Genomic DNA, 65,795 nt, shown 5'->3' on the forward strand with positions numbered 1-65,795 from the left:
TTTACCCTGAGATGTCTGACAAGAGCTTCACCGCTGCGCTTCATCGCCAAGGCTGAAATCACATTAAGCTGTCTGGCTTGTTCTGGATGTATTGTTACGACGGGGCAGGTTGGGGTTTTACTGTATCCTCTAAAGTATTATTGCCTTTTGTTTAAATTTCCTATCGCCTTGTTACATCTAGGCTCTTTTCTTAGCAATTTTAGAGAATGATACACATTTCACCAGGGGGGTTTGGAGCACGAGGGCAGCCAGAGGTGCTGCGCTGTGTTCGGCGTTTGGCTCAAAGACACTTCAACAGGGACGCTGGCTTTCTGTGGGGATCGAACCTGCGACCTGCCAGTTCCAGGACAGGTTGTTAAAGCACCAGGCCGTCCTGCCACCCTGTTACCTCACCTCATGATTTCATCTGGCAGGCGCTGAAGCTCCAGACTCCATAGTCACTGTTTCTGTTTCAATAAAACTCTTTACAGATACCAGAGTATCTGCCAGTGCTGACAGCTGTGACAGCCGTGATAATAACCCACATCGTTTCTACACTGCGAAAACTCCATCTTAACAAGTCATTTCATCTCATATTCAGTCTTACAATCTTATTTTTCTTAAAACAATTGAACATTTCTACCCGCGGGGTGAGACAACCCCAATTGTTTCCAATGCAGTTTCATTTGTTTCGACGTTTCAAGGCAGAAAGAGGCAAATCACGCCACTAGCATCAAGAAAATGATTCAAGAAAATTCTTTAAACAAGTTAATTTGCATTGGAAACAAGTAAAATGATCTCATCCTGTTGGCAGACTTTTTCAGGTTTTTTTTTTAAAGATTTTTAGACTCAACACTCGATTAAATTGTTAGGATGGATATTTTTTCGCGGTGTAGGAATTACCGAAGCTGTTATCAAGGCTGTCAGAACTGTCAGCGCTAGCAGATGCTCCGGTATCTGCAAAGTAACAGAACCACAGAGGGACTGGACGTTTCGGTTCCCCTTGGCCCTTTTGGTTGATTGACAAATTATTTTCTAACCTGCATCCCATTTTCCTCACCGCAGTTTAGTTTATAATTTGTCCCGTAACAAGTTTGAACTCTGCTGTCGTTTCCAGGTTTTCACAGTGAGAGACATTAGCCAGAACTTGAAAAAGAACATACTGTAAATGTCTTTTTCAGGATTTTCAATATGTACCTCTTCCTTTAATCTAAACTTAATGACCTTAATTTATAGTGTACAACATTCCTACCACATTTTAATTCTTATATCTAGAGTATATATACAGTATACCAATATACAGCCACTCTACAGGTACAGTAGTATTTTCAGATAGTGTTCACATTTAGTTGAACTGTTTCAGTGAAGAGCAGAAGAATAGGCGAGTGTCGGAAATCTCAGCGATTAGTGTAAGTGTCCACTGATCTGTAAAAGTAAACTGTTCCAGGAAAATAGTGTCATCGGTAGATATTTAAAGTATGATTTTTATTGGCAGTTGTAACAGTAACAGAGCGGGTGGAAAGCATGTAATTCAGACAGGATAATATGAGGGTTGCTAGAGCAGTCTAGCACATGGTTTCTAATTCATAATAATAATAATAATAATGATGATACAAATGCATGGATGGACAAGCTGACAGACAGAAAAATAAATTGGCTGGCAGTTAATGTGTTTAGGGGGAGTGAGACGAAAACCCCTGGTGATTCATTTGTATATGAGATCCAGTTGTACACCAGCTCATTCGTGACATCAGTGGTTTGGCTTTGTTACCATCTACATTTTGTTCAGGTCTGTCTGATTGCTCTTTATATGCTTTGAGAAAATCTGTCTCCAAGCAACATTTTTGATGTTGTTCAAAATACTGCATTTTTTTCAAGTAGGGCATTCGGGACAAGGAGGGAGAGAGGGAGAAATTGTGTGTGTGTATATGTGTGTGTGTGTATACAGTACGTGTGTGCATGTGCACGTGTGCATGCGAGCTCCACACACGCATTTCTACAGTATCCCTGCGGATCATTTTGAAAATGGCCTCAGATCCTCTGATAGGAGTTGGCTAGCGAGGGATGGAAACTGTGCCCTTTGTTTCTGGCTGCGTCTTATTTTCCACCACCTTCTTCCCTCCATACCTGCCCTTAATGAGATCTCCTGTGTCAGATTCAGAGCTGCAGCCCAGCAACCCGCGCTCTGGTAATTGCTTGAGAGACCTTGGGTGAAAAATGCCTTTGACACGTTTTTTTTTAAGTCGTTACCTACTTGAGGAGCACTTGTTTTTTTTTTATATCTTTTATGAAACAGGCGTTTGAGCAGCCACAAAAGTCGAATCATCACATGCAAGATAAGATAAATCAAACGCTCCTTGTGTGTTTTTTCAAATAGTTGAAACCTATTCAACAACAGTTGGCTCAGGTACGCCGCTGGGCCGCTACGCACAGCGGATTCTGGTGCTGCTCAGTGCACACCTACTCTCTTCCTTCACGAAACCGCGACTTCATCCTTTTGGCAAACTTTCTGCTCCACTGAAATCCTTTAGACTTTAAATATATTTGAGGCGGCCGGGAAGCCAAGAGCCATTACGGCTGTCAGGAAGAGGGCCGACGTCCAACAGTAGAGTAGAATAGACTCACTAATAGATCATGAGTGAAGATTTGGGTAGAGGGGGAGGATGGATTCCCATTGCTCTCAGTGTGGTTTGGCTCCTTTGAAACTTAATGAAGGTTCAACCTGTCTTCAGCCAAAGATCAGTGAGATAAATTAGCTTACATGTAGAGAGTTTCTCACACCCATGTTACTGTAAACAAAGACGGCGGCACGCTGAGAGAGTTTTCAGAACACAGAAAGGTTTGGAACAAAATGGGCAAATGAGCCACAAGTTAATCTATGAGATTCAGTTGAATACAGTTCAGTATAGCCTTTGTTTAAACAGAGGAAAAGAAGAAAGGAAGGACAGACAGACAGGAAGAAAGAAATAAAGAAAGAAAGAATGAGGGAAAGAAAGAAAGAAGTAAGTAAAGAAGGAAAGAAAGAAGAAGAAAGAAAGAATCAATGAAGGAAAAGAAAGAAAGAGGGAAGGAAGGAAAGAAAGAATGATGGAAAGAAGGAAAGAAATAAGGAAAGAATGAACCAAAGAAAAAAAATAGAAAGTTAGAAGGAAAGAAAAGGCGACAGAAAGAGGGAAAGACATGAAAAAGAAAGAAAGAAAGAGGAATAGAAGGAAAGAAAGAAGAAAAAGGAAAGTTATAAGGAAAGAAAAAGAGAGTCAGAAAGAGGCAAAGACATAAAAGTGCAACAATCTAAAGATGTATCAGTTAATCAAACTTGTAGTGGACTGAACTGGTTCCGGTCTGTCCTGTGTGTCCCCTGTCTCCCTGCAGTGGCTGATCGGGGACAGGGACAGCCACTGTGGGATCATCTGCTCGCGGACGCAGGGGAAGCCGGTGTGCGGCTCGGACGGGCGGAGCTATGACACCGGCTGTGAGCTGCAGAGGGCGCGCTGCAAAGACCGCACTCTGTCGCTGGCCCACCGCGGGCGCTGCCGAGGTGAGGCCCCAGACTGAGAAACACACACACTGGTGTATATGTCGTATATTGTTCTTTCAAACGTGACACAATTTTTCCAGATCCCATCCCCTTTCAGTCTAATGTGAAAATGAATAGGAGTGTAAAATTACTGTCTTTAACTACGTCCAATGCTAATATTTACTATTTTTGCTTTGCTCTATTATGCATTTCTTTACTTGCTGAGGTAGATTCTGATAGGTTTCGAAGCTGCAGTGAAAAAAATTTAAAATCACCAGCCATAGCATTTCATAGTTTTGTGATAACACAACATCCGCACCATGTTTACTTGCATAATATTCGTCAAACATTCAGTAATACAACTACGAATACAGATACGAATACCAAACTTTATTGTCCACAATGTGGAAATTTGCCTTTTAATGTGTTAAAATATGTAATAACTTCATCATTATTTTATTTCTACTTATATTATTTCATCCATTCTAAGAACAGAACAATTGGCAAACAGAATCCAAAAATTCCCATTCAGTTTCGACACAGGAGAGAAAGAAATGGATCCGGATAGCACTACAGACTTGAGACACACTTGAGAGGACACACATTTTTCACTCACAGACTTCTATTCAGGCACACACACACACACACACACACACACACACACACACACACACACACACACACAAACAGATATATACTGTATAGAAATGTATACATGCAAAGTTCCAAACAAACAAGCTATACAGACACATACACACAGACACAGACATTTACTCACATTAATATGTACACACAAGCTATACACACACTCACAGGCACATAAATACATACACACATGGATACATACACTCACACACTCATACTGTTCCTATCTGCCTGTATCACATAACTCATGACTCAAATCTTTGAGACTATACAGGGATAAATGTGACCTCTTTGTCTCTCAGGTAAAAATTGGGTGAGGATCGATCAGCCGCCGGTGGCTCCGGCGCCAACCGCCACCTCAGAGGGGCGGGACCTGGAGCTGAAAGGTAAGGACCTGGCAACCTGCAGCACCCAACACCAAGAGACTTGCCCTGGAAACAGGTGGCGATCACAAGAAGTGGTTTTAGTGGATGCTGGTTTGAGCCAGAGTGATTATGTGGTTCTCTCTGGCCAAGCTGCCAAACCACAACTTGCCATCATTTTCACCTAAAATGCTGAATTATCTGCCAAATCCAAACCTTAACTTCACTGGAGACATACTGGAGCAACCTGTACACTTTAAACAGTGAGAAAATACATTGAGTTCTCTGAGTTTCAAAGACATAGCAAGTTTCTGACTGTGCAGCTCGGTCCCAAAGTGAACAGCTGAGAGACTGGGAGCAGTGGAACTGAATGAGAAGATGTCTTTCATTTTCCGCCCCTCGGTAGGCGTGTAAGTTTTTACAGACCAGGATCACACACTTCCTCAGTCTCTGGATGCCAGCCACTCAACAACAGCAGAGATTGATAGGTCTAGAGTCAAGGTTGGAACTTGGCATTTCCCCCCCCCTTTTTTCAGCCCCTTGCCCATTAGAAAAACAACAAACTCAACCAAATCCATTTTTGGAGTGATTTTTGTTCCCTCTGTATGGTAATGCGTGGTTTTGTTTCGTAATATCATCGATGTGCCAAGGGAAGGAAAGCCGGGCAAAGCTCATTCAACCTTTGTAGATGCAGCAGGCCTGGTTTGTTGTATTGTAACTGCTGCTTTATTTAACTAGGCAGTTCAAGAACTGATCCTTATTTACAATGGCAAAGCCTGGCAATGGCTAATTGAGGGGTGCGTGAGTTTCACATTAAACAGATAAACTTGACAACAACACACAGAAATTGCTAACAGGTAAGGCAAACAAATGCAACAACAGATGCAAAACTATGGAGATTACAACAGGCAGATCCATTATTAGTTCATGTCATTGTCTTGTGCTTTGTAATGAAGCGCCTGGTCAGGATTTTGGATGGGCACACATTACTGCCTTGCCAGAAACTAACATACAAGCACAGATGTGCACAAGCCAAGGCTTAACGAAGAAAGTTCAAACTGCTAAAAGCTGCTGGTCATGAAGTTATTGTTTTTACAGCATTTCCATAAATCAGGGTTTTGTAAACTAGGCCCATGTCCTCGATGTGTCTGCTTGGTCCCTATATGACACTACAATTTTTAAATGAGCCTCTGTCCCAAGTTAAGACTAAACTTACTCAGTCCAGGTCCTGTACTTAAAAGGTTTAAGAATTCACGTTTTACATAACCTCTGCCTGTCCTCCTCGGTGACATCATCGTCCAGTTGCGACACTGTCAGTCTTCCAGTCCGGAGGAGACAACATGTCTGCCTCCTCCCAGGTTCACAGCCTGTTTATTTACCTTTATTTATCCAGGGAAGGGGTTTGCCAACAGTGGAGGACTGCGGTCGTACTGGGCAGTTCCCCGGTGTGAATGTGTATACAGTAACTATGAGCATGAAGCTCAGCCGCTGAGCAACTCCACAGGGGCAACTGGGGCTTGAGTGCAACAAAAATAGTAGTTGCTGATGGGATTTTGAGCCAGTGACCTGCTGGTCTCAAGTCCACTCCATTGTCTAACTTTTCGGCTACTTCCATCTCCGTCCCATTAGACCGGTTTCCACTGACGTTTCAAAATATCAAAGGCACATAACGCTTTCTTCAGAGCTTTGGCCTCACAGTGTGCTGCTCACACCTCACCTCAGTCTACCTACACTGGATCCTGTCCTACATATGGCATCCCATCTATCAGCAGGCGAGCCAGAGGGAGGCAGGTCAGCAGGTGGTTTATGTTTTCCCTTGTACAGATGGTATTGAAGCATTTGGTCAGTAGTGTGACACGCTTTCACTGAGATGGAGTCAGACACTGCTACAGCTGCAGAGAGATGGGATGTTGTATGTGTGATGAATGGAAATTAGTCAGTGTTTCTGAACACAGGAGGTATAATTTGTAGGGGAAATTGTTGTTTTATTTATTCAAAATCATGTAATAAACTCAGTAAGGATGGGGAAATTTGTTTGACTTTTCCCAGTTTTTGTTGAAGAGCTATACAGTGGGCAGGTTACTTGTTGGTTTCCCTCTTTCCTCTTAAATGTATTGTTTCAACAAAGGGCGCGGCCATTGTAATATGTGTTAACAATGGGAGGGGAGGGGGGTCATTTCCCTCCATTACCCCAATTTGCCTTAAGGATAAAGACTTGTAAAGGGTCACTGGCTCAAATCCCTAGGAACTCAAAACTTGTTGAAAAAGGGCAAGCATTCTCCGCAATGAAGGTACAAAAAAGTAGAGTGTGAAGGTTTGTGTTGACTGTCCTGTCCCTGCGTCACAGATGCAGGTCAGTCGAAGTGTCGTGTCGAGAGGAGCCAGGCCCTGGAACAAGCCAAGAGGCCCCAGGAGTCCATGTTTATCCCAGAATGCAATGAGGATGGAACGTTTGCCCAGGTATGTCTCAGAGCCTTCATCGCTTTTCCTTCGGTGTCTACAACTCTTCATCATTCTTCGTCTTCTTTCTCTTGCGCACTCTGTCACTCTCCCTCACTCTCTCTTGAACCATCCCATTCATGACCTCCAACAGTTCAGTTTCAGTTCATTGAGTATAAGAAACAAATCTTTGAATAGAAAACTAATTTGGCATTCGAATGTTGTGTTTTTACATTTGTTTTGACATTATTTTTATCTGACATTCTGATCAAATATTGTATCAATCCTATGACTTATCCTTCTTGCCTCTGCAGGTCCAGTGCCACACTCTGACAGGTTACTGCTGGTGTGTCACCAGCGATGGGAAGCCAGTGAGTGGCTCCTCTGTGCACAACAGGACCCCAGTGTGTTCAGGTACTGGGCCAAAGGGTTTGGCAGCCTGAGGATGATATGTTCAGGGTTTCTCAACAGTATCTTAAAGCTGTAGTCTTTTTTGTTCGATACAAGGTTTCCACTGTCAAAGTGTCCGCTCCCACCCCAGCTGCACTACACCCTACATCTGTCCTGCCTTGGAGTTTTATTTATGCAAATGTTCTTGCAGGCCGAAATAATGTCATTGGTTGACTTAAATCTCAGTGGCCGGAGCAAAGAACCACCGTTTTTCTGGCTAAGTAACGTTAGACTGAAGCCCAGTGAAAAAGGGAAGAGGTAAGAGAGGAGCTAGTTAATTTTATGAAGCCTAGTGCTGTTGATACAAGCTGAAAAGTTATCTAAACTCAAACTAGCCATACTAGCCTATAGCTATCTAGGTAAGCTAGTTAGCTAGCTGCTGACCTTCCAACATCATGAATAACATGGTCATGAATGAATGAAAAATAATATGTTGACCATTGAAGTTTGCCAGCCAGCTAACTTCCGCACCTCCCACTAAGGTTCAACTCAGCCACTAAGATTATTTCTACCTCAGAGAAATGTTTGTGTAAGTAAAACTCCAGTCTGCTAGTATGGCAGGATATTTCTAGGTAATTCCTCTTTGGGGTGGAGAAGCTGTGTAGCAAACATGTAAAAAGTCAGATAGCCATGGTGGCTACATCTGTAGGATCTTAGTGCCAAGATCGAGTGCTTGCAAGATAAGGTGTTGGGGTTGAGGCCAATTCACTTTCAATCACTTCAGGAAGTTGATGCTTTTCATAATTAAAAGAAAACAACTGGAAATCTTTAAATCTTTTGGTATTGAAATAGCTTCTTATCTCCAATCTAAAACGAAACGGCTGAGAATGAAGGCTTTATCGTTATTATGTGAATCACTGATTCAATATAGATTTTGAACCTTGACTGCTGAGGAAGCATAAAGGGCGACTGTGGCCTTTGGATCACAGCTGAAGAGGGTTTGTTTGTGAAGAGGGTATGCCATGTTATAGGCACATGTGTATTGTATGTCATGTGGCTTGGCAGGTGCAAGGTCAAGCGAGAGGGCTAATACCCATACATCCAGGGGCCTCTCAACCCCACACCCACCCCCCGCAACCCCCACCCCCCCCAACTCATCTAACTGCTCTCAGCAGGCCGGAGGAGAGAGCCGAGCTCCGCACACTCAACCTGGATGGGAACACTTTATGATAATCACCATCATTTTCCCTCAGAAGATAATACACAGGGGCCTTTGCCAGACTTGGATTGCACAGCCACTAGAGCATATGGTGCAAATTTTGTGTGGAGAGAGTGGTGAGAGTGGTCGCATGCCCCTCTGTAGCTGCTGCACAGACTGCCAAAGGCATCCCGCTCTCTCTCTCTCTCTCTCTCTCTCTATCTCTCTTTCTCTCTCTCACTCTCTCTCTCTCTCTCTTTCTCTCACTCTCGCTCTCTCACTTTCTCTGTCTTTGTCTCTCCTCATTTGTACCACTAATCACCTGTAAGGCTTTCTTCAGCTCCTGCCGCACTTCATTTCTTCAACCAGAATCACCAAAGCTCACAAATTGAGTGTGGTTTTATGTCCATTCATTCCTGAGAACAACTACTTTTGGGAAAACATGAGATGTAGATTATGACACAACCATACAACCTGTCTCCCTTCTGTCCTGCATAAGATCCGATATCTTCATTGTTTCTTGCAAAGGTATGTAAACCCCTGACAGCCTCGGACAGATACGGGTACCAGAGGCTGGCCCGCTGTCTATTTTTAACAATGGACGCAATAGAAAATAAGAGAACGACATACCCAATAACTCTCCTTCCCTTACGTTCCCTTCCCTCTCAGCTGGCAGCAAATAACCTTTCCTCACATGCTCAGATGCCCCCTGTACACTATGACCCAAATCAATCATCTCGCATACATTTGCAGGAAACTTCCGTGAATTTATGGGAACTCATGCTGGGACAAGTGGATTGTCAGGTAGTAAATTTCATTCCAATTGCCTTCACTCAAATTTCTCCCTTTGCCCTCCTATTCTAATTGGTTGTACTGTCTAATTTTGCTCATTCCCTCAGAATCCATGCATGCTTGACTGGACTACTTTGCATGCACAAAATCAAGAATAATACTCGTGTTACACAACTTGATTTCGCTAATAATGGGTTTTGTGAAGAGATAATAATGCTAATAATGGGTTTTTCACTGTATCAATAATAATAATACATGGCTCAGATTTCTCAGGATTGCCATATTCAATGCTAAGATAATGCAACAAACCTAATGTTTCAATGTGTGCCGACTATCAAATACTAATACAATGTACTCATTATTCTGTGATAAACTTGTATCTAACTCTAGGGTAAGAAGTGGGTGGAATGGTTAATCTATGGGAGTGTTGTTGTTTTGTGTCCTCTTTTAAGTTGAAATAAGTTAAGTTTCATTCCAATGAGATAGCCAACAATTAAAAAAACGATCACCAAAATGATTTAGGTTATAGTTTTGCTTATTTTAGTCATTAGCTTTGTTATTGTCTCCATTTTGAGGATGGAATCAGCTCTTTTCAGGGTGATTAATTTGAAGTAACACGTTTTTCTTTCTTCTAAAATGGATGTACAGCATTTTGGAGTCAAATGTACAAGAGGGATTGTGGCTGCTGTCTAGTCCTTCCTGTGTACATGTTATGCTTTTTCTTCAAAGGGTCAGTAACCGATAAACCGCCTGGGCCTCCGAACTCTGGTAGAAAAGGTGAGTTGAGATCCGCTGTATGTTGTGTGTGCATGTGTCTGTGTGTGTGTGTCTGTGTGTGTGTGTTTCTGTGTGTGTGTGTTTCTATCTGTGTGAGAAACAGAGAGAGCACATGTGTGGCAAGTTCAAAATTTCTTTTGACCTGGTTTTGTTACATCGGATCTGTGCAAAGTCCATATTTGTGCAGAGTGGAAAGGTACACAAGTGACTTTTTTGCTTGATGTAATATGGTCAAAGAAATTTTGTAAAGAGAATTTGGCTGGAAACTGAGAGACTTTGACTGAAAACGGTTTGCTGCATTCATAGCTGTTGTTTTTAACATACTAGCGCACTGCTGAATTCTATAAATTAATGTATAAGAGTTCAGATTCAGGGCCTTTGACCAATCCACAGGTTATTTTGTAAAGAAAATAAATCTTGAAAATATTTCTGTATTGGTAGCTATTATTTTTTGGCACATTAGCATACTGCTGAGTTCTTCAAATGAATATGTAACACTTCAGATTCAGGGACTATGGCCAATCCTCTTGCAAACTATGCATATTATCAATGACCTTCGTTCTCTGCTTATTACACTACTGTATGCTTAAGGATGGACACACACTACATGAGTTTGACCAGATTTAGCTCCAATGAGGCCATTCTACACTGATTGGGAGGAATATCCTAGTGTACGTCAAAGTTTTTCTCCAGTTTCCTTTAGGTATTTCAATCCTAAACTATTAGTGGGGGAGTAAAATTGGTGCTGGGTTAGTTAAAAAAACTCTTGCAGTGTGCATCCTCCTCAAACTATTCCTCACCTGTGTCTGCTCGCATCATCAAACAGAGACAAACGGCTGGTCTGGTGGACTGGAGGACCACACTGCTGGGTCCTCCCCTGCCCCCGACCCTCACTGAAACCCCAGCCCAGAAATATATACTTTCTTTACACCGAGGGAAGACGGGGAGCCTCTCAGGGTTTAACTATTGTGAAGCACTTTTGTTGTTTCCTAGCCCCTAGGGTGGTGTATACTGGAGGAGAGTTACTGTTGTGGAGGACTGGGGGGAGGAGGGGAGGTGACAGTCGAGGGGAGGAGTGGGGGGGGGGTGTTGGTGCAGATGGCTGCACGGACTGGTTGTTCCTCACAGTTTGTTGATCATAGGCCAGACTTGGGTTAAATAGAATTTGGCAAATAATTCTCAGTGTTTGTTTTGACATGTTCGGGGCACAAGATGGGTGCAGTTTACATCGAGACAATTCAGATAGTGTAAAATAAGCTGTCAAACACAGAAATGTATGGCAAACTGACTTATAAATCTTCTAAACGTCCTGACACTTCACCCATCTGGTAGTCCAAGTAGGGATGGACAATTTTTTTGGAGTCGACTCCAACTCCGGCTCTGGCTCCTTGTAACGGAATTGATGGAACCGATTCCAAATGAAAATCAACACAAAAATCTAAGTTGTACAACAAAACTCATTTATTACATTACCACAAAATTGTACAAAACTTGGCACAAATGTTCTATGAAGTCTGGTTAGCTCAACGAGTTTTGTAGCAACTGTCCAATTGATGAATGAATGAATTACAAATTTGTTTAAATTAAACAGTTTTTTCAATTCCAGAGTTTGGAGTTGAGATTGTAGAATCGATTCTCAGAACCAATGTGATGGAATCAAGAATCTACTCTTTTGGAGTCTACTCTCCATCCCTAACTCCAAGCAGATTAAAAACAAATACTGATAATTCTTTCCAACTACAGTTTGACCCAGGTCTGCGCAGAGAACAGCATAGTAACCATTGTATTTGATTTACAGTTTGACCAAATGGGTCATTGTGACCTTAACCTTTCCAATTCACTGACATGCCATCTGATTTAAGGACTTGCTCTAGAGTAGTGTTAGTAAAACCACTCCAATCACCAACGTCCACGGTGGTTTGCATTTGGTTGAACGATTTCCAAAGGAATGTTCCAGAGGCTACAAGACTGCACATGGGTAAGTATTTTAGGGAGCTGAATTCACAGCACAGCGTACGACTGGGAGACAACTTGTCCATTACAACTTATCCATTACATACATTACAGTACATTGAGCTTCTCTCAGGATTTTCTTCAGCCTCTGTTAGAGTGTAAAATGGGCAGATTTTTTATTTTTGAGGGCAATCCAATTACTTCTACTGTGCCAGGCAGTATCTATCCATTCCAGGGAAGTAATTGAATCCATTTCAAATGCAAATTTTCCCCAGATCTGCACTCAAGTATTTTCAGTCCTAGGGTATTTCCACCTAAAAGCAAAAGTCCAATTTAATTCAGAATATGCATCTTATTACAGTCATTTTATCAGTCAATATATTTGTGAGCATGAACAATGCTTTCCCTATGCTAGAGATGTTATTTGTTTCTTGCATTGGAAGAAACACATTTATGGTCACAAATCTAAACTTAACTGTCCAAGATGATAAGGAAATCTATGTGAATTCTGTTTTTAGGTGGATTTCCCTTTTATCGCTCAGTATTATAGCTGTGGCAAGCCTTTAGGTTAGTGAGGATATAGGATATGAGATAGTTTGTGATCACATCATTATTTGAAGTTTTTTTTTCAAAATGAGATGAGTGACAACTACTCTTCCAAAACAATTGATAGCACAAAATTTGGTACTTCATAAAAGTCTTTGGTTGTAAAAATTACATTTTTACAGACTAGATCCACTATATTTTTGGAGATATTGTATGAAAATATTCAGATGTTTCTTTTCAAAATGGTTATATAGCATTCTGGAAATTTTTTGGGCGTCAGGATGGCTTACTGATTGAGTGAGGTCCCCCCAAAACCAGAGAGGCAGTGTTTGATTTCCTATGATGTTATTTAATAAAAGATAGTTAACCCCTAACCCCTACCTGCTTCACCCCAATCAGATGGCAAAAAGAGAATTTATCCTGTGGGGGATGAGTAAAGTATATAAAAAAACATTTTCACAGTCAAAAATGATGAAGTTCACATAGTCCCCCATATATTCAGAGGTCCATCCACCTCTGTGTTTTTATTCTAGTTGTGGGTGGGCCTTTGTTCCTGCTGCTTTTTATCCCTATCAGCTTTGTCCTCCATAGAAAACTATGAGAGAGCCGGTATTGTGGAGGGATCCTACACCTGCACTACACTCATGCGGGCAGGAGTAAAGGGATCCTTGATGTGTGTGTGTGTGTGTATGTGTGTGTGTGTGTGGTTGGGTGCTCTTTGGTTCTTACAGTATGTCTGAGAGAGAGTGGGATGAATGCGTAGTGTGATCATGTGGGTATGGGAATGCATGTCAGTGAGAGAAGTTGATTTACTGTTGTGTGCAAGAGAGACGCAGAGCCATATGTGGGTGGTCTTCCTCCATCATCCTATCTGTCTATCTATCTATCTATCTATCTATCTATCTATCTATCTGTCTGTCTATCTGTCTATCTGTCTATCTGTCTATCTATCTATCTATCTATCTTCTTGGCCGGGCCATGTGCAAATCCCAACCATTCAACAGTTCTGGAGAGTAGATTGTATTAACCTCAATAATGGTAGTCTCTTTCCGTTTCTTTCTCACTCTCAACCCAGACGATGGCTCCAAGCCCACGCCCACCATGGAGACCCACGTCCTGCCTGAGGGCGATGGTAAGTCTCTCCGACACATTTGTTGCATTTAGAAAAACATCTTGATTGTAGTAAAAATTGTCTTGGAAAGATGTGGGTCATCTGGAAGTTTGTTCTGCTGTCGTTGCAGAGATCACCGCTCCCACACTGTGGATCAAGCAGCTGGTTTACAAGGAGAATAAGCAGAATAGCTCGAATTCCAGGAGGCAAGGTGAGAGGAAACCCCCCCCCCCCATTATTTAGTAACAATTAAAACTTTTCGCTTACATCATTCTTGCGTGACATGCATCATAAATTAGCACCGTGTTACATTTTGAAAATGTCGGTGTGGCCAATAATATCCAAGAGGGCGTAATGTGATCATGTGAAAGATGAAGTCACCAGTGCGTGCGTACTGCCTGAAATATTTTCTTCAAAATGGTACACATGTATAAGATACATAAGAATAAAAAAACAAGAGGAAACAATAGAGCGCTTTCAGGTGACTTCACAGCTGATTGCGTTTGTAAGCTTACAACTTGGCCGCCTCATAAGAACTGAATAGACATGGTTGGTTCATTTCTGTGCTGCTTCTGACGGGGATCTGATCACTTCCCCACTGATAAATCTGATCGATTTTATGTTTAGATAATGTCAACTTTCTTAACTGTCTTGTTGTTAACACATCTGATTTGCACACTAGCTAACAAATCCAGTAGACGCAAACATTATAACGTTGGAAATGGCTAGTTGTCGGTTGTGTTGCTAACAAAGCCAAAACTAGCTGTTTGTTCAGGTTAAAAAAAAAACAATCTTTTGCAGATATCTCCCTTTTTCTAGCCTGATTGCTTTATATTTAGCTATTATTTGCGCATAGCCAATTCTCCACTGGACCTCCAAGATGGCACCAGCCGTGGTTTCTGGGAAATTTGTGACGCAGCTGCAAAGCCTCTATAAAGATTGCTCATTAGCTCTCTGGTGTCGGCATAACAAGTGATAAAGCAGGACGAGCTGTGCTTAATGGGAGTTATCAGCAGGGCTGGAACGGATATTTGACCAATCAGATTACTCGTCTGAAATTACCTGTGTTGTAATGCGTGATTACAGTACAAATGATTCAGTGGGCTGGATGGAGACAACCATGATTCAGAAAAAGCTTTAAGATAAGACAGACACACATGTCCACCGCTTAAGCTGCCATCTGGACCCATGTTGTATAGTTGAAGGCACACACAGGTATACAGGATATAAACACCTCTTTTATAGGCTACATATCACTACTCCACTGTTTTGGAAATACAATTATTGACCACAAGACTCTTAAGATAACTATTAGAATTGTACCACAGAAGTAGCTAGTACACTAAATAAAGAGTACACTTTGAGAGTATCAACTTGGCTCCAGTATAATTGGTTTCAAAGCCATTTTTGTTTCCAGCAGTTTAAGATGAAATGTAAAACATGTCCAGTTTGAGGACAGCCTGCACTGCTGGGATTAGGTTTCTCAGTTTCTTTCCTTTGGTGTAATTTGTTTAGCTTTCTCTGTCTCCTTTTCAATTACGCCTCGCCATGTTCACTACCCTCTAGGCAACTGGGCTGCTTTCACGCTTCTGCACCAAGTCAGGGAGTGAGACCGGTGGGAGTTGTGTATGTGTGTTTGGGTTGGACCGATATATCGGTTTGATGATATATGGGGCCGATATTGGCCCTTTATTAAATACCAGCCTGTCATGTCGTCTGCTGCCGATATGATGGAGGTTCCTCCCTGACCACTAAAAGCAGTGTGTAGAACCAATGAAAGCAATGAAATTGTATTTTCTTTGCACAATTTATTTATCCATTTAACTGTTCAGCTATGTATTTTTGTAAATTAATGTATCCACTACCAGTGAGTTTTAGTGTCCCATGATGGTTTAAATGCTGTTTCAGAGGCTTTTCCACCCTGACAAGAATAACATTCTCATGGAAACACTGAATCTCTGCAATTTTTGGCACAAAAATGATCAAATTTAAAGATATTGAAATTGCCACAGAATATCGGCTATTGGCGACTACAGTCTAAAAATATAGGTATCGGTATTAGCCTGCAAAAACCCATATCGGTCGAATCTTAGTGTGTATGTGTGTGTATATGAGCGTGTGCCTGTCCATTTCTGTATGTAAGAGTGTATGTTACTGTACGTGCATGTGTGCATGTTCGTGTGCTTGTGCATATGTGTGTGTATTTGTGGCTTCTAGATACGTTTTATATTCCTGGTACTGATTGTCATTCACCTAACACACTTACTGTACATGCTGTGTTCCCACGCAAAGCAGCGTAAAAACAGTTTGATTGTAGCATGAAGTTTTTCAGCGTTTTGAATGATGACGATCCGGGGGGGAAGCTGTGGTGAGGACATCGCTGAAGACTGTATTTTACCAGACAGATATTCAGTGTGACAGCTCTTTGAAACTTCTGTGGAAACACCAGCTTCCTGTTTCTAATTAGCATCTGATGTCCTCAAAGGACAAGCGACAAGGCTGACGGAGGGGGAGATGTCATCACTTAGGAGGCATGAGCGATGTTTGTGTGTGTGTGTGTGTGTGTGTGTGTGTGTGCATGTGTATGTGATTGTGCATGAAAGCGTTTGTGTGCGTTTGTGTGTATGTGTACATATGTCAGAAAGAAAGCGAGAGAGAGAGAGTTTGTCTGTGTATCTGTATGTTTGCCTGTGTGTATATGCATGCATCTCTGTGAGAGTGCGAGTGAGGGTGTGTGTGTGTGAATATGTATGTTTACATGAAAGCCTCTGCTTTTGTGTGTGTGTGTGTGTGTGTGTGTGTGTGTGTATAGTGAGTGTTGGGGTAGTGTAAGAAGTCTGGCAGTGAGCTTTGTCCTTGATAGCTGCCAGAATTTTAGGCCCAACAGCGAGGGCAGAGAGTCGCTGAAACTGGAACTGAAGGGAGTTGGTACAGCGTGAGCTCATTATACAGAGTCCAATAGATCACAATCTTTCTTTCTTTCTTTCTTTCTTTCTTTCTTTCTGTCTTTCTTTCTTTCTTTCTTTCTTTCTTTCTTTCTTTCTTTCTTTCTTTCTTTCTTTCGATAAACCTGGGTGCTCACAAAGCAGTGGAGAGTTGGTGCAGCAAGACATCATTTTTCAGAGGCTTCTTGATCCAAATCTTTCTTTCTTTCTTTCTTTCTTTCTTTCTTTCTTTCTTTCTTTCTTTCTTTCTTTCTTTCTTTCTTTCTTTCTTTCTTTCTGTCTTTCTGTCTTTCTTTCTTTCTTTCGATAAACCTGGGTGCTCACAAAGCAGTGGAGAGTTGGTGCAGCAAGACATCATTTTTCAGAGGCTTCTTGATCCAAATCTTTCTCTTTCTTTCTTTCTTTCTTTCTTTCTTTCTTTCTTTCTTTGTTAGTAAACCTTTCTTTGTTGGTGTCCACACGCCAAGCAGAGGAGATTTGGTGCAGCAAGACATTAATCAGTGTCTCTTTGTTTGTTTGTTTCTTTCCTTCCTTCCTTCCTCCTATCCGTCCTTCTTACTCGCTTGGAAAACCTGCTCCCAAAGCAGTGGTGAGTTGGTGCAGCAAGACATCATTATTCAGATTCTTCTTGATCAGAATCACTCTCTATATACATATATCTTTCTCTCTCTCTCGCTGTGTTTTTCTCTCTCTTAATCTCTGTCTTTTTCTTTCTGTCTTTCTCTTAATCTCTCTCTGTATTTCTCTCTCTTTCTGTCTTTCTCTCTCTCTCTCTGTGCATGCTGGAAAACCTGAGTGCTCACAAAGCAGCCCTCCTGTGTGCATATAAAGTGCGCTATTCATTTATTGGCTCTGTGTCTCTGGATATCCCATAATTATGATTTAGAGAGATGTGGAGATTGTGTTAGTGAAGCGTGTTTGCTTAGGCAAAGTATTGTAAAGTCCATTTTTCAAAGCGAGGCACCGATGCCAGACTTTGACATGCTGTTGTTCAAATGCTGCAGGGAGAAGAAAGCGCTCTGTCATGCAGTCCATTTATAAATGTGTGTGGAGAACCAGAAACTCGCAAACCGCTGCTTCTCCCTCGCGGCGCAGCAAACAAAAGAAAAACAAAGCATTGAGGGGATATAATGCGATCATGTCATCTAAGAACATGATGTTGTATAAAAATACAATCTTAAAAGGGATTTTTTTCATTTAATCCCATTTGTGTGTCTAGTTTGGGACAGCGTATATTTGTGTTTTACTTTTAAACACAGCAAATGACGCCAGTAAAGTACACATTAACATGTGTTGTGTTGAAAAGTAACACAATCGAAAAGTAACACAATTGTGCCGATGGATGAGTTAAAAATGACTTTTGTAAGAGTGAACTCGCTATCATCTTACTCTCTCTTTCGCTCTCTCTCGCTCACACACACACACATACACATACACACACCTACTCGCAGAGTTACTCGCATTTCCGCTACTTTAACTGCACAGAATGCATGCTACAGACAATATTGCAGTGATTACCCAACAGCTGAAAGCCATTGGAGTGAAGCGAAGAGGAGAAAGAGTGGGGTGTGTGTGTGTGTGTGTGTGTGTGTGTGTGTTTGTGTGTGTGTGTGTGTGGTGGGGGGGTGGAGAGAGAGAAGGATAGAGAGAGCGAGTTATCGAGATATAGAGGGAGGCAGAGAGAAATAAAGGGTAAGGAAAGGACTGAGAAAGAGGGAGAGAGAGAGGGAGGAAGTGTGATAAAGAGAGAGAGAAAGAGAGATAAACTGAGAGAAAGAGAGAGAGAAAAGTGTCTGGACTTGGCTTGGACCGTGGAAGATGAGAGCCAAAGGAGCGGTGAAAGGAATGACAGGGGCGAAGCCTGTTCTCATCAAAGAGCGACGGTCACCTTTTGTCCGTTATCTGTCTGTCCTGCAGAAAATAACCACAGCAAACTGCTCCTCCTGTCCCGTCCACTTGTGTGGGTCTTTTCAGGACAATATTTGTTTTCTGAGGTTTTGAATTTCTCATCATTCATTGGCAGCATCCTGTCATGGAGCAAGAGAAACAAAAAAAAACAAAAAACAAAAAACAAAAAATAAATAGAGCAGAAATGAAGATATCCAAGGCAGGCAGAGAAGAAGTTGTAGATTGAATTTCACGTACACACAAAAACTGAGAGGATTACATAGCCAGCGTCCAGCCTTTTTCCATTTATATGTATAAAAACAATTTTCTTTTGGGAATCCCAGCGCCTGGCGCCAGCATAACCTCTGTATAATAAACAGTGCTAAATAATTTAGATGTGAAGGAACCTTGGCGAGGGCCAGAGCCGCGCTAAGAACACTTGAGCATGAGCCTTCGCAGGGAAAAAGGTCTTCGGTGCGTGGACACGTTCAGCCCTGCGATGGCAACCACGCTCAGGAAACACACACACACACACACACACACACACACACACACACACACACACACACACAGACACACGCACACACGCACACACACGCCAGGTCCTACTTACAAAGCCCCAGGCCTGCTGCTGAACCTGTCAGCTCCATCATTATTAACATGAGGAGGGTGGAGGAAGAGAAAGAAAACTGTTGTATTTTGTTTCACGACTGTAGATCATGTTTTGTTAAGTGAATTCAGTCAATCACTCCCTGTTTTTCTGGGCCTTTACCCTGAATTGATAATGCCCCACGCTCCTAGAAACACACACACACACACACACACACACACACACACACACACACACACACACACACAACCTTTCTACAGACATTAAATCCTACAAGCTGTAGCAGAAGCCCAGTCAGCAACATCAGAGTTTTGCTGACAAAGCAGATTAGAGAGGGATGGAGTTTGTGTGTTTATCATTAAAATCAGGTAAGCACTCAGATATTATAGCATTGGCTTCAGTATGTGAACCAGTATTGGTTACCCGTCTGTGTGAGCCATGGATTGAAAATGTATATAGTTTTTGGCAAATGTGCTCTTTAATCAATGTAGCATTGCATAGTAGAATGCAGTCTCACCTCTTTTGGTCCAGTAGTTTGCTATTGTGGATGCTAATGCTTTAGCACACTGTGTTTGTTTAGTTAACGGAACAAGCTAACACACCATCATCTCAAAAGGGTTAGAATAAGTTGGCAAAAAGTCTGTGTAGTAATTCAGTATGCTAGCTGCTCTCATATCCCATTTGAACTAACCTGAAGACATGGTGCTCCAAACTCAGCTAACCAAACCAAAACCAAGGAACCTATAAAGAAGGAAAAGTCAGATTTGTCATGTGTGTGAGTGTTAACTGGAGACAAGCTGTAAACCCTGCAGAACAATTTGTGTTGTAGCTGATGGGAAGTCCATAATTTAGTTATTGAAGCCTGAGTTTAAAACGTGTCATACCTTCTCCATGACACCGACACCGTAATTTGTTATTTTTGGGATGCGACCAGAATGTACCAGACTCTGTCTTTGACCACTGCTGTGAAGGTGAGCACTAAAGCCCCAAACTAAATAGATAAACTCTGCTAAACGGCAACTGCCTTGCACATTCACTTCAGTCAGCAATCCTCAGTTAACTTTAGCTCTGTTGCCACTGTGGCATGCCCAGTCACTATGCTCTCAACAGCTCTAACTAATTAATTAATGAATTAGCAAACAGTAGGCTAACTGTGTGATTAACAAAAACAACCTTCTTTCTCTTTATTTATTTAACGGTACCCTACATAATAAACTGAAGTTAACATTATTTGGTCATCTTCACACAGCAGTGGGAGTTTACACATTTATCTAAATCATTCATCTAAATTGATTTCCTTTTGAGAGGAAAAATTGAGGGAGTCACTCTTAGAGAAGTTATACTGGCTGAGGTGTCACCAGTGTTAGAGTGACTGCTCAATATCTTTCTTTCTTTCATTTTTAATGTCATTTTATGTATTTTTTCTGTTTTATGTGAAGCACATTGTATTTGCCTTGCGTATGAAATGTGCTATATAAATAAGAAATATGAATATGAAATGTGCTATATAAATTTGTCTTGCCTTTTTGCCTTATCAATCAGAAGTCACTATGAAAACACCCTAAACATTAGCTAGTAAACCAAATAACAAATTACCATCAGTGTCATTGCCAAGGTAGAACACGTTTGAAACTGCTACAATGCAAATTGTGCTTCAGGCTTCAGAGTTTGTCTCCACTTAACACTCATGCACATGGCTCTAACATATCTGACTTTACTTTCTTTATTAAATCCTCTGCCAAAACCATACTGGGCTGATTCAATAGGTGGATCGGGGGCGGTTGGTGGTGAGGAAAAGAGAATATGCTCAAACATGGTAGAAGAGGAGTCGCATATCTAATTTCAGAAGCCCCCATTCCTGATTTCTGTCCTGCAGCTGGCAGTGGCTGCACCATATTGGCCTGATTGTCCATTCACTACGGTTACTGGAGCTGTGTGAGCTGGAGCTGCCCGGACCAGTGTGGCGCAGATCAGGCCCGCTGTGTGAGGACGCCCCATGTCATCACCTTGTGAGGCCAGAGGGAGAGGAAGGGCCTGAACCGTTAGTATAGGACTGTTGTCGTAGCTTAATGCTTCATAAGCACACTTGATTGTAAAATGAAGAATGGATCAGCGGTGGTAAAAAAGCACACTTCATCGCCACGGTAACAGGCTCGGCACACGGCTCTGTTGTACTTGGCTTAAGAGTGAGCGATGGACTAAATGGATGTGAATGTAAATACAGTGTGGTGGAACAAGGTGTTGCATGAGCATCTCTCAAGTGCAGAGCGCCTGTTGTTGAACAGATACATATGAGAGATTGTGGTGGATAAAGACCTGGCATCTGCAAATACAACCTGAGGAAGGAATGGAAAAGGTCTTTAGGCAGCGGCGTGTCCACACTAAAGTCAAACGGCACAAAATAGAAACACAGTTGAACATACAAATTTGTTCATACCTGCTGTTGCTTGGTCTGGTTTGTTTGTTTACACTCCACATCAGCGGGGGAACATGAAGTTTAAAGAGGTAACTTGACCTTGGGAGGCTGGAAATAGCAACAAGAGCAACGGCCGCGGTGAAAGAGCGAAAATGGCGGCTGAGGAGATATGAGGATTTAGAAGCTGTTTGACCGGTCATAAAGGTGCAGATGTCCTCAAACAGCCTCAAAGTCATTCATTTTGAAAGTGTTGACCACGAGATGAGACATAAACAAAGGCAATGAACTGGAAAGGGAAATGGAGATGCTTTTTCACCAGGCAACACAACATATCTCATGATATATTCATAGTATTGCCATGATGTCATATGCATTTCCTACCAATATGGCGCTTTACCATAGCCACAGCTCATTGGCTGTGGCTGTCATTTGATTAGAATCACCTGTTAATTTATTACAGTCACCTCTTATTTTCTTACCAAGATGGTTGTGTGGTGATGTAACAGAATACTATTAATATATTAAGCCTAAATATCAGCTAAATGAAATTATCAACCCTCGTATCCATATTGCATGTAAACATCCTGAATTGGGTTTATATTAGTGACTATTCTGATGCTGCACAATTTACTGTTTGATGCATTCTCCCCTCTTCTACCTCATCCCACATCATCACCAAGTAGCCTTGTGTGTCTGTTTCCCAGTTGCGTGTCTCCGTATTGAGTGTGTTTCTCACGGTTTTAGAGAAGGTTCCCTCTTGTGACCAGGAGAGGCAGAGCGCTCTGGACGAGGCGCGGCAGAACCCTCGGGAGGCCATCTTCATCCCCGACTGCGGGCCGGGAGGCCTTTACAAGCCGGTCCAGTGCCACCAGTCCACAGGCTACTGCTGGTGTGTTCTGGTCGACACGGGACGGCCCATTCCTGGAACCTCCACCAGGTAATATAATACGCAAAATTAACACTAGCCACCAGTCAGATTTGTTATTTCTGTTGTCTGCGAACTGTGACTTTGACCTTTGCACTCCTATTTTTGCTGCTTTGGTTGCTTGTAATGTTGGTGATCTGGGAATTTGAGTTTATTCTATACATTCATCTGAAGTCCTCTGGAAAAGAGCATCAGCTGAATGCCAAAAAAATATAAATATTCATGAATTTCAGTGTAAATACATCCACACTTGTCAGAATTTAAGTTATGTGCATGTTATGCAAACATGCACATTAAGCACTTCAAATGCAATTTTTGTATCTATTATTCTTGGAAATATATATGTGGAATTGTTTGACGTTTATTCAGGTGATGGTTGGCATTACACAAGTCAGGTGGTATTTGTTTGTGTATCGGAAAATACATTTGTGTTTATTAACAAGTCATGATATATATGTGAATCTTGTTTTGAGGATTTATTCATAAATGAGACATCCTTGATCCCATAGACAACACACTACTTGGCAGTATAAGCCATATTGCTACGGCATGCTTTTCATGTTACTTTTAATAAATAGTAACATTGTCACGCAACTAGTTACTTTAAGGTTGTCATGTAACTAGTTACTTTGATGACAGTAATGAATTAAAGTAACTAATTACTTCTAAAAGTAAGTTTCCCCAACACTGGTACATTTTGTCTGCGGCATTTCAATCTGTCAATTATTTTTTTAAAAACTACTTCAGCTGCTAAGACCTTTAATTTGACTTGGCATAAAAATTAGTCTCAAGCCCTGATGGGAATATCGGCTAGCCGGCCATAAACACTCAGCTCTTGCTATGACGTTTCTTTTCAGTGCAGTTGCTACTGTTTATATTGCTTTCGGGGAAATGGCGGAGGCAGAATGAGTTTTTGCGGGAGCCGTATGTCAGAGGGATAGAAATGAGGCAACAGAGAAACGCTTGAACAAATGATGCCCATCATTCATGTTTTGATGTTGCCGTGGTTGTTTAAAGAAGTTTTCATGATTTGTTTTTAGAGCATGAATATTACAACTTGAAACACAACGCTAGACAAAGACAAAGAGATTGGATGTCTGAGGGATTGTAAACATGCATGGGTCAATAGATGAACTGTTTTTGTTCCCCATGAAGCGTCATCATTCTTACTCCAGGAGGATTTACAGGATGTGCTATAGGAGCTTTTCCCAGCAGAAAAAAAATGCTGTTCGGACATCCTGAAGATAGAACAGGATAACTAAGGTCCTGTGTTTTACATCAGTGGTTCTCAAACGGTAAATATCGGTAAAATCGATAAATCGTGACCCCTTAAAATAAAGCGATGCCCACCCACGACCCCCATCGCAGGCTGCATATGCAGAGTGGTGAACAGTTCAACCAAAAAATGATTTTCCCTTTTCAGGTCTTTTCATTTCATTATCAGAAGAGGCCTATAAAGGCTGAAAACTGTTCAGCATTTCACAAGAAAAAAGAGAAAAATCTGAAATTACACATGATAATAAATCTGTATAAATGATCAGTATTATCTGTACTCAGTATTATCTGTAACAAATATGTTTTTTCCTATCCCATAAATCATCTCGCGACCCCCCAAAATGATCTCGCAACCCCCTGGAGGGTCCCAACCCCCAGTTTGAGAACCACCCTCTCAGCTGAATAGTTTAAAGAGTTTAATTCTAAAGTGAGATACCAGCCTTTTTAAAGAAGTGACACCAATTCCAAGAAAATGATTGATAGCTGAACCCTAAAAGAAATCGCACTACTTTTTAAAGGATGGTAGGTAGCTTAAGTCCTTGGTTGACAAAATCCTAATACTTACACAGACCAGATCCTCCATATTTCAGAAATACTGAATGATGAACTTGAGGCAATTAGTTTTTCCAAAAGGGATATATTGCATTTTGGAATAGACCTCATGTCACTCATCCCCGTTGCTTTCCTCTGGACAGCGATGTGCAGAGTCATGCATCAGACATCCCAACTTGGAACAGTGGCACTGCAGACTGCGAAAAAAACCAAATGACAACTTTTACTTGTTTAAAAAAAAAAAAGAAAGGCAAATGGGACACACATGTTCCTTTTTCCATTCTATTCAAGAAGCACTGATACAATGGCCAGGAGAAAACTAGTCATGCCACGCATAATGCTGAACAGTTTTTTATGGATCTGAAACAAAGCTTTAGTCAAGTCAAGTCAAATTTATTTATTGAGCGCTTTAAAAAAAAAAAAAAAATGAAATCACAAAGTTTACAGAGCAACAAAAGACATACATTGCATAGAGATAAATGCCAGAAAACAATACATCACAGTTAAGAGACCAGAGTTTGCATGTGTGTATGTGTGTGCGTGTTATGAAGAGATTGGGTGTTTGAATGAATGCGATTAAGAAAAAGACTTTACCATAGTTTAGTATAGATACTGTGTGGATCATTACTTTTGTGCTCATGCACTAATAACTTCCCCTGGCATTAGTGAGCTGCATTCCTGGTGGGACGCTCCTGGCAGCACCTCAGATTGTTTTGAGGCCTGGAAGGACAACAGGAAAATCTTTTGTGGTGTTTCTGGTGCTTTTGAGTTTTCAGTCCCAGGCGATGTTTGATTTCTCTTTTCATTTTCTGCAGCTAATCAAATTTATCAACATGGACGAGCTGCTCCTTTGAAGTCTCAATTTTTCACACATTTCTATTCTTTTATTCTTTATTCTTTCCATCGCTGTCTTTAGCTTCCACTCCGTAGTTCTGCTTCTCTCTCATGCAGCGCCGTTCCTTCTGTCGTCTCCTCTCTGTGTAACAGGTACCAGACACCGGAGTGTGACGGTGCCGCGCGCTCTCGTGTTTCAGACACTGAGGATCCCTTCCAAGGCCGAGACCTGACAGGTTAGACACCAACGACTACTAACTTTTCACTTTGTTTCAATTCAACTTTATTGTTATGATACGAAAGCTTTTTCTTGGGGTCACAGTGCAGTCCAAACAAGAGTATAATAAAAAACAAAACAGTAGCAAACACAATACAAGACAGAACAGTGCAACAAAACAAAATAGCGCAATGCAATATGTAGTATAAAGTGACAGATGCATAAAATTCAAGTATTGTAGTATTACAGCTTATCAGAGGAGGATCACTACCCAGCCCAGATCATTAACATTGAGTTAGAGCTGTAAATTGTGAGCTGGAAAAATGTAGATTAGGTGTGTGTTAAGTGTTTTTTTTTTTTTTTTTAACACAGACAATGTCAGATTAATTGTCACTGACAGAAAAGTATGTTTCATTGACTTCCAAATATTTTCTTGATTGCTGTCTTTAATGTGGCACAATTTGGGGTTGATCATGAATTTTGCATTCCTCACGCCTCAGTTTACATGATTCTGCACATTACCAATACTTGGCCTTGTAATATAAAGCTGTAAAGACTTAAAATTCAATCATAAGCCTATCATTTTTAAGAAAGATATCAACACCATTGGTATTTTTAGGCCACTAAATATAAAGCTCAGCATTGCGACTCTCAAGCCAGCAATACTTTGGCATAACTATCAGGTAATGTTTGTACATTAATGTAAACCTGATGTAGAGCTATGACTGTTTCTATGTCATATTGAGGTTTTATAAATAACTACTTTGTCGTGATTTTCTGCGTACGCCAAGAGATAAGATCAAATATGACCGCATGACCTTTCCATAAATGAGGTCCCATCTTTTTGCCATCTGTAAAGACTTGGATGTTTATTTCCACTCCTTAAGTATAATCCTTTGCTACCGTCATGCCAGCTAACCTGGTGTATGATGTTAATGTCGCGCTCTTTAAGAATCGACCACATCACGCTTTGCGGTGTTGGATTCCCTGGGAGGAAAGATCAGAGACTCTCCTCTCAACCCGAGGTCAGAACCTCGGCTCATACTCCTCTGCCCTCGGTTACTGCTCACTTATTTTTGTTGCCCCTCTGTTTCCCCATCATTTAAAGTTGCATTGTAACTCTTATTTAATTCCCCATCTGGTGAGTTTACAGAGTCAAGCATGGCTCCTGACTGTGCAGCAGATGTGTGGTATGTTTTATGGAAGGTGTGAGTGTTGCGGGGTGCGGCGGGGAGGCTGCGGGGGGCGCTGGGGGTGTTGGAGACCGCGGGGCGGCTGAGTGGAGATATTTTTATGTACTGTAGTGGGATGTTCTGAACCGCCACAACAAAGCGCAATATTTCATCACAGTCACATCAAGGCAGAGGGAGAGAAGAATGTTGGAGAGGGCAGTCTATTAAGAGGAGCGGCTGCAGGTCCGGTCTCACCGGCCCACAATACAAGCTCTGTCAGGAGAAAGGGAAGCAGGCTGGCTTTCCCCCTGAGACCGAGGGCTGGGATCTGTTAACTTCCAGTCCAGTCAATTCAGGAATGGAATTAAATACCAGATACCTTTTGCCGTAAAAAAGTTTGGTCATACCCTGTGTATCAACAAGTATTTTAGAATTGAAGTGCTATTTCGAGCAAATAAACAGTGTTTCTGTTCAGATGTTGAAGTGATCTGTATTTCTGTGTAATGAATATGATGCTAATGCTGCTGTTCCATGATACGACCATGAATGAACACCGGAATGGAAATAAGTCTCTTTATTGAGGACTTTATTGCGACATCCTCAATTATGTTTTTCATGCCTAAATCTACACTAGGCAACTTTGCATGTTGGAGGCTCCAAATGGCAGCGAGAGGCAACTGTTTGAAAAATTTGAACTTCAATCCCTAGAAATCCTGTAAGGTGAGGTCAGTAATCTGCACACAGCTCACTCATGTTTCCCAACCCAGCCGGTCTGTGATGCTTTATACCAAAGGAAACTAAACAGATGAGACAGGAAAAGATCTAATGTTGGTGAGTCCAGCTTTCTCTGGACAGAGCGCTGCTCACTGCTGCTTAGGAGACAGATTCAATTTCACTCTTAATTTTGAATTCATCACTTACTGTGGGCAGAAACCGACACCAGAATATAATTTCGGCAAACAGGACGAATCAGGGGTCTCAATTTCAGGGCGATGGGATGCTCTTCTCAGTTGCAGCCAGGTGTATTTTTACATAAAAGTCTTGCCTGGTGCATCTTTAATGTGTTTCAAAGTGCTCAGATAAAGGAGATCAAATCAAATTGACCCCGACCCAGTGTCAGCCTGCCAGAGGTCCTGCACCACACTGTGCCCCTGCCACCTTGCCACATACAACAAGAGGGGTTGCGCTTCATAACGTCCCAATTTAACACTTGGATTAAGGCGCAGCGAGGCAGTGCTTCTCCGAGCTTGTCACGTCGTAGGAAATGCTAATTGGATTCACCTGGCGGGGCAGCGGACCACCTCCCACAGAACGCCCTGAGCCAGCAGAACAGGAATGAAAAGAACCGAACAGAGCGGAGGACAAGGAGGCCACAAAGGCACAGAGAAAGGGGAGGAGGAGGAGGGGAACAACTGAGAATGTGAGAGACCCAAAGAGAGAGAGAGAGAGAGAGAGAGAGAGAGAGAGAGAGACTGTATCAAGAAAAAAAAAGGACAGAATGAGAAGATTAGTTTACTATGCAGCAGCGTTTGAAGTTTCCCTTTAAGAGACACAATTAGGAGGCAAAAATTTGCACTGGTTGAGCGCGCCATTAAAACCATACATCTGGGCAATTAAAAAGAGCTACCCAAGGTGTTCAGCATTGTGTCATAAAAGTTAACAGGTCTGCACTGCCCAACAAAGCTCTCTTATCACCGCACACTTCTGTTCGGCCTCTCCCCATGTGCCTCAACTCTGGCCCGCTCGCTTTTTCCTTCAGCCTTACAAAACAGCCAAACACTGAGTCTCACCTCAATGGAAAATGTATTCACACAGATTTACCAGTAATTGGTTGATATAGGCCATTTACCAGGGGCGTTTGATACACCTGGTTTGCCATTTAGCTTTGGACAAGGTTTGCATGCGTACTTTTACTGCGGAACACCCCCTTTTCCGTTTTACATCTTTCATACTGCTTCATTGGTGCCGTGGCTTTAGAAGCACTTCAGCTACACTGTGCCGTAATGACTCAAATTAGTTGTGGAAGGTAATTTCAGTGTTTTTTATCTTTGATTTGTGCCAGGCTGCCCCGAGGGGAAGAAAGTGGAATTCATTACAAGCTTATTAGATGCCCTCACCACAGACATGGTGCAAGCCATAAACTCACCAGCCCCCTCTGGTGGTGGGAGGTAAGTGCTACTGACTATAATGTACCTCACCGTAAACCTCAGTGCTGTTTCTTTACAGAGAAACTTAAACCTCTTCTCATTCACCTCAAATAATCTTTCCCTCTGGTTCCTTGAGACTGCTTCCCTTGCTAATATTTTGTTTCTGTGTAGTGTAATGAGATCCTTGGCACTAACACTGCCAGGGTTCAGTGTTCGCTTCCCACTGGGGCCACCCATGCTAAAAATGTTTACACTGATGGGACTGGATGGCATTTTGGATAAAAGCCATCCACCAAATGGCATATGTTATGTTATATAAGGAATACTGTACAATGAGCAAAAGGAAGCAAAATAAGCTCTGACTGGGTGATTCAAGACTGACGCAATGCAGAATATTGAAGTAAAATGATTTATTTCAAGCTAAAATAACTTGCCAGCTTCCGCCAAAAAGTAGTCCAGCAGGACTGTCTGCAGTAACCGAGGAATAACGTCTTTTTGGCACAGGATGTTGTGAGTTCATTGGATTAGAAATCAACAAAAAGGACCAAACGTCTTCACTGTGGAGTGATATAATTAGATGTGAAACATTCGGAAATAAGACATTGGCCAATCAGAATTGAGTATTCATCAAACCTCTGTAGTATGTTATGTTACTTTATGTTATGTTATGTTATGTTATGTCACACTCTGAACTTCTGTATCTCTGGTTTAACTGTGTCCTGAGCAGCATCCTATGCTATTGATGTGTATTGCTATGATTTATGGTGTGATTTTATAGTTATTAGTGCCTTTAAATTGCTTTTGTTTTCATCTGCCTTTTTTGCTATATCCCTTTATGCCCAGCATCTTAGGTCTGATATGTTTGTTTTTTCACCCCTATTTGTTGCTCTGAATCTGTTGCCTGTGTCTTTGCAGGTTTGTGGAGCCTGACCCCAGTCACACCTTAGAGGAGAGGGTGGTGCACTGGTACTTCGCCCAGCTGGATAACAACGGCAGCCACGACATCAACAAGAAGGAACTCAAGCCGTTCAAGAGGTACCTGAAGAAGAAAGCCAAACCCAAGAAATGTGCCCGCAAGTTCACCGACTACTGCGACCTGAACAAGGACAGGGCCATCTCCCTGCAGGAGCTGAAAGGCTGTCTGGGCGTCAGCAAGGAGGGTGAGTGAGGAGGAGGAGGAGGGCTGGGGGAGAGCTGAGGGGGGAGGGTGGGGGGGGTAGAGAGCCGGATTGTGACTGGAGGGTCATGAACTCCGTTAGAGCAGCTGGGAAAATCTTTGCTAGTGAATGAATCTCCTCTCCTTCAACAGTTAGCACTGAGGAGCCCCTTGGCAAGGCACTCTGCACTCATTTACTCCACTTACACAGTCTGTAGCCAACAGTTGAAGCCTTGTATGTATTGTACCAGGCAGTTGCCAGGTGTGAATGTGTGTACATGTGATGAATATGAAGTAGGGGGTTGCTGAAAAACAGCATGTGTGCTGGGAAGGTCTGAAACGAAGTGAATCCCCCTAATGAAATACAGAAATGAGGATTTACAGAAATACATAATTGGCCCTTGATTGTTTTAAGATGTTCATATTCTGTGTGTTTTAAAAATCGACAAATAAATTAGACTACAGTAAACTAACATTTAAAGAGCCGTATTCCCACACGTTAGATTTTCGCTAGTATTTCATCATCATGTCGTGGTTAAAAAAAAACATCTGTCATTTAGGGGAAGGAATGAAGTAACTGTGGAGCATGTGACAAACAGATGTCTTGGCAGTCTAAACAAGGTGCACTGCTCCGCTCAGCGCTCTCTGATGAATATTTAGGCTAGACTAATGTATTAGCGGATCGAGACACTGTCTGGGCCGGAAGTGTGGAAAACTGTAACTACTCATCATGAGTTCAGTCTTAATTGAGATCATTAGCATCTGTCACAGACGCTGCTGTCAGCTACAAACCGCATATCTTTCAGGAAGGAAAAGAAGAATGCTTATTTTCTCACTGACTCCTGTGTGTTTTGAAATTATGAAATGAGGTTTTAACAGATTTGAAAGCCCCAGTGGTCATGAAATGCATTTAACACACAAATGAATATGTAAACTTTCAAACTAGGAAAGAAAAACAGCAAAGCTTCAGTTGAGTGTTTCTTTTTGTCCCACGGAAGTGAGGGAAATGATTTTTACAGGCCTCGTGCTGATTAATGGAATTTTAAAAAATACAAATACATATACAGTATATATATATTCTAATATATTTCAGATTTATAATCATGCTATATCCTCCTGAATATAAACAGTTTTTATGCATTGTCCAGTAATTAATTAAGTAAAACAGCCTGCAAAGGTAAAATAAAAATTATAATTTGGTGTCAAACATTCTGCTCAGTATTGTTTTGTTTTGGGAGGTTGTGAGCCTAAACATTTGAGAATCCCTATTCTGCAGAATCACTTAGAGACGGCTCAGTCAAAACAAGTGAACTCAAAATGAGAAAACGCTGAAATCCATGTCAAGCCTTTTTAAATCCTTTGTTTTTCTCTTTTGCAGGTAGTTCTACGAGCAACGGCAACCAAGGGACAAGGCAAGGGACAAATTTGTTCAGTAAGGCAAACTAATATGCTTTCACTAACCCTAGCTCCGGCTGAGAGTGCTGTAGGTGGCTTGGTGTATAATCTATTAACATCCACACTGGTGATATACGACAGTTTAGATTGGAGTAGTTACAGCTAGTTGATACAGCAGACGTCTGTTCACATGCAAAGCCTTAGAGAAGAAACCCTGGATGTTTTCTTTTTGTTGAACACTTGATTCAGCTTGAGCTGTCTGTCTGTCTGTCTGTCTGTGTGTGTGTCTGTGTGCATGTGTGCTTAGGTCTGGCGTGTGTGTGTGTGTTCCCGTATGTGTTGTTTTTACGTAGGATGTGTGTGTAGAAGGTAGTTCAGCCAGGAAACCAGGATAAAATTTATTGGATAAGAATGGCAATACAATTTTAAATTCTGGTGATGGATGGATCTGCTTTTATATACTCCCTGTTCTCATATTGAGTGCACTGCCGCCAGTCAGGGAGCACACAAAATCCCCCTTTATAGTACATGAAAGCAGATCCAAGCAGGTAGTGGATGGGTTGGATGAGCAGGTGGTGGGTGAGCAAGCAGCCAAGCACGAATATCCAGCAGTTACCCATGCAGTCTGGTTGAGTTAGTCTAGTGTTGATAGAGGGAGCAGTTCAACATGAGCCAAGCAGATTCAGCCTTGTTATGCTCGAAGCTACAGGTCTGCCTGCTTTACCTCGTTTTCCCTTAGCATATTGTTAGGTGAAACCATGCATGGCTTTGTTATCATGGATTTGTAGGTGAAGGTATTGCAACCAGAAGCATCTCCATACCCAAGGAAGCTGACAATTGTGTTTTTTGAATATTTATTGTGATTGACAGGGCTGTTGTACTCGATTCTGGTCTTGGTCTTGAGTCCATTCTCCAGACCACTTTTCTGACGTCTTGTACTTGTCTCTGCCTATTTTGATTCAAACTCGTCTTGGTCTTGGCCATTGTTGGAGACTTTTTCCCACCTATCTAAAAACTTTCAAAGATGTGCTTTTCTCCACCTGTCCTCCCTGCATTTATTTTCTCCCCTAGAAGTTAGGGGATTACACCAGTGTCATTGATTAGACAAAATCCTTTACATTGATTATTTGGATGTTGAAGGGTTTAGCACAGAGCTGATAGATCTACATGTCTGTTCATCATTAAGAAACTCCTGAAGCATTATTGTTACATTTGGGAAGACATGTGCACAATGTATTGCCTATTTTGGTCTTGGTGTTGAATAGGACTCAATTTGCCCTGGTCTCTGTGTTGATTGTGTCTCAACCCCCTTTGGACCTGGTCTTGATTCAAACTCGACTTGACCTGGTCTACGAATTGGCTTGGACTTGACTGAGGTGGTCTTGACAACCGCCCTGCTGATTGAAGCCTTAGAAATAGACATGTCCAAGGCCTGATATATTTTAATTGGATTCTAAGAATTAGAACTAAACTTAATACAAGAAGAAACATTAAGTACTGCTGTTCAAAGATTTACAGTCTTGCTTTCTCGTTTATGACAAGGAAGTAAGTATGCAAGAGGAAATATCTGACAACTCAGTGTTAATTGTTTTCTGTAATCCATCAATTTTCAATCTGGAGCCATAGGTTACATTGTACTTGCGGAATTTGTTCAGTTTTAACAAAGGGGATGGGGGGTAGGCAAATTGTTGTTTCCCTCAAATAATAAACACTAATATCACTAATAATATTCAACTGGAGTAATATTTGTTGAAGGGGGGCTGATATTTTATGCTAAGAATGGGGATTCCATTCATTGAAGTAGTAGTGAGGTAGTAGTGAAATAGTAGTAACAGTTATACCTTCAAAACAATGTTAATTTGAGCTTTGTTTTCTCAAAAAAAGGCCCCTTTTCATGCAATTACATTAATCTGATGTTACTATAATATATTCGATGAATTCATATCATTAACATTCATATAAGCTTAAAAATATGTTATCGACTGGTTTTAAATACAGTAGATTTAGTGTTCATTACATCACTGAGCCCCAGCTCTCCTGCCTCTCCTCACATATACAGACTGTGTCTATATAACTCTACTTCTATCTTCCCAGTCAGTCACTGTCTGATATACAGGTCTTACTGTATGCTTCCTCTGGTGGAAACAGCCAGCATCTGGTGACAGCATGGTCCTACTCCTCCCCTCCCTCCCTCTTCTTCACCTCCGCCCTCCCCCTCTCATCATTCACTGTAATCCCACTGCAGTAGGAATTTTGGAGATACGGGTGCAGAGCGAAGCTGCATCTCCCAGCCTGTCCTCCCCTGTCCTCCAGGAGACTGGGGGAGTTGGGGGTCCAGAACAGTATGACACACAGCCATGAATAAATAAGCTTTCCTCACCTTGCCCCTGCTTACAGTAGGTCCCCCCTCCCCCCTCCTCCCTGGAGCTCTCCAGGTCACAAACTTGAGCTCAAAGACTTGTGAGGGAAGAGAAATTTGTCATGGCCCTTTGTCCTTTTTATTTGTTTATGCATTTTTCACTTAAACCCAATTTGCACAGGACTACACAGCCAATTTTCCGTTATTTTACTTTTTTTTTTTTAAGATTATCTTTTGGGCTTTTTGCCTTTGTTGTTATTATAGTTTTACAGTAGAGGTAGACTGGAAAGATTAGGAGAGAGAGGGGGATGACATGCGACAAAGGTCCTGGTCCCGATTCGAACCAAGGACGTCCTGCCACCAGGACACAGACACACACACACCAGACACACACGGCACAACAAATTTTCCAGTGGTAATAAGTGTTGGTTTTCCAGTAACAATCATTTGGAGTTGACAAGTATTGATTGGAGAGTTGTGTGTTCACTCATAGAGCTGATATGACTCTGGAGCAGCTTTTCAAAACTTATGTACAAGTGTTCAATTAATTCTGACGGGTGTGGACTTACAGAAACACTGGTATAGTGTTGATTTTTACGCTCTCTGAGTTAAATTTACCCGGCTACCCTGTTACCCAACCTCTGCATTTCTTGCAGAGGCATTCATGCAGGATAATCAAATTTTCTGAAATCACTGCTGTCTCTGATACAATTAGAATTTGTCACTTCCTTATTCAGCAAAGCAAAGCTTGACACTTTTGTGCCCAAAATACATTCAAAACCTTCCTCTTTAGAGTCCACTACTGCCTCCATTTATCATGAGAGGAGGAAGATAAAAATTGCATGTCTAGAAGAGGAAGAAAAAGAAATTGCCAAAAACATATTACGGCTGAAATTGCCAAGAGTTCATTCACATGAGATCAGTGTCATCAGGGGACTTCTGTCTTCACCAAATACAGCAGATCATTTGTTCTGGAATTTTTACTTCAGACATTACAGCTATGGCAGATTCGCATGGGATTAAAATCACAGACGATCTCCGGAATTATTACAAATGACTGTATGTCCCCAGGTTGTATTAGTCCTCTGTGAATACAACTTTTGCCTCTTTTGCCGAGTTTCTCTATCTTTCTCTGTCTCTCTTTGAGTGTCTCTGTCTCTCTCTCTCCATCTTTCTCTGTCTCTCTTTGAGTGTCTCTGTCTCTCTCTCTCCATCTTTCTCTGTCTCTCTTTGAGTCTCTCTGTCTCTCTCTCTCCATCTTTCTCTGTCTCATTTGATCCGGTGGGATTCCCCCATTGAGCCATTATTGGTCCCATCGGTGCTGTTGACTCTGGCCCGCGGGCCTGTTCAGCGCCACAGTGCGCTGAGGTCATGTGTTTACCCTGGCGCTGCCCCGCCGCGCCTGGAGAACGGTGGCTCGGAGCGGGCATAACGTCAGGCCTCTCGGACCCGGGGGCGCCGCTGCCAGGATAAACAGCGCTGGTATTGGAAGAGCTGAGAAGGGGGCTCGGCCCGGGCCGGCGCAGATGGGGAGGTTTGTTTTAGCTGTAGTCACTGAATCTCTCACCTTCATGCTTAGGAGCTGGAGGTAAACGGCCTGACAGCTTTATACAGCTCCTTATGCCGCCACTCAGGCACTCTGGGCAATTGATGATTCTGGAGAGAGGGAGGGTGGTAAAGAGAGAGAGAGAAGTCAAGAGTCTGCATGAAAGAACCATGGGTCTGCAAGAACATATGGCACCATTCTGCCTTGACTAAGATAGACGGCCATTGTGCTGGATCGTTCAGGTATGCCTCGTGATCCGATCCTCGATGGCCTGGATCCCTTTAAGTCGAGATATATTTTTTTGCCTGGCATTAAATCTTATCATGCTCTGTCGCAGTTTTGGATCGTCACAGTGTTGCTGGAGATATTTACAGTATACGTGCCTTTTCATGAGGGATTGTGAATACGTAGGGGAGAGCGGAGCACATCTGTGCGAGGCTCCTCTCTCGACGTGTTGGCAACGGCAAAGGAAAACATCTGAATACCTTGTGTGTGTCTTGAAGTGCTAGAGAGAGTGGCATCCATCCTCTGAAGAGGCTGTGGAAACCTCATTATAGATGAGATTTGTAACAGAAGCCCAGGCGAGGCTCATTTGCAGTAAACCCTTCTCACTTTTGGCCAACATGTCCAATGTCCAAGCCATGGGAGATCGACAAGTTTGGTTGTTCAAGTGGCTCCAGACGTTGCCGCTGTAATGAATGAAATACAGTACAAAAACTTAATGTCTCTATTAAAGTTGTTGGAAGGGGATCTAGCAGCAGGGTTCATGATGTTCTCTTCAATAGTCTCATTCCATTTAGAAAGACATAAGCATGCATTTGAATAAGCACAAACACATGCGGGTGTACACACACGAACGCACACACACACACACACACACACCAAATGTGGAAATACACATGTAGACAAGCACGCACAAAATGTTCTCTCACATTTTAGACTTTATGGACTGAAAAGGTTTGAGGGAGGCAGTTACAGGACGTACCCACCATAGTGACACAAGTGTTTACAGAGTTTTTATCTTCCAGGAAGCATCAGTTGCTGTTGAGAGTGTGTGGGATGTGTATTTGATAATTAAGTGCACCATTCTTGCCAGTTATGTTCTGCTACTGTAGCTGTTATGCTTTGTGACTTGTCTCTTATTCTGTTTTTATATCAGACTGAGAATTGAGCTCTCTTCTCTTCTCTTCTCTTCTCTTCTCTTCTCTTCTCTTCTCTTCTCTTCTCTTCTCTTCTCTTCTCTTCTCTTCTCTTCTCTTCTCTTCTCTTCTCTTCTCTTCTCTTCTCTTCTCTTCTCTTCTCTTCTCTCCTCTCCTCTCCTCTCTCCTGTTTGTCCTGGCTGTGTCCGTCATTAGGCAGGAATGAATGGAGGGCATTATGAGGCCGGCCTGGCACCGGGGCTGCAGGACCATTAGAGAGCCCAGAGCTCTGTCCTGTCAGAGCCAGCAGTAATTACTCCACACCACTTGTGTTTTAATTACTGTGACATCAGCTCGACGCACTGTTCTGTGTCTGCTAACGGTAACGGAGGTCAACGGAAACGACCGCGATGGTTAGATAAGCATCGTTTCGCTCACCTGTTACTAGATGCCTTTTGCTCCATTTGAATGTACAACACAGTTCAGTAGCTGTCTTATGCTACGAAAACAGAAGATAGACCCCCTTTCCCTACTTTATGGGGGTCTTATGTTCTGCAAGGCTAACAGTAAACCCAAGCCTGTGTATCAGTCTTCTTAGCCAAGTCCTTTTCTCCTGGTTGCCACCATGTACAGGTATACCATGATTCCCAGCTCCTGAGCCAAGCTTCTTTATTGGCCGGTCCCAGGTGAGGTGAGGCGATTCACCGCTAGACGGGATCTGCTTTCAGCTCTTTATCACAAGTGGGGCCAAGGTGTCCAGGGAGAGGCCGGGGAGCTTTGTGTTGTTAATGGCACAGACAGTGTCCTCAGTGACTGGGAGGAGAGGAGGGAGAGGACCATTCGCTGCTCTGGAGCCTGGTAATTGCCAAGGCAATTCATCAGCGCTACTGTAGATCGGCCCTGCACAACGGAGACATTTATCTGTGCTAAAGAGGCAAGCAGCATGACTTCACTGCAAAGAGGTATCGTGAAATGCTGTGCTCCTGTATAGCTTAACAGGTAGAACATGCCACTAACACTGCCAGGGTTTGGGATTTATGTTATGTTCATTTACACTGAATATACACAATATTAGGTCTGAGTTCCTGATATTGAGTTCCACCTTCTTTTACAAAACCCATGATTCATGTCTCAAGGCTTAAAAATCCTTTAACACTAGGAAGGCCAAGCCGCAGCCAACTGACAGCTGTTTTGAATATTAGAATTGAAATATCTCAGCTTCCAAAATGTCTCTCCATTACTTTTCCTATAGACCCATTTTCTGCACAAGCCAGTGTTAGTACATTTTTAAAACCACGCAAGGAAATAGTAGTTCTTATTATATTCATTACCTTCAACTGATGGCTTGTTGGCCTTCTCCTAATCCCTTAAAATCCACCGGCCTTTCTAGTGTTAATTTAAAGTGGTAATCCTCAAGGTTTCTTGTCTTTGGTGCTAAGCGCTCGTTGCTGTGGTGTTTCTGCACTGCACTTCCCAGAGATCACCTGTCAATCAAACAGTGTTCACGGTACTGTGACGTCTTTTTGCTTGGATTTTCTGTTTGATGCAGTTTGAGTTTCTGTAGGTGGCGCTCTTTTCTTTGTCTGTTCCATGGTGGCTATCACTGCTCATGCTAACTACCCAGTTCTTCTTCTGTTTATTCCAAACAAACCGGAAACGTAAAAAAAACCCCCAAAAAAACGCATTATGTCCTGTGCACTAAAAGATTATTCTCATGAAAGAGCTGGGTGTTTAGAACAGCAAATGTAAAAGCTTTCATGAACTGGGTGTAGGTTGAATCTCTATTGTGTTTTATCAAGTGGTGATAGAGAGTAGCAAAATGGACATTTATTTAGATGAAAATGTCACGGATTATTACTTAAAGCGATTCCAGCTTTCACCTGGATTCACTTGGTCAGATTATAGTATTTCACGGTAGGACTGGAGTAGGCGGTCGTAACATTTTGTACACTCAGAGAATAGGTGAAAGCATTCACTATTGTCATATATAAGGTAAGCTAATTTATGAAGCTATTGAGTGGTTTTGACGTGTTCAGTACTGAATACTTGCCTCCAAGGTAAAAGAATTGCTTGAGACTATAGAACCTGCCAGAGTGAACATCTGTAGTGAAATCAGCTGGCCTTCTATTCATGGCTCGCATAACAAGCAGTGACAGGGACGCACCTGCACATCCCAACCCCCACAGTCTGTCCACATGTTACCTCATGCAGGCAGATAGACAGACACAATCACACATAACCACATGTACATATGCACACGCGCAAAAGCACCCTGATGCGCACACACACACACACACACACACACACACACACACACACACACACACACACATATCTTCCCTGCCCTACATATACACAAACACATGAACACCATATACACACCACACAAAATCTCACACACACAGACTCATATGCAACCTCATGCAGACAGACAGACAGACAGACAGACACACACACACACACACACACACACACACACACACACACACACACACACACACACACACACACACACATTGTATGAGCCCTCATGGGGCTCAGGCGGACCCCTCTGCTCCTCGGCCTCCTCCCTCCTCCCATGGGAAGAAGCTCCACAACTCCCTTCTGACAGCCATCTGTAAGCAATCTGCACTCTTTACCCATCTCCTTCCCTCCCATTTCAGGCCTCACTCTCTCTCTCCCTCTCTCTCTCTCCCCCCCTCTCTTTCTCTCTCTCTCACTCTCTCTCCCCCTCTCTTTTTCTCTCTCTCACTCTCTCTCTCCCTCTCTTTCTCTGATTTCGCTGATTGATGAGCCAGGAAGGAGTCCCATCCCTTGTCAATGTAACTTCAGAAACCTGTTGAATTATAGCTCTATGAATTATAGCTATATTAATATTAATGAGATTGGCTTACTATTTTAAAAACAGAGTAATAGTCATGCATTGTATTTTAAAACAATGCTGGACAGCATGTTTTGAAGTGTATAATCCAGTACTCTGAGTTACTTTTCATAAATAATATATTTGTAACATAAGTAGTTACTTTTTAAAGTAAGTAACAAAGTAAAGTAATTACTTTTAAAAGTAACTTTCCCAAGTGCTGGCCTGATGGCTTTACAAATGTCTTGATTCTTTCCAGTGATATCATGAACATCATGAATAAAACCAAAAAAACAAAAAATGCTAAATATATTAGATAGATTTATTTTTGGTTCAAAGCCAAACTAAAAATGCGCGGTCTGGATGGGAATCTCCCTTGAATTGTATAATTGAGGTAATCATGCTTGTGAGATAGAGAGAAGGGAAGGGAAGAGGGGAAGACGATAGTTTTAGGCGGAAGACACTTGCAGAGAGGAACTTATTAACCACAAACCACAGAGGATGGATCTGCTTTCCACATGATCGTTCAGAGAGCACAACCACCTCTTTGGCACAGATACATATGCACACACACACACACACACATGTCAAAAAGCACACTCACATATGCACATAGAAAAGCACATACTCATACATGCATATACACACATTAGGGTTTGACTGGTACAGGCATTTGAGAACGATATGATACCGATATACAGTACACACCTCACCGCCAATAGCTGACATTTTGTGCCAATATTCAGTATCTTCAATTTGGACCATTTTCATACCAAAAATTACAAGTATGCAGTGTTTGTTTTTTGCCAGAGTTCTATTCCTGGCAGGGTAGAAAAGCCTCTGAAAAAGCATTTAGACAATCTGAAACTCACTCACACTGAAACTCTCCATTGAAACCAATACTAATTAAAGTCTCTTAGGTGATATAGCAGTTCTTTAAAGCAGTGTCTCCTATTCAATGGAACGGAGAAATCTGGGATACATTAGGCCTTTAAATGAAGAATGAATTTACAAAAAAGGGAGGAACCTTCATCATATCAGAGGGGGGCGACAATCTGTGATGCGTTCCAGGAGTGTAGTAATTTACTGTTTTTGGTGTACTCACTTTCCCTCAACATGACAACTCCCAGTGAACGTGCCTGAACTTGTTGTGTTCAATACGTGTAGATGGAGAGAGCAACTGTGGCACTGAAAGCGATAGCATAGTAACAGCAAGAGAAAGAAAAAGTGAGAGTCCTACCTCTTATTCAAAATGCAACATGCCTTGTAGCAGCATTGCATTCTGGTCTATTGAGGCTGAGTCTGCCTCTTCCATGATGGATTGTATGTATGATTGTTGAGCGTTGGTGCAAAATGGCAATTCTAGAAAGAAGCCCTCACCCTTTGATTCTGAGGGACTGACACCAAAACCTGAACTATTGATGTTTTAGATAGTTAAAGAATAGTTAAAGTGTGTGTGTGTGCTTGTGTGTGTGTGCATGTGAGTCTGAGTGAGCTAAGGCATGTTGAGGTTGAGGAATGCCGTCGTTTTGTCACGCAACAGCGATGTGTGTGAGCGCATCTGCACGCCGGATACTGAAACAGACGAGTCATGGCATTTTCTTTTTCTTTTTTTTTTTCTCTGTCTGTCTATTCCCAGTAGGTCGTCTGGTGTGAGAAGAGAAGGTTCCAGAAGCTGAGACGAGAGCAGAGGGCACAGAGGGAAGGCATCTGTACGCTTGCTGACAGGAAAGAGAAAGATGGAGCAGAAAAATTAAGAAGTTCCTGAGTTTAAAACGAAAAAAAAGAGGAAAAAAACAAGAAAAGAAAACGAAGCGGCGCCAAAATATTTGCACTTTCTCCTCCCAATGTTTGACGTTTTATCTGTTTGTACATGTGTTTTGACGTTTTTTTTTTTTCTCTTGATGTGACTGAAAAGATCTAGATAAGAATGAGAATATGTAACTATATGTAAGAGATGACAGACTCACCACTGGAACAGCAAGCATGTGTATGTTATCACATTTCCCTGTGCGTTCAGTCTGCTGTTGTGATTCGTTCTGTCCTCAGATAACAAGAACAGGCACTAGTCTTCAGCATTTTGTGGCTATTAGCTAATGCTTGCATTTCCCCTGTTTAACGTCGCTGCATACAGTTTAATGGCAACCCACTAGAGAGGAACTTGAAGGAGGCCGAAGGTATTGCCCAAATGTCCCTGCATACACCTCCCATAGAGAAATACACACCTTCCTAAAGTGTTTGGATCCCTACATAGGAAGAGCAATGGCAGCGTCGACCATTTCAAACCAATGTGTAACTATATACGAACTGCAATAACTGCCATATTATGTGAATGGCGTGCATTAAAATGAAACTGTGACCGTTGAGTCTAAGTCATCAGCACAGAATTAGCTGTATGAATCCCCTTGCACTGTTCGGTACAGTATAGAAACATTAACATTTTGGCTTTAGAGACGAATCAGATGTGAGAGCCTGCAATACTGCAATACTTCATTAGAAATGCCTGTGCTATGTCCGCCTTCTGTTCAGTGCATACCAGTGTTGGGAAAAGTTTGTTTTAAAAGTAATTAATTACTTTACTTCTTTATTATACAGTTACTTAGAGTACTCTTGCATAACCCACCTCAAAAACTGACAAAAAAATTGAAACAATATGAAAGAAAAATAAAAGTAACAACATTCTAATATTAAAAAGCAACTAATAACGGTTTACGAGAATTTAAAAACTCATGTGTGAAGTTATTAGTTACCGCAAAAAAGTAATCCAACGTGTTTCAAAGTAATGTGTTACACCCCAACACTGGTACATACACAATCCTAGCAGTATACTAACTGAACTTTCCACTGTAGCATGCAGCATGTGAACAATGTCCACAATGTCCATGCTACATGGCAGTTTGAACATACTACATTCAAACCATAATAAAGCCCATTGGCTCACAAGTATCTAATTTTATGTCAAGTCATTGTGGCTAGTTTTATGACTTTACTAATTTGAAGTTAGTATTTGGTCAATTCTTACTCAGTCAAACCTGGAAATCAATATAACACCTGGGCAATTTTCGTAATTTACCTACTGTCTTGTTTTAAAGAACGCCTCTAATCGTTGAGTCATTGGTATTGATCATCAACCCTAATAACCCCCCGCAGATATATTATAGTCATTTTGTGCTATGGGGAAGTAAAAGCCTTACTTATTTCTAGGGCTGTACAGTTATTAAAAAAAATAGCAATATGAACTACTTCAATTTACAAATCGCAAGAGGCAAAAGATGCTATTATTTTTTCAGAGTGGTATGTGCTCAGAATGGATGCTAAACATGGTATCTAGAAATGAAATTGCACATTTTAAAAAAAAACATTCATTGTATTCAAACAACAAATCTTAAGCAGCAACACCTCAGTTTTTTATTAAAAATGTTTCGTTTCTATCTAAAATATTGAAAAATCTGTCTGCATACTGTATTGCAATTTATGTCGCTATTGCAATACTCAGCAAAATAACCCAATATGATTATCTGTGAATATCGTACAGCCCTACTTATTTCCCCTTTAACTTCACTGTACTGAAATAGCCTACAGATCAGCATGTGCTACATACACTGGTCTGTTTTAACTCTTCACTCTTGATTATTTGACATCAGGCCTCATTGAGTGTGTTTACATGCACATAGTGTTCTAGCACAGAGTGTAACGCTTATATCCCGTTTAAGGTCATATCCCATTCACAAATGACCATTAATAGATATACATGAATCCGTTAATCACAAGTATATATTATGAAGAATATTCCTAATAGTACCATGGAAACAGAAGTCACACAGATGACAAAAGCCAACCAGTAAATGGAATAAGGTGTTTACATGGCTCAGCATCCCCTTAACATCAGTGTATGCCAGCAGTCATATTTGCGTTATTGTGGAGTTGTGCCAACTCCTAAAATAAATATTTGAGTCTCCCCAGTAATATCAGAATACTTTCGTGCATGTAAACACATTCATTGCCCGCCTTCCAACAGATGATGTCAGTCCTATTCTGTAAAATACTTACCACCACACACACACACACACACACTTGGAGCTTCGCCACCTTATGTAAGACAATGCAAAAAGTCTGCCAAAATACTCCTTTAGGGCGTTCTATTAATAGGAAAATGACTGAGCAGGGGGGAGAAATATTAGAAAAAAGACCATAAGTTTTCAAAAGCAAAAATAAAAAAACTAATAATTCCTTTCTCACATTTGGCAACAATTCTCTTTCTAAATTGGAAAGACTTGAGTTATTGTGGTTTGAATGTTTGTGTATTTTTTTTTTTTTTTTTTTTTTTTGTATTTCTTTGCATATCCCCCAGAGTCACTGCAGTGGCTCATGAAAGTAAGGCAAGAAGGCTCCCATTGTAAATATGTATAATAACTTTTGTTTGTTTGTGTGTTTTACCATATTTCATTGTGGGGCTTGGGTGTTCACTTACTTTCTAAAAGCAGTTCCATCCTCATTCTGGCTTAGCGTAGAAAAATAGACACTCGCCTCCACTGTCTGTACATCATGTCAAACATTATTCTGTTACTGTAGCTAATGCACAGCATCGAAACACGTAGACCAGACTGTATGTTATCAACTCTGAACACTGTTTATTTTACCTTCTGGAGGTTTTATTTGACCGTTTCTGTTAGCGTTTTTGATTCCTGTCATCATCACTGCATAATCAAGTATGTATACCTGGTGCTTAATCCACTAGGATCACAGGTCCAATAGCGTCTAATTTGAATTGGATTGTTATGCCAAGAAACCTCTCTTTCCTGGAGGGCTCTCCTGTCTCCTGTGTGCCTGTTCCTGTCCAGGTCTGAACCTGAACACTGGGCCTGTGTGTGTGTGTGTGTCTGCTGAAGTGCTTCCAGACCCTGCAGGGCTACACGTCACATGCAAGATCTGAAACAACCCAACAGGCTAGTAATCAGCGCTAATCAGGACAGGGGGAATCATTGTGGAGGAGGTTTACAGATGACTGTCAGTCTGACAGGGGGAGAGAGAGGCCCAGGTCGTCCACTGCAAGGCCAAATGAGGCTTGTCAGGACCATCTCCACATGTTTTGCCACTATTTCGTATTCATAGTATCATTCGTGGCAATACAGCTGGAAAAATGACATCTATTGTAAAACGTATGTTCAGTCAGAGATGTGTTGTTTTTGGGTGAAACTGATGTTGATGCGAGTTATGTGTACGCCCTGGCTAGCCCTGTTTGGCTTAGTGATGGAAACTAAAATGCTCTTCCACTGCTGTATTCCTGTACAGTGGCTATTTTGAACTTGTATCACATTTGGGATGGGAAACTACCTGGAAGAATGGCATGGAAAACAATGGCAGACAACAGAGACAAACTAGATCGAAGTAGAAAATGGACCAAAAAATGAAAATTAGCTTGCTGACTAGCTAGTTAGCTAGTAGCTAGCTACCTAGATTACGGTATAGTGGGCAAAATGTAGCCTATTGCCTTAAAATGTGAACCTATATCCCTCTAGATTATTAAGATCCATTAATTTCTAACACGTTTTTCAGTGGGGAACCGATGTACTTGCTCTTCCGGTAGTTTCCCACGTCAAGTGTGACCTAAATTCAAAATGGCCGCAGTGGGAAAAAGGACTGTAGATAACCATGCTGTAATTGCACTGGCACATATGGTACTGTAGAGTTACTAGAAAAAAACAAAACAAAAATGAATAAAACAAATCCTGCTTACATACCACACCTATTTAAAGTGGGCCCAGTTTGGATACAGTAGTACACCTCTTGTGCCATGGAAAAGCATTTAAAGTAGTTGTGCTAAAGAGGAGGAAACAAGCTCTCTGGGCGGGAGATGGAGCTCCATACTGACCCCTAATGGTGAAGATGGCTCACTGCTTTTAGAAACGGTCCTGAAACACCCAGCATCTAGTTCACACAGTACCTTGTTAGCCAGGTATGCTATAACACAAGGAGTTTACACACACTATACTTTCAACCAAGCCAATTGACTTCCATGAATTGAAAATAAATGTTTTTAAAGAAGGATTACCCCTTTTGTTTTGTTTGTTTTCAATTTTACAGTGGACTCCCATGTCTCCCATTGTTTTAAACTTGTATCACATGTAAACTCTGTGAAAAAAGTTGGCACGGACCCTCATTTAGACCTCACAGATTGCTAAAGGTGGTCTCTCTGGTTGCTATAAACATTAACAAGGTTAATTGTCCCTTGTGTTAATTATGAGGCTTTGCACTCTGTTGTGTGTGTGTGTGTATGAGATATTCTGATGTGGTGATGAGACTTCAAAGGTGTGGATGTTGTGGATCCATGATGGGAGGTTGGGGCCGTCGCGGTGAGGTCGCTGGTGATGGCGGCGGTGGTGGGAGAGGAGCGGCGGGAGGGAGGGAGGGAGGGAGGGAAGAGGGTTGTAGCGCAGATGAAATTGGAGCCAAGAGGCAGCTGCAGTACATCTGTCTTGCACTGACACATGTGGCATTTGACTTCCAGTGTGAAGTTCAAAAGAGTTTTATAATGATGCAGCTGCTTAGGGATGTATGTGCGTGCGTGTGTGTGTGTGTGTGTGAGAGAGTGTGTGTTTTCTCCTTTGTTGAAGGGTGGGAGGGTTGCCAGAGGGGTTTCATAGGTGGATAGGTGAGGAGTGGAATTTTGGAGAGTGACGTGTGGGCAGTACAGGTGCTGCATGATGTTATTTTGGGATGTTTATAACGGTATGTTCTCTAATATTCTGACAGTGGTCACATTAACTTAGTGCCGTTTTTGCCCTAATCACTTTTACCCAATTTGCAGATAATTTGGTGATACTTTTAACCGATATAATTTCCAAAAGCCTATGTTTATCCATTTTGGAAAAAATGGATAAACATAGGCTACTGTCATTCAGTATCTCTAAAGGTAGAAGATCCAGTCTGTAAATTGTTTGAATTACATGCTATACTTATATAAGTGTCATATTTTGTTTTTTGTGCCATCAATTACTTTATCTTTATCTCATTTTGGGATGAAACTGTCTCCAGCAAATTGGAAATCAGTGAATATAGACTGCAGATTCAGTTTCAGATGGGCATTTTGGAATCAATTATTATGATGATATGACTAAAGTGTTCTTCATCCCTAACAGTCAACTTGATTCAGATGGAGAGTTATGGAATATCTGTTCATATCGGAGATAGTTTGTTAGAGCCAAAAACAATGAACTTTTACTGCACAACTCCTGTCTGTTTTAGTGGGTATGAGTATTTTTGTCTAGTTCTTCCCCCCTTTGTGGGCATTGAAACACTTAGAAATAGATCAAACACCATTAGAGGTAATTAGAGAGGGCCATTAGGTTGTGTGATAGCTAAACATTGGCGGAGAGGGGGGGTGAGGGGGGGCGGTCAGGGTGAGGGGGCATACAGAGAGTCTGCACTGTTCACCATTTGTGCCTGATGCCCTCTGCGCCTGCAGCAGCACCTGCTCAGCAGCCTGAGCACAGGGTCAGGGTTCGCCTGCCAGGAGGCCAGGGCTCGGGGTCAAAGGTCATGTTCCAGACAAGCGTATCCACACGCTGATTGAGAACTCAGCTGGAGGAACACAGGCACATAGCTTGCAGGTGGACGACGCATTTTACCCCCTATCGCTAACTATTTTTTTTTTGTGCTCATACTTGCTCTGCTGTGCTGGAGAACATCAGACCAGCCTACAGGTCTGTGTTAAAGATACGCCTGTAACAGCGGTTTTGTGGGTGGATTTCCACGGCAAATAAAAAGCAATAGAGAGTGGAACTGAGCATCGGGCAGCCGTTTGGCAAGAACTGCCAGTAATAAATCCCATAAAAGTTCACTTTCACTGAATATCTTATTGCTAATTTCAGTCGTAAAAAAGATTCTTCTCTCATTTACTTTGGACTACACAGAGTCTTTTTTATTGTAGGTGGTTTAACATATAGATGATAACTGCACAGTACATTCAGTTCTATAAACTCTGTAAGGGAATAAATAAAAAATAAGACAACATGAAAGATTTCATTCTAAATAATGAGATTCCAACATTTGAAAAATATTACATCTGCTCTTACAAAGTGATTGCTGGCATGAAATTAAAACGCACCAGTTAGTTGTTGTTTTTTTTTACTCAAAATAGAAATATATCATTTTGGAAAGGAACCATGCAAATAACTTACGCAGTTAATAAGAAAAGTCTGAAATGTGAAACACTTGGTGAATAAATAGTGCTGTATAAAATATGCAGTTTTGGATGAGGATCTTTTGTTTTGTGTCTCCAACTCTACTTGGTATTTCCCACCTGGCTCAGTGCAGCGCAGCAGGTTTTCCCGAGGAACCTGGACATCAGGTATTAGGGTTAGGGTTAGATTAGGGTTAGGGCTTTTCAGCACCATCAAGCCCCAGAGGACACTAAGGGGCACTTAATACTTATAGGTGCATATTTCACTTAATTTTTATTGTTGGGAATTTTTCACCCACGAGTGATGTGGTTTGTGCTGAGGAATGTTTCCTTCATGGTTAAGGCATTTTTCCTCCCCCCTTTTTATTTGTTTGGATCATAATAGAGGCAGTGAAAACCAATTACCCCCCATTTGGATTTGCTTATTGGAAGAGGGGTGTGTGTGTGTGTGTGTGTGTCTGTGTGTCTGTGTGTGTGGACTGTGGTTGAGGGGGTGGAGGGTTGACTCTGATGTCCCATTGAATCAATCTACCTTATCATGATTTCATTTTGCAGAGTCAGTTATAAACTGCAGCTCACACACACATGCACACACGCACACACACAGACAAAGGCATATACAAATACACAAACATGCATGCCCAAACACACACTCTGAGAGACAGACAGACAAGAACATGCAAACGCAACTGTAACAGATAGGAATGGAAAGGAATGGAAAGGGCACACACACACACACACACACACAGACACACACACACACTTCATCCTGGTACTGTCAATTAAATCCTCGTGGCTCTAAATTGTCACACTACTGTGTGATGGGCGTTGCCTTTCAAGACAAACCTTGCAGGCTCCATTTCTCGGCCTCAATGAGCAAATCTTGACCCATGCAGCGTTTCATCAGATCATTCCAATATGGTGTTGTTGACAACTTCTGCTGATCGTTCTCACATTGCTTTCTCTCTTAAAGTAGAAACATTATCGTTAAATTATGGAAGGAAGCTTTTCCATTACTGTAATGCAGACCAGGCAGGCCAGATGGGAATTTATTTTCCTTCATTTAATTTGCATGGGGTTGTTCCTTACTGTAATGAACAGGCCCAAGAAGAAAGCCTTATCTCACTGGACAGTGTTAACACTCTTGGTCATAACAACCTACAGCGTAATTCACTGCAAGTTACTCTTATTAGTACAGCAATTATCAGAAGGAATGAGCAGCCAATAGTTCTTTATTATGTGTCAACAGGAGCAGAATTACTTACTGGAGACACTGCAAAGCATGCTGGGAACTCTCATAAGGATTTAGCATAACAAAAAAGGTGCTGACGTTAAAATAATCACTTTGGACTTGAGAAGACTGTAGAAATGATTTTCACTGTAATAGTATAGATGTTTTACCTGCATTGCTCAACAGAGATTTGCAGTATGTGACTACAAAATGGGTTTTCAATGTTGCCCTTTCTCTACTTTCACGTATTTGATTATAGAGTTACTATGGCATATGGGTCAAAGTTGAAATACGCATTTTGCTGTTGTTGGGTTTATGGAACTCTTTCAAAATACATTGGATAATATCAAAAATGCATTGTCATCAAGCTAAAAACAAGGCTGTTTTTCTTAGTTCCTGAAGAGTCGACATTTTAGAGATACAAGGTTTTCACCTGACAATGATGATTTGTTTTTCTGCTCCCACTAGTGTCTTCTGTTCATTATTGCATTCCAGCTAACATTACCAGAGGACTTAGCCTAAGTTACCCATTACTCCACACACATAAATTCATACAATTGGCTGTGTTATTCCCAAAATGGCTACTCAAAGCTCCTGCAAGGGAGTGTGGTGTCTCTGCACTGACCTGAGGACAGGTTTGCTGTTTCCATGATGGTTCATTTTAGGATTGGGCGCAGGTAAACTGATCCTCAGTCAGAACTCAGGATGTCGACCTGCTGGTCCAGAGGAGGAGAGGAGGCCCACGGCTGCCATTCTGTCAGGACCGCCACAAATTCACCAGCTGGGTGTGACTTCATCACTCCACTCATGGGTCCAGTGTGTGTGTGTGTGTGTGCGTGTGTGTCTGTACAGTATTTTTTTTTAAATGTGTGTCTATGAATGTGTGTGTGTGTGATGGTGGTGTGTACATGGGCACTCAGGAGGATCTAGACAGACATACTTTAAACTCATGGATGAAGACAGGATCAGCTTACGGCACTCAGAGGAAGAGTGGTGAGAACTTCAATATAGAAATATATAAATACAGAAAACAGTCTGTAAAGGTGTTGCCATTTGTCAACTAAGGACCTTAGTTAACTACTATCCTTCAAGATAGAATTTGTGTCAGTGCTATGAGTCATTTTGTTATCAGTGATTTTATAAGAGTACAGTATGTGTCACGCCATTCAAATGGAGAATTTCTAATTTTGGAGAAAATCTCTTGAGCAAAACCCACCTTTTTATTTAATCACATTTTTGAGTTGATGTAAATGTTTATGATATGAATTAACTGTATCTTATTGTGTCAAACGTGCAATTTCTGTTTATATTGGTGGTTGTTTGTTCGCCTCACACTAATCACTGACTGGATTTATCCACCTTTTTATTTTCTACATTGCTGGAGAAGACGTGTGCAGTCTTTACTCCACAGCACAGGTAAGTTGGCATGCTAGGTGTCATATATACTGTATGTATAGCATGTATATTGTTTGTCTGATTGATTGCACTGATGAGCATGTTTTACAGCCTCCTTTATTAAAATTAATTGTGTGACCTGAAGCATAGACATTTCCTCTGTGCCTATATATTTAGGTAACTGTGTTTACAATTTAGATTTTAATGCAGTTGGGAAGCAGTATTGTAAAATTATAGTTGAAAATGAACACTAATGGAAAAAAATCCTCATTTATTTATAACCAATATTACAAAAATCTATATTTGTCCATAACATACAGCAAGTCTATGACATCTTTTTTATACTGTGTGTGAAATTTGTTATGGAAAAGCTCATAGCAGTGCTACATCATTCCACTGACCGCTGGCTATTGTCTTCAGTGTCACGTGTATCTTTTTAAACTGTTATTTATTTGGTGACTTCCTGCACTAGTAGACATTAACTCTGTGCTCATTTGAGCTTTTTACAGCAGAGGAAATTAGAAGACAATAAATGCACCTACATCTTGAGGGAGTGATACCCCATCTCACCCAGACAAATGGCGTCCAAGGAGGTTTGTTTGTTTTACCCCTTTTGCTGAAAAGGAACACTGCATGACAGAAACAGCTCTAACACTGACTTGTGGTAATTTGAATGCCGCACGTCTTGCGGATGTGTGAAAATACTGTGGTTCGTGCCATCCTTGACCTCTACAAGCGGTCATGAGGATTGCTGATGTTGGGAGAGGTCAAAGGTCACATACTGTAGTGTCCCTGAGTCTGAGATCACTGGCTGTGCTGTGAGATCAGACTTCTGTGTCTGTATATCTATGATTTGTATTGTCAGCGTTAGAGGTAACATGTTAAGTACTGAGATTATGTGGTAACTAGTAACTTAATGTGTTACAATAATGTTTTCACCCGTTATTAGTTATTTTTTCAAATTAAAATGTAGTTACTGTTATTTTTCCTTCATATTGTTTAATTTTTTTTAATGCAAATTTATAAAACAGTAGAAAAAATGAAAATCATGCAGCATCTCTTGCAGACTACATGCTTCTAATTGGTAAAACAGAATCTAATTCTGCTTGATATAAATGAGATTATCGTACCGTTTTAAAAACAGCAATAGTCTTGTATTGCATTGGCTGTCAACACACAGCTTAAGCCATGTTTATGCCATGCTTACTCCTTTTATTACTCTTAACTTTTTATGTAACTACTTTTTAAGGGAAGTTACAAGATAAAGTAATAATTACTTTTTAAAGTATTTTCCCCAACACTGTCTGCTGCAGAGCCATCTGACAGCCACGCTCCTGACCTCCATACTGGCAGCAGTGCTCGGCTCCCTGCAGATTGGATACCACACCGGCAACGTGAACGCTCCAGCCAAGGTGAGCAGGACAGAGAGGAGCTCAGGGGGTTTGACTGATACAGGTTTATGATGGTCAATACTTATAATACTGATATTTTAATGTCAAAGCTGCTGTTAGATGATATTCAATAACGATAACTTACAAAACACATAATTGAACAACTTCCTTCACATTGGCAGATGACACCCTCTGGCCCATATCCCTTATTTTATAAAAGGCCAATATTGGCCCAGTAATCAGACTAACCCTGGCTGAGAGGTCTGGCTGACAGTTGGTGCTAACCTCCAAACATCTCACAGCTTCTATAAAACATTGAATAAACTTAACAATCCAGTGCAACTTTGCGGCTCAGGTCCAGGTCTGGTTCCTGGGCAGCAGGGGTTTGGACTGCTCATTATTTGCACACAGGTAGCTATCACAATGGAAGCCTGTTGACTTAGGGAGAGTGTGTGTGCGTGTGGACTTTTGCAACTGAGGCAACTCTCTACATTCAGCCTTTAAAGGAAAATTGCAGGCTCAGATACTCTTACACTATTATGTTAAGTGTATTCCAGGAGTTATTTTGTGATGTTGTGACCATTTTGGTGCACATACCTTCCCTCAACCTGCCTCATCTACTTCTACTTCACGTAGTGATTTCCTACATTTCCCAGAATGCCTTTCAACAACTCCCAGAGAACGTGCATGAACATGCCTGAGCATTTCAGCTGTGGGTTTTACATGTAGGTGGCGAGAGGTAGCAATAGCGAGAGGTTTTCTAGTGGAGAAACGGTGTCAGGCTGCATTGCTTTCTGGTCTAATGAAGCTACCGACAGTTTCCATGATGGATTTCTCCCTGTATGATTGCTGAACGTTGGTGCAAAATAGTGAGTCTAGAAAGAAGGCCTTGCCCTTTGATTCTGAGGGACTGACACCAAAACCTGACGTTTACTGTTGAAGTTTTAGATGAAAAATCTTCTATTGTCAAACTCCATTGTAGCCGCTGGAAACGCTTGGCCAGTTATCCATCCATGTTATCCAGTTATCCAAATGCTAAGTACATCTCCAAAAGCTGTTTTTTAAGTATTAAAGTGGTTCAGGGTGATTTTTTGCCTTTAACGATTTAAAGAAGTCTGGGTAAGAAGCTGTAAGCCATTTCAATCAGAATCTTTACTTGATTTGTCAGACAGCAGGTCCACTCCCTGCTATATTTATACCCTGTTTAGTGACACAGACCTGGTTTTGAAGACTGGGCAGCTGATTAAAAGAGATGTTTGATCCCCCCTCTGTTGTCTAGATCATCGAGCAGTTCTTCAACACCACCTGGAGAGCCAGACACAACCAGTCGATGCCAGACCACAGCCTGACTCTGCTGTGGTCGCTCTCTGTCAGCATTAAGGACTTCGGAGCCCTGCTGGGGTCGCTGGGGGTCAAATGTCTGGCAGACTCTTACGGCAGGTAGAAACCACAAACACACACCAAACACACACCAAACACACACCAAACACACACCAAACACACACCAACCGGAATATTCACATATTTGGAATGAAGCAGCATGTGAGTCTCCACTTCAGACTGGAGCCAGGTTCTGCTCTGTAGGTCAGCAGCACTGTGAGGACAACAGGAGCAGGAAGAGTCTTTGCTGCTGACTCTGTTTCAAAAGCCAGAGAGAGGCTTGTTCTATTCTATTCTATTCTATTCTATTCTATTCTATATTAATACCATTCTGTTCTGTTCTATTCTTTCTTAATGCTATATGAGAATTTCCTCTCAAGGACAATAAACTACCTACTATTCTATTCTATTCTATTCTATTGCATCCTTATTTCTATTCCTTATTTTTATTGTATTGTACTGTATTCTGTTCTATTCTAACGTTATATGTCTAGTTTGTTTTATACCATTCTGTTGTGTTCTTATTTCTATTCTATTCTATTCTATTCTACTCTATTCTATTCTATTCTGTTGTATCCTTGTATTCTGCTCCTCTCCTCTCCTCTCCTCTCCTCTCCTCTCCTCTCCTCTCCTCTCCTCTCCCCTCCCCTCCTGTCCTCTCCTCCACTCCCCTCTCCTCCTCTCTCCTCTCTTCTCCTCTCCTCTCGTCTCCTCTCCTCTCCTCCTCTCTCCTCCTCCTCCCCTCCCCTCTCCTCTCCTCCTCTCTCCTCTCCTGTCCTCTCCTGTCCTCTCCTGTCCTCTCCTCCTCCTCCCCTCCCCTCTCCTCTCCTGTCCTCTCCTCTCCTCTCCTCTCCTCTCCTCTCCTCCTCTCTCCTCCTCCTCCCCTCCCCTCTCCTCTCCTCCTCTCTCCTCTCCTGTCCTCTCCTGTCCTCTCCTCCTCCTCCCCTACCCTCTCCTCTCCTGTCCTCTCCTCTCCTCTCCTCTCCTCTCCTCTCCTCTCCTCCTCTCTCCTCTCCTCTCCTCTCCTCTCCTCCTCCTCCTCTCTCAGGCGTAACTCCATCCTGATAGTGAACTGTCTGTCTGTGGTCGGAGCCTGTCTGATGTTCGCCTCCAAGGCCAGCGAGTCGTTCGAGGTTCTGATCGTGGGCCGGTTGGTGTTCGGTCTGTTCTGTGGTCTGGTGATGAGCCTCAATCCGCTCTACATCCAGGAAGTGTCGCCCACCGACCTGAGAGGAGCCTTCGCTACGCTCAACCAGGTGTCCTTCGCCTCCGGCATCCTGGTGGGAATGGTGAGGATGGGGTGTAATCCTTTCATTTTTACTGAAAAAGTTAAGACTGGTTTATTTGAAGAAAACAACTGAGATATACTAGAGCTAACAATGAGAAACTCCAGTGAAAAGAAAGTAAACCAACGCGTTTCAACCCTATGACTTTAGGGTCGAAATGCACTGGTTCTAAGCTTTGCACTGCAAAAAAGTCATTTAGTCTATTATTAAGTCCTTGAAAAAAATCTGTCAAGGGGGTTCGATAAATTGTTTCCAATGCAAAGAATGCAAGAATTTTGTAGAATCAAGTGTCATTTTCTTGATAGTAGTGCAGTGATCTGCCTTATTCTGACTTGTTTCAACATACTGACACTCATTTCTAGAACATTCCTGAAACAAGTGGAGTTATAAAAATTGAAAAAAAGATATGAAACTAAACGACTTGTTAGGATGGACATTTTTTGCAGTGTGACAACAAAGGCCTTTTAGATTCAAACATTTAAGTCTCTTCCCTCCTTATTGGACTTGGACATTGTATTACAGCTCAAGATTTTACTCTCTTCTCACTGGAGGTTCTCATTGTAAGTGCTAGTATCCTGTTTCCAATGAGCCCCTGTCAACCTAAGGACTTTACTTTTTCTTAATCCAGAAGAGTTGCTTTTCTCTGCCTGACTGATGTTTTTGTATTGGTCCCCGAGGAGGAAGCTCATCTTCACACCAGCCAATTACAAAACAATGGAAATCATACTTCGTCTTTGTCTCAATTTACCTTCTCTGGTGTCTGGTGACAGTTCAACAACTCAATACTAAACCAAATATTATGGGTCCCTGGTCAGATATGTGTGTCTATTTGGGAGACTGTGACATGAAGAAATTTGACAACGCCTGTGCTAGAAATGATGTGAAACTGTACATTTCTTCCCTTGTTTACTGCAGGTGGTGGGCCTGGAGACAGTTCTGGGCACAGAGCATTACTGGGCCATGATGCTGTCCCTGTCCCTCATCCCGGCCCTGGTTCAGTACCTGGTCCTGCCTTTCTGCCCCGAGAGCCCTCGCTACCTGCTCATCAACCGGGGCAAAGAGAGCGAGGCAGAGGCTGGTGGGTCCAACTGACTGTGGCATTCATAAAAATGCATCTTTGAATGGCCAGATAATTTACATTTTAGTTGTTCAGCTGGAGCTCTCTCTTGCTACAGTACAATAAGTTTTATTTTGTGTATCATCAGCATAACAAGCTGCCAATAATATGGAGGGCAATGGTCAAAACAATAGTGTGCCAGCAGTATAATGAGTAGAAAAACACTCAGCAAATATTGATGTACAGTACATCAATTATAGAGAAGAAATCCATCATAGATATAAGCAGAAGACACTTTTTTTCCCTGCTTATGGATTTATGACTAACCTCCAGATATCAAAACATGGAAATGCTTTTTGAGGTACTCCAGTGTTCTGCTCAGTGGATGCACTATATTGCAGTATAGCTCCATTTTAAGAGATGCTATTTGAATCCCCAGCCCTGCTGAGACTGAGAGGCAGTCCGGACAAGGTGTTGACTGAGCTGCAGGAGATGAAGGAAGAGGCGGCTCACACCCAGACCGGCGTCACCATCCACGAGTTCTTCAAGAAGCGCAGCTACAGGCAGCCCATCATTATCGTCCTCATCGTCAACTTGGGCAGCCAGCTGTCCGGATTCAATGCGGTCAGTCATGTGATTTGGTAGTGACACATGAAAGAGTAAAACCAGTATCAAAGTCCGGCCTGAAAAAGATCCATTCAGGATTAAAATCTTGCTCCACTGAACAGTTGCACTATATTTTCTTTGTTTTTTAATTTAAAACAAAACACCATAAAAAAAACTAATTTGGTAGTGGTGGTTTAATTTATTGGGGGAATATTTATAGCGACAGTCTCACTGTGATTCAGTCATTAGGGAATACTTGGCTTGCCACAATTATTTCCCTTTCCACCCTGTTTTAACGCTAGCAAGGCCAATGGATTTTGGGGGTCTAAGAAGAGGCCAACAAGCTGTCAGCTGAAGCGTTTAAATAGTTATAACTGCTATTTCCTTGTGTGATTTTGAAAATATAACAGCGCTGGTTTGCACAGAAAGTGGGTCATTTTGAAAGCTGAGATATTGCAATTCTAAAATTAAAAACTGACCATAGCTTTTCATGGCAAAGACTGTCTCAGAAGTGTGGCTCGCAAATTCTTGGATGGTGCTGCTCGCTGTCTGATGAATATTCACTTGCAGGATGTGGTATTTATTCAATGAATTATTCAGGCTCTTTCTCCTGAAGCTCAGCACTTCTCCTCCCTGCGGGACAGATTCTGGGGCAGTGTGTCAGGATGTTGCCTCCGATCCTAAAAACACAGTAGGATATGGAAGGCCCAGTAACCCACTAAGCTAAAAAAGAAAACCTATTCTCTCTCTTCCAGATCATCAATTATTCCACCAGAATGTTCCAGGCCAGGTTTGACGAGGCCAAGTACCTGACTCTGGGTGTCGGGGCTGTCAATGTGACCTTCACTTTGGTGGCAGTGAGTACTGACTCTACTGGTAGCCCTTTACATTACAGCTCCCTCACTTCCGTATATGTGGAGTAATAATAGACAGGGCCGTTTCTACCTTTTTGGGAGCGCTATGCAAAATTTTGTTTGCCTCAATCTGACTATCCAGTCATATTGTAACTTTCATTCAGTTCAGTGATCAAAAACGTCAGCATACATGAGAATCTGATGATATGTTTATAAGGCAAAGTGCTCTCTATTTCCCTATCCATTGCAATAACATTGTCTCAATAATAATGGCTAAAGAAAAGCAGCTCTTGGATCTGTCTAGCCTACAATAAATGGAATTTATCTTAGCTGTTGTGAGCTTACAATGTATGTGTTTTGGATCAAGACATGAGGGTGCTTGGTCACCAATGGTTACCAAGAGTGGCAATTTTAATTTCGAGGAAGGAAGAAAAAAAACAAACGACAAAAAACAAACAAACAAACACAAAAATGGTGGCACAACTGGAAGGAAGGAGAAAAACTGAGAACTGGTTTGTCAATTGGCAATGCTTTTTTAATCTAAAGGTGTTGCCAAATTTAACAATCTGATAGTAACTATTAAAATGCATAAGTGATGTTGCTAACATAACCAGCTATGTCATATTTTGTTGGTTTTGCTACTGAGTAACTACCCTGAAATAGCGGGTAAAGGGAGCTGTAATCTAAAACGTTACCTCTGTTTCCTTATGAATGGTTTAGCAGCTTGAACCACACCACAGGATAGTGTTGCATTTTTGTTTCAAAGAGAGACCATTATTCACACTGGGAAGAAATGTGAGCAGAGTCACTTGTGTTGTTTTTTCCTCTGCAGTTCTTCCTGATGGAAAGGGCAGGAAGGAGGAGATTGCTCCTGACTGGTTTCATATCCATCGCAGTGTGCAACTTACTCATGACCATTGTGGATTCTGTCCTGGTAAGATCATTTCAGTCAGTGTTATTGTTATTTTCACTCACACATGAAAGGTTTTGTTCCGAAATGAGATATCCACCGTTTGAAAAACCTGACGCCTACTAAAATGATTGACAGGATATCGTCTTTTTAAAGAATAATCAGTAAACCGTTGACTAAAGTATAAAGGTACTCTAAGAAGAGTAAAAAAGTAAAAAGCCTTTATTATTTATTGGCTAATGCATAGCATACACATGTTAAAAATGTTTAAAAAGCAAAGAAAACAAGCAACAAAAAAGCTTTTAAAACATTTTTAACATGTGTATGCATTAGCTAATAAATAATAAAGGCTTTTTACTTTTTGTGTGGGAAGAGTGCCTTGGACACATATTTTCTGCCGGAACATGACCCTATCACCCAAGCTTCAATGAGCACCTCTCCATACTACACTGAAACCAAAGATAAGAAGTGTTCATATGCACAGCAGTTGGGAGATTGATTTAAATAACAAAAGAATGCCATGTGGATTACAATTCTCATCCCATTTTCCCCTGTCATCTTTTTACAGCATGGTAGCTATATTACAAAAACCCCTCCACCAACTCACAATGACTGGCCGATAACCAACCTGCAAAGTATAACTGTGTTTTGTGTCGCCTTCCCACTGTGCAGCACCTGGTCCCGGAGCTGCGCAGCCTCCAGGTGCTGGTGGTTTTCTGCCTGATTTCAGCCTATGAGCTGGGCCCGGGTCCCATCTCCTGGTTCATTGCCGCTGAGCTGTTTGACCAGCCTGGCCGGCCCATCGCCATGGCCTTCACCAGCATGCTCAACTGGGGAGGGAAGTTTGTACTGGCACTCCTCTTTCCTCCATTACTGGTGGGTTTATGCTGTTGGCCTGCACGCTGCATGACAGAGCTAGACTTGGGGGAAACTTCAGGGGTGGATTTCTTATTTGCTTTTGCCAATTCCTTTGCGCCTTAGAGACGTGGCTGTTAAATACTGGCTGTAAATCTGTTCAATCTGTTAAATATATATGCATCTGCAATAAAATAGACATAAATCTGTTACATGTTAAATATATATAAATCCATTGCTAAATCCTTTAAAATCAGGTTGAAATAATAGAAATTAATTTAACAGCTAACCTGGGAAACATCTGTTTGTTATATTGATGCAGAGAAGGGGCAAAACTTAAACGAAGACAGAGGAACCAAATCAATCAACATGGTGGATAAAAGGTTATCCTATATGTTGCTGTGTGCACTCACTGCTCCTCTGTCTGTCTCTCCCACACAGAAAGTATGCGGCGCCTACATCTACCTCCTCTTCATGACCGTGGCTCTCCTCGCCTTCACCTTCACCTGGATACGCCTTCCTGAGACCAGAGGCCGCACCTTCGATGACATTGCGGAGGAGTTCAGAGGAGCGGAGGGCATTCCCTTGCACAATAAGACTGGATTCAACACCTTCACCTGACCGAAACTCCGCCTTGAACCTGGTTATGGCCGTACTGTTAGCACCATCATGTGCAGCAGGCCAAAGGACATACTGTACATTCAGCAATGAGTCAAAGTGCAGACTGTATGTGTCTTAAAAAGGGCGAGAGAGCCTCACTTTATTTTATTTTTCAGAATTGCTTGATATTGTATGTTTTGAGGCATTTTGTGACTCTTTTGTGTTTTCATTTTGTAAATAGATTTAGCCTTCTGTACTGGACAAACTGCTGGGTGCGTTTACATGCACACTACTCTTGTTACTATGAATTAACACCTGGCATGTTTATAGCGGTTTATTCAAACTCTGGAGCGTTTACTCCTCCTTTAATTTGGTTAGTTTGGGCAGGTGAGAACCATGCCATTCGAACCCGGGTGTGCACCAAATAACCAAAATGTGAGTCGTCTTCCGAGTGAAGTTAGGAGTGAGAACATAATTTGAACCAACTAGAAACAACCCCAAAACGACTGATGTTCATATTCAGCTATTTCTTCATGTTTCTTAACTTGTATGGTAAATTATGGCAAAACGTGCAGATAAATCCATCATGTTAGCTAAAGTTACAGTGACTGGAACCAGATTTGTTTTTTTTTATCTCCCCTGGTACCAAAATGTCCAATAACAGGTGACCAAAACTCTGTCCAATAAACAAGCTACTTGTGATTTCATGTGACTTTTCAAGCCCTGGTTCTACAAAAAAAATGCAACAAAGTGAACTTTTCCACTATGGTTCAGACCAAAGAAAACAAACTGTTGGTTTGTTGTTAAGATTAACCAGATTAAAGTGATAGTTTGATTGAAGTGCTTACTTTGTTTGAAGTAACACACTGTCCCCCCAGTAACCCAAGTGTACATGGGTTTATTTGATGGTTGTCTTAGTTTACTCACAGAAGGATGTGATGCAGTGAGATCCAGTGTGTAGTCATCTCAATATCAGATGAAAAATGACCATTCTCATCTAAAATCTTGAGGACGCTCATTTCTTTCAGTTGATTCAGCATGAAAAGGGTTTTTCCCCCCAAAATGTGGCTTTTGCCACCACCACTTACCATGTTGTCATTTGTGTAAATAAACTCTGTGGGAGGAAACTTCCTCAGTGACTTGTTTTGCACATTTATAAAAGTGAGTGAAGTCAGACTAAGGTATTAAATACATCAAAACATGGAGTAGAAATCCAGTCTGTTTATCAGGTTATGCTTACACTAATTATGACCTTACTCTGATTGAGCTAATCAGACTAAGGCATTTACATGTCAATTGCTGTAGTCTACATTGCCTTAATCACATTCAAATCTGTTTAATGGTGTGCATGTAAACGTGCCCACTGAGTGCCAGGTGAAGCCAAAAGCATTTCCTGATCCCCTCTTGAACCGGTCTCACCAGTAGGCAAGCCCTTCTGAATCTGGGTTTTCAGCCACACCGACACCTTTCCAGATCCTTACCAGTCTGTGAAATCTGACATATCTCTGAACTGTGTACATTTGTAAGATGTCTGTGAAAACCAACCACAGCTGTGTGAATAAATATTTCATCCAATATGATCTATTGCGTCTTGCAGGAACCGCAGTGGGAGAGGAGCCAGGAGAGAGCCAGACACTGACTGAAGTGATGTTTGGGTGTTAAAGCACCAGGGGGCAGACTTTCATGTTAATTCATCCCCTCTCATTCAAAGTTAACTAGTCACTCATGACATGCAGTCCTTATACTGAACTCAGTGAGTTTCTAATTATCTTTTTTCATGTGGTGTTCATGTAATTGTTTATAGTGTGTATTTTAACCTAAATACCGTTTCTTATTCCCTGCCACCTCAGAAACAACCACATCACACACAAACCCAGTTTACTTGCCTCTGTTTTAGTTTTCACAAAACACATTTGATAAGAAAAAGTGAGGAATTCTTATAAAACAGTGGTTTGTAATCACTGGAGGAACATAATTATAGAGTTTATTGGGGTCATGACACTCAACAGTGAAGGCTCAACAAAGAACAAAAGATAGATAGTTTACTGTTTTGTCTATAACAAGGCCGCTAATTGCTAAGTTACGAGAAAAGGGGGAATTCCTCATTAGCAGTGGAATCTATTAAAACAAAAAAAGTTGAACAAAATACACAACTGACAGACCGACTGGAAAAACACAAACAAAGCAAAACAAGACTTTGGTGGATTTTTACTGCTCAATTAAACAGGCCTGTAAAAATATCAGAATTTCTCAACGGGTTTTGTTTTAAACCCCCTTAAAGTCTGATAATGAAATCCATTTGTTTCAGCAGTGTTGAATGGTATCGCTATCACCCAGTAGCAAGCAGTGTAACAAATTCATATTTCAACTTCAGTAATGATATTACAGTTACCAATCAAAACAATAAGTCATTAATGATGTTAGGCCTATAACTTCCTCTAAATTCAAGTTATATTATTCAGAAATTATAAATCCCAACTCCATTCACTGATTTATCTTCCTCATAATTGGTCGTCTTTCTCTCACCCTGAGCTACTGTAGTTTAGAAAAGGCAGAAAAGTTGATTTTCTTAGGCTGGAAGAATCCCCACTACTTTAATTTCATCATGCAAAAATGTATCAACAACATTTCACGTATTATTATTTTTGCTATTTGGCTACTCTGATCATTAGAGTTAGTGTTGTCTGATTATCCTGATATTTGAAAGTAAGACAGGATGCAGTCGCCTGGTGTACTAGAAAAGTAATATAACAAGTAATGTTATTATTTTTATGCAGGCAAGCATCTTCATGTATTGGTGTCACTCAGAGACTGTAGGATTTTCATTAGGTTCTTGTTACCGAACTGCCATGTCTCAAATGCCTGTGGTAGTAACTGGTGCTCCTGTTGCCTGTTGCTTTAGGAGATTGCTTTATCAATTTCACATTTCTCCACATTTCAAAATTGCTTGTGGAAGCGTAGGTAGGAGAAGATTAATTTCCCTCATTTCCACCTCGTTTTTCATTGAAGATGTAAGGAGACCATAGTAAGCCTTGCTAAGAGTGTGTTAGCAGTGACATTAGCAGAGTTGTTTGATTTTATCACATTATTTGCCAAGATGCTCACAGCTGACAAGAATGTAACTAGTGGTAAGCTAGTTTTCATGTGTTGAAATGAGTAATGAGTAATGTATTGCTTCTGCGAGTAACGAGCTGAACACTGGTAATAAGTAAAGTAATAGCTTCTGAAATGACTGTGAGTAATAAGTAATGCATTACTTATTGAGTAATGAGCCCAACACTGGTAATAAGTAAAGTAATAATATTAGCCTACTTTTGATATGAGTAATGGGTAATGAGTAATGAATTACTCCTTTGAGTAAGAAGGCCAACACTAGTAAAATGTAAAGTAATAACATTCCTTTTGAAATAGGTAATTGGTAATGCATTACTTTTTTGAGTAACACTGGTAATAAGTTAAGTAATAACATTACTTTTGAAATTAATAAGGAGTAGCCTAATACGGAATGGATTACTTTTTTGAGTATGAAGCCTGACATTGGGTTTGTGTCTGATTCCTCAGCTGTAGATCAACTGTTGTCACGCTGAAACCGTTTGAAGCACATGGTGGTAAAATCTGTCTGACCTCCCAGACAATTAGAGTGTATCTGTGATTGCACACACACACACACACACACACACACACACATACACACACACACACACACACACACACACACACACACACACACACACACACATACACACACAGAGTTTCAAAAGCATTAAAACAGTGCCATCTACTGTACCGCTTCAGTAAGTTATAAAACTATATATCTGTATTTTTGAAGAGGAACCTAGGAATTCAAAATTGAATGAATACATATAGTATTTAAAACCATTAATACTTCTGGATATTGTGGTTGTGCCATATGGCTTCCTGACACAGAAACAAACCTTTTGAAATACATTGTAAAATGATGACACAAAGGAATGAATGAGAAAAGGCTTACTCAATTCCTTGAGGTTTTGGAAACACAACATTTTTGCAAGCAATATGCCCTTTTTATGCTGATTTATGCTTCAGAGGGATGGACCACAACACATTATTACTGTAAAAATGTATATTTTATTATTGCACATGTTCATCCCTATGCACTTACTACCCATTTACTGTAAGGTACTGGGAAATGACTGGGAATGGGGAAATGACATTCCCAGTTTATCCATTCCCTGTGAAATGACTCTATCTGCTGTACTGTTTGAACCACTATTCTTTTTTTATGTATATCATGACAATTCACTGATACAAAATTGTACTTGTAGCTGATTCTGTGGGACAGGCGATGAGCTCCTACCCCAGAACCTTTCTTTTTATTTTCACTTTGTATTGTTTTTTGTAATTATTTGATAATAAGAATAGTATTTTGATAAATCCTGTGGTGGCTTGAATTATATTTGAACCCAATGCACAACATGCAATTCCTGTTTTCACCACAAGAGGTCGCACAACAGCCCACAGGTCCAGAGGACACAGTATCTAAATGTGTTTGAGTAAGAGAGTTTTCTGAGCCTGACTTTACCTACAATCTTTCACTCAGCTGCTTCAAACCGACCATGTTGCTACACTTTCCTCTTTGTGTCTGGTTGCTGAAGTGTTTTAATCTGCTATTGAAACAAATCGCTCACATCTCCTGCTTTACATTCCTACAGTGATTCCATTCATCTCTTCTTACATTTCAACAGTGAAGATTCAAATCTACCAATCATTTTCCATGTAGGCACAGAGGGCAACATCCAGGCTGAGTAGAAACCTTCCAGCCTGGTTCTTCAACCTGGTTCAGCATGAGAATCGACTGCTCTTCTTCAGGAATCAGCAGCTCTTCTCTGTTCTGGTGCTGCTGGACCGCCTCAGGTGGTTTCAGTCTGGCTTTTGCCTCTCTTGGCTCCGTCCAGTTCGGATGGTTTCAGTGCCAGCAGCCTGACAGTGTGAGTTTTATCCTGGAGTCTGCTGCTTTGGCTCGGCCTCAGCCTGCTGTATGGTGTTGTGTAGGCAAGCAGCACAGTATAGCATGTCAGCCTGGATCCTATACAAAAACCACATGCCATCATTCATAAGGGAGCCTTTATCTCAGATCACATGCTGCTGCTTTCAGGGTTCACAGGGTTTACATCACAAAATATGGTTTATGAACAAGCATGGTGTGTTATTTTGTAATGCACTTAATACAGTTATGTTATAAGCAGTGATATTGTAATATTATTTATATTCACTGGTGTTTTTGCCTTTATTAGAAGATTTCAAGCTAAATTATGATGATGTACTCCTGTGTGGCTTCAATATTGCATGACACTGACATTGCCTTGGTTGGGGAATTGAAGAATAACCACTTCAGAAGTCTGTTGGTTGATACAAAAGCTTTATTAAAGCAACTGCAGGGAGAGAAGTGCAGGGGTTTGACACTGAAGCTGCTCCAACAGGAACTCAGGCAGCAGCTTATATAGTCATGTAAAGGTCCGGCTCAGCATCAGTAGATAGAATGATCTTCAGCACAGATGTCAGACTCCTCTAGTTTCAGTTACTGTCTCTCAGACGAGGCTTTGTTTCCTGTTTATCTGACTCCAGCAACAACAAACATGTTTTTCAAGGCGACAACAGGAGAAAGTAGAAGATGTTCTTCCTCAGTTTGATTCCCACTGGAGTGTCACATGGTAGAAATGAGCTTTGGCACTTTGACAAGAGACACTTTGGACAAAAACATCCACCATATGGCTGCCATGTTTCAAAGACAGACACATGCTGCTGCACAAGCTTGGCATGAAGATTATTGATAGGAGAAACTACAAAACTATTAACAATTTGAAGTAACTGACTCCAATGTAAACACTCTTATTATTTATGGATTGTAGTTAGCACTCTTTAGTTTGCCTGATAATGTGTTGATTTGTGTGATTGAAATATAATTCAAGTTTTACATCTGTCTCATGTTTGACCCTAAAAGACATGAAATGCAAATGTATGCACCAGATCATAATAAACAAACACACACACACACACACACACATGCTCATACTTTAGCATCAGTTGACATAGATAGAAATGGAGCATTCTTCCCGATCCAAAGCTATCTCAGCTGTTTATACAGAGATGTGAGGTGTGTGTGTGTGTGTGTGTGTGTGTGTGTGTGTGTGTGTGTGTGTGTGTGTGAGGGGGTTGTTGCAGAGATGCAGGTGTCCTTTGCGAGGCGCAGGTTGTGGTAAAGTGGAAGTTTGCACCTCTGTCATTTCTCAGCACTGAGAACGATCTGCAGCCTGCAGCTCTGCGACCACATCCTCTTCTCTGCTGTCGCTCTCAACTCCCTGCAGGTTTCAAGCCCCAGTTTCTTCCTTTCCACCAACACACTCAACCTTCTTCTGTACACAGATGAGAACATTGGTTTCCTGTTGATATGGGCTGGAGCAGACTCACACTTGTACATTTACTTTTCTCGTGAATGTCTATCAACACAAGCAAAGTATCTCAACTGAATTCTTAAAGGAAAATTCCTTTTTTCACAAAGAATATGTAAAATGTAATAGAGAACTTAATCAGCTCTCATTTGTGCAGAGTGGAAAAGCTAGATATGAAGATATGACGCAAATATACTCACTTCAGTAAGTTCAAATGAATCACAAAAGTAGATTTAACTTATGAAGTAAACAGAGACTTTAGTCATCTCTCAGTCTTATTTTGTGGAAAATGTAGTCATGACCCAAATGAAGCCACTTGCAGAGCTTTGCTGAGCAGAAGCTTAGTGCAGCAAATGGAAACTTTAGAACATATGTGGGCCAGAAATGGAGGATTTCTCAGAAATCAGACAGATAAGCAAACTGCTAAAAATACCTCATACTGACTCTGGAACAAGTGATGTTCAGTGCAGGAAGGG

General features: G+C 41.4%; 2 protein-coding genes across 2 annotated transcripts; both read left to right on the forward strand.

Moving 5' to 3' along the window:
• The first annotated feature begins 2,043 nt into the window (after positions 1-2,043).
• Positions 2,044-41,083, forward strand: smoc1 (SPARC related modular calcium binding 1). The gene is made up of 16 exons (XM_071529108.1): positions 2,044-2,167; positions 2,357-2,421; positions 3,352-3,517; positions 4,444-4,527; positions 6,851-6,963; positions 7,257-7,356; positions 9,284-9,334; positions 10,052-10,099; positions 13,641-13,730; positions 13,840-13,920; positions 22,312-22,504; positions 25,307-25,389; positions 28,605-28,710; positions 29,605-29,849; positions 31,224-31,277; positions 40,784-41,083. The coding sequence occupies exons 1-16, from the start codon at positions 2,044-2,046 to the stop codon at positions 40,798-40,800; spliced, it is 1,620 nt and encodes a 539-aa protein (XP_071385209.1). The 3' UTR covers positions 40,801-41,083.
• Positions 41,084-50,530: 9,447 nt separating this feature from the next.
• LOC139652124 (solute carrier family 2, facilitated glucose transporter member 1) lies at positions 50,531-58,912 on the forward strand. The gene is made up of 10 exons (XM_071529087.1): positions 50,531-50,545; positions 51,266-51,364; positions 52,623-52,783; positions 53,772-54,012; positions 54,925-55,087; positions 55,506-55,690; positions 56,428-56,529; positions 57,359-57,460; positions 58,109-58,312; positions 58,733-58,912. Exons 1-10 carry the CDS (start codon positions 50,531-50,533, stop codon positions 58,910-58,912), a joined length of 1,452 nt encoding a protein of 483 aa, XP_071385188.1.
• The last annotated feature ends 6,883 nt before the right edge of the window (positions 58,913-65,795 follow it).

The sequence above is a fragment of the Centroberyx affinis genome, unplaced genomic scaffold, assembly GCF_046629955.1.
Source record: "Centroberyx affinis isolate AG114_WGS23_722 - 3 ecotype Tasmania unplaced genomic scaffold, CSIRO-AGI_Caff_v1 ptg001765l_1, whole genome shotgun sequence".
Taxonomy (NCBI): domain Eukaryota; kingdom Metazoa; phylum Chordata; class Actinopteri; order Beryciformes; family Berycidae; genus Centroberyx; species Centroberyx affinis.

Excerpts from the sequence above, each read along its gene's own strand:
- smoc1 (XM_071529108.1), top strand. The coding sequence starts at position 2,044 with ATGGAAACTGTGCCCTTTGTTTCTGGCTGCGTCTTATTTTCCACCACC. Across the intron at positions 2,168-2,356 it reads GCCCAGCAACCCGCGCTCTG|TTGAAACCTATTCAACAACA; the intron begins GTAATTGCTTGA and ends TTTTTCAAATAG. Across the intron at positions 3,518-4,443 it reads CCACCGCGGGCGCTGCCGAG|GTAAAAATTGGGTGAGGATC; the intron begins GTGAGGCCCCAG and ends TTTGTCTCTCAG.
- LOC139652124 (XM_071529087.1), top strand. Across the intron at positions 56,530-57,358 it reads TGACCTTCACTTTGGTGGCA|TTCTTCCTGATGGAAAGGGC; the intron begins GTGAGTACTGAC and ends TTTCCTCTGCAG. Across the intron at positions 58,313-58,732 it reads TCCTCTTTCCTCCATTACTG|AAAGTATGCGGCGCCTACAT; the intron begins GTGGGTTTATGC and ends TCTCCCACACAG.